We start from the raw sequence: 72,089 nt of genomic DNA, 5'->3' as shown, positions 1-72,089 counted from the left end.
GTACCAAAAAGTCTACCACATAAGTGGAAATTTTGGAAACACACGCAATTACCGAAGGAAGTGAAAGACTTTGAATGGAAAAGACGGTGGGGAGTTCTCCCGACAAAAATAAGACTTGCACGGTTCGGGATCACACCATCAGAGGAATGTCCTAACTGCAAACAACCTGAATCGCAAAGGCATGCATTCAAAGAATGCCCTTCAGCAAAAGTTGTTTGGAAGATAGCCAACACCAAGTTCAGAACAAATCTAGCCAAAGAAGAGAAGAAGAAAAGCCTCTGAAAAATTACTGACCATAGTAATAATGTATAATTTGTGGAAAAGAAGAGGGCTTGCTGAAATTAAGAAAAAGCCCCAAAAAGCGGTGTATCCGGTATTAAAAAACACCAGAATCATGATGTGCAAAATATTAAATGAAGAGCTAGAAAAAAATGGAATAGACAATTTTCTTAAAAAATGGCATACAAAATTTTGGATAGTTAAAGAAAACACAGTTGAAATCCCACTTATTCCATACTAACACGCATTTAAATCTTTGAACTTTAGGGAAAAAAATGGAATTATGTGACCCCAACAACATTTCAAGAATACCAATTTTGTGAGAAATAAAGGGCAGCCTAAACATTGTATAAAAATACCAAGCTGATCCATTTGCAAGTGCATTTTCCAATGTATTGTGAGTCAAACTAAACATTGTATAACTGTGCAAGTTTGAACGAAAGTACAATATAATAGCCTAAAAATTGTATAACTGTTCGCAACTAATCAAATTTTATGTTACAAATGCCTAGTGTATAATTGTGTGTAATAGTATGTAAACAGATACCAGTATATCAAGAAAAATGAATGGTGTTACACTTGTGAATTGTAAAAAATGTAGAGATGACAATAAACTTCTCCTTGTGTACCAAATTTTCAGCGTTTAAGTTCCCCAAGAAAGACTATCGTCTTTAAAAAAAAACTACCGGTAACCGGAGGCTCAGATGAACCACACAATATCCATCTAACACTCCATGAGGTAAATAAAGTACTTTTAGCTGGAAAGAAAGCAGCAGTTGATCCGGACAAAATCCATTACGCAATGCTGGCCCACCTATCCCAGGCTGCTGTAGATGCACTGTTTCATTTCTTTAATATGATTTGGGAAACAGGCAAAATGCCCACCAAATGGAAAACAGCTATCATAGTTCCCTTTCTAAAAGCTGGAAAACCACCAACGTCACCAAGCAGCTATAGGCCTAAAGCGCTTACAAGCTGCTTGGCAAAATCATTTGAGAGCGTAATAAACATCAGGTTAACACACATCCTTGAAGCAGAGAACTTACTAGACATTCACCAGTGTGGTTATAGGAAAGGTCCATAGCCTCCTATATTTTATAGGAGTCTATGAAAGGTCATTCAACAACAGATCATTTCGCGCGTCTTGAGCATACAATACGTGAAGCATTCTTACATAGACAACACTGTCTAGCAGTATTTCTTGACCTAGAGAAAGCCTACGACACCACATGGAGGTACGGTACTTTGACAGACCTGGCAAATCTGGGAATCCGTGGCAGGATGCTTAACTGTTTGTCGGATTTTCTGTCAAACCGAACTTTTCAGGTACGTTTGGGCTCCGAACTCTCACGTGTATTCGTACAAGAAAATGGTGTGTGTCATGAGTAAGACGCCGGCGGCGCCATAAAAGAAGACAAAGACGATGTGAGCGGAGCGTTCTGAACCGCGCGAGCGCGCGAGGCGCGTGAGCCGAGTCGTAATCGAGGGATGAACGGCGCTGTCTGAGGATTATCGACGTGGTTCCGGGCCAGGAAGGTCGCATCGCCAGCACCGCACTGGCGACGGGAGACTTGGGGGTCTGGCCGAGTCCGTGACGTTGGCCGTCCAAGGCGTGGCCGTCGACCTCGGCAAGTTCGGGCGAGGCTCCTGGACGAGCGGCAGCTTCTCACGGCAGGACCAGGCACCCCAGAGAGGCTCCCCCTTCTGCGGCAGACCGGCACGATTGATTCTCCTCGGGACGCCACGTCGGCACTCTTGAAGAAGTAGCGACGCGTCCCGACGTTAGGCCTAGGCAGGTAGGCCTAAGCTACGGCGACCACCATTGCTGACGAGCTCAACTCCGACCAAGTACCGGCGAGCTCCCTACTGATAAAGGGACGACGCGCCGACAAGGCAAAAGCGACTATAGCATCAACGAGAACACCTACTGCTGGAGAAAAAGGGCCGACGAGCTTCGGACTCAGACAAACGTGCAACGACGAACGCAGCAAGGTGACTCTTATTTGTAGCGTCTCAGAGATAAGACAGGGTTGCCCGACTTTGAGGAGTTAGCCGCCACGGACGCGCATAGGCGCCAAGTAGAATGTTTTGTACATTAGGCTTTGTACTTTAGTTTGTATTTTCATTAGTATTTCTTCCCGTAGTGTGCTTGGGTGTGCTTGATTTTTAGTTTTGAGTGTGCGTGTTATTAAAAAATCTGTTTGCTGTGTTGCCATCCGTCTTCCTTCTCCATCTCTTCTAACACCCGCACGCCTCCGAGATCGGTGACAACAAAACACATCACAATTGGCGAGCTTGCCAGGATCCGTTCCCGGATTCTATCTTAGCCCAGTCACCGATACTCGGCAGTAGCAAAGATGGAGTGGGAGCGTTTGGTGGCAATAGCAAAGGATTTGAATATGTCTAAGGATGAGGCGATGGCATTTTTCGAGTACACGCAACAAGAGAAGGAAAAACAGCAGAAAAGCGAAAAGGAAATTTTAGAACTTAAGATAAGACTAGCGGAGATGGGCACGGGTTCTCGCGACGGAACGAGCTCACCCGGATCGGCGTCATCCGACTCAGCTGCTTCCAGACCAAAGCGGATTTGCCCTAGAAAATTAATGGCTCCTTTTGACGAGCGAAGAGACGACTTGGATGCATATTTGCATCGGTTCGAGAGAATAGCCATCGGGCAAGGCTGGGAGAAGAGCGAGTGGGCTAACGCCTTAAGCCTATGTTTGGTGGGTGAAGCGTTGAGTATATATGGGCGTATGTCAGCTGAAGAATCACTAGACTACGACAAGGTGAAAAATACTTTATTACAGAGATTCAGGTTGACGGCAGAAGGGTTTCGAGAGAAGTTTCGCTCATGCAAGCCAGAAGACTCGGAGACAGGCAAACAGTTTGCGTGCCGACTAACTAACTACTTTGAAAGGTGGATAGAGCTTTCAGAGACTGACAAAACGTATGAAGCAGTTCGTGACAAAGTCGTAGGTGAACAATTTCTGGCCAGGTGCAGTAACAGTCTGGCAATATTCCTCAAAGAAAGAAAGTTGCAAACAGTAAAGCAGATGGCCGAACAAGCCGAACAGTTCATAGAAGCACAAGGGTTGAAGAATTTGGGAAAGAGTGATAAAGATACGCACGCAGCAGCGGTAGAAGAGGTGAAGAATCAAGGACAAATGAACAGACCAAGGGGACCGCAGAGGTGTTTCCTATGTAATCGGCTGGGTCATGTAGCGATGAACTGTCGGGTGAGAGATAATCGTCACGAAGCACCGGTAGTTTGTCAGTTGTGCCAAAAGAAAGGTCACACAGCAGATGAATGCAGGACTAGTTACATGGATCAGACTGCATGCATTATGAGCGCAAGAGAGGAAGGACAGAGAGGACAGAACATGCCTGTAGTGGAAGGCGAGGTAGAAGGGCACCAAGTTACAGTGTTGAGAGACACAGGAGCAAATACAATTTTAGTGAGGAAAAGTTTAGTGCCGCATGAAAGCATGACCGGATACTTTAAACCAGTGATCTTGGTAGACAAGTCAGTCAAGTATCTGCCAGAGGCACAGATCCAAATATCGACACCCTTCTATACAGGACTAGTCACAGCTAGATGTGTAGACGATCCCCTCTACGATTTGATTGTGGGAAATGTACCGGGAGCGAGGAAAGCAGATGACCCCGACCCAAGTTGGAAAAAGACTGAGAAAGACGTGGTAGAGAAGGAATGCTCAGAAGCGCAAAAGGGAGTGATACAAGACACGGACGTAGCAGCCGCAGTGCAAACACGAGCAAGCAGTAAGGGTACCAAACCTCTGCCAGCATTGCAGGTTACGGCCGTGAAGGGGTTAAATATAACGGTAGCTGAGTTTCGAGAATTGCAGAACAAGGATGAGTCGATAAGAAAGTGTGAACAGAAGATAGGAGAACGGGTGCAAAGGAAAAGGAGTCGGACAGTAGCGGAGTTTATAAAGAAGAATAATTTATTGTACCGGAAATGTATATTTAGTTCAGGTAGGGAAGTATTACAATTGATGGTCCCGAAGGAACTGAGGAATAAAGTACTGAAGTTAGGGCATGATAGTGTAACGGCAGGTCACCAGGGAATGAAAAGCACGCTAGAAAAAATAACAGAAGAGTTCTTTTGGCTGGGAGTGCAGAGTGACGTGAAACGATATGTAAAATCATGTGACGTATGCCAAAAGACGATGGCTAAGGGGAAAAACGAGGAGAAGACTGGTGTTTGTTTGGCGATTGCCGATGACAAGGACATAGGATTGACGATAGAGCCAACCAAGTGTGAGATAGGCTACAGGACTAGGGAATTTGTGGGGCACAAGTTGGGAACGGGACGAGTCGAGCCCAAGGAGGATACACGAGATACGATACAAGCAGTGGGCAGGCCCCAGGCAGAGAAACAAGGTCGAGGAAGGATTTTCAGACCTACCCGAGCAAATAGAAGTTGGGCGGAGCGAGATGCAGTGTTTAACAGAGGAGCCCGTGCATATAAAGCTAAGCCGACGTATAACAGATATAATGAGAGGGAGCCTTACTTTACACATAGAGTATATTAAGGGACGACAGAACGTGGGGGCAGATTACATGAGTAGGGCGATGGATTGACTAAGCAGTGAGAACATAACGTGTACAAAACAAATGTACATATTTGAAGTGGCGTGAACAATGAGCTCATGAGTGTTGTGAACAGGGCAAACAGTGAAATGTGCGCGACAGTGCAGTGAAGTGTGGTGATAATCGGTAAGCACCGACGAAGCACAGAAAGGCACGCAAGTCACAAGAGTCAAGTTCGCCACCAAGAAAGAAGACGGACAGAAAGCAGTTTTTTCAGAAAAAACTCTTAAAAAGGGGAGCCATGTCATGAGTAAGACGCCGGCGGCGCCATAAAAGAAGACAAAGACGATGTGAGCGGAGCGTTCTGAACCGCGCGAGCGCGCGAGGCGCGTGAGCCGAGCCGTAATCGAGGGATGAACGGCGCTGTCTGAGGATTATCGACGTGGTTCCGGGCCAGGAAGGTCGCATCGCCAGCACCGCACTGGCGACGGGAGACTTGGGGGTCTGGCCGAGTCCGTGACGTTGGCCGTCCAAGGCGTGGCCGTCGACCTCGGCAAGTTCGGGCGAGGCTCCTGGACGAGCGGCAGCTTCTCACGGCAGGACCAGGCACCCCAGAGAGGCTCCCCCTTCTGCGGCAGACCGGCACGATTGATTCTCCTCGGGACGCCACGTCGGCACTCTTGAAGAAGTAGCGACGCGTCCCGACGTTAGGCCTAGGCAGGTAGGCCTAAGCTACGGCGACCACCATTGCTGACGAGCTCAACTCCGACCAAGTACCGGCGAGCTCCCTACTGATAAAGGGACGACGCGCCGACAAGGCAAAAGCGACTATAGCATCAACGAGAACACCTACTGCTGGAGAAAAAGGGCCGACGAGCTTCGGACTCAGACAAACGTGCAACGACGAACGCAGCAAGGTGACTTTTATTTGTAGCGTCTCAGAGATAAGACAGGGTTGCCCGACTTTGAGGAGTTAGCCGCCACGGACGCGCATAGGCGCCAAGTAGAATGTTTTGTACATTAGGCTTTGTACTTTAGTTTGTATTTTCATTAGTATTTCTTCCCGTAGTGTGCTTGGGTGTGCTTGATTTTTAGTTTTGAGTGTGCGTGTTATTAAAAAATCTGTTTGCTGTGTTGCCATCCGTCTTCCTCCTCCATCTCTTCTAACACCCGCACGCCTCCGAGATCGGTGACAACAAAACACATCACAGTGTGCCACAGGGCTGCATTTTAAGCACAACGCTCTTCGTGGTGAAAATGAATTCAGTAAACACAGTAATTCCGCCTTCCATCATGCATTGATTGTGTGTTGACGACCTTCAAATTGCATGCCGGGTCTCATGTATATCCACGTGTGAAAGACAGCTCCAGTTAACGATTAACAAACTGACAAAGTGGGCAGATGAAAATAGATTTCGGTTTTCTGCTCAAAAATCCGTCACCGTTCTGTTTTCGCAGATGCGCGACTTGTACCCAGATACGGTTCTAAAATTAAATCAAAGGTCACTACCACTTAAACTAGAACATAAGTTTCTAGGACTGGTTTTCGACAGTAAATTTAACTTTATTTCCCAAATTAATAACAATAAAAAGAAGGCCAACAAAGCGATTAACACCCTGAAAGTTCTATCGCGGAAACAATAGGGCGCCGACCGAATGTGCCTTCTACGTATCTACCATATTGTCGTGCGAACCTTACTTGACTACGGCTGCATAGTTTATGGGTCAGCAAGGCAGTCCTATCTCAAACGTCTCGATCTCATACATAATCGCGGACTACGCTTGGCAACTGGTGCGTACAGAACATCACCCGTCCAAAGTCTATATGTTGAGAGCAACGAACCTTGCCTGGAACACCGAAGAGCCCTGCTCACAGTCTTTTATGTCCTAAAAACTAGAGCTAAACCGAATAATATATGCTACACCATTGTTCCCTGTATCACGAACAGAACACACTACATGAATAAACCGCACACTAAAAGGCCACTTTTCCTCCGGTTTGAAGAAATATGCAAAGAATATAAAATACCAAACGAGGCGCTCAACGTTTCTCAAACACCGAACAGATTGGCTCCATGGTGCGATTTCACACATTTCGGTGACTTTGCACTGACACATCACACAAAGAAAGAAACACCGCGTGAGCACATTATGCAGGATTTCCTAGCACTACAAGAAACATATAATGACCATATTGAGTTCTATACGGACGGCTTAAAAACACACGAACACACTGGAAGTGCCGTTGTATCGAAACACTCGGAATCTTGCTTTAGACGGCCACAGTTCGTCTCTGTGTTTACAGCTGAAGTATACGCCTTGTTTATAGCCATAAAAGAAATAGTATCAGGGAATTACAAAAAGGCAGTTATATACGCAGATTCTCTAAGTGCACTAAAGGTCCTACGTCTAAAATCTGAATGTGAACCTTTTCTAGGAGTCACTTTGCGGATGCTACTAGGAGCAGAGGGAGCATGGCAAGATAATCCGCCTGCCGTGGCTGCCGAGCCATACTGGTATCCCAGGAAATGAAAGGGCAGATAAATTAGCAGCAGCGGCGGCACACAAAACATCAATAGCTATGAAGGTGCCTATAAAAGATTCTATCCACAGATGTTGCACAGTATTTAACTCAAATTGGCAGGACGAATAGCACTCCAGGGCACACAACAAACTTCAAACCGTTAAGCCTATTTTACAATAATGGAAGTCGTGTTACCACCAAGAATGTTTTATTGAAGTGATTTTATGTCGTATTTATATAGGACACACACACTTGACCCGCAAATTTTTACTAAGAGGAGAACAACAAGTGGAGTGTAAACAATGCAAGGAACCTCTCAGTGTGAATCACATTTTAATCACATGTCCGGCGTTCGAGAAAGATATACAGAAATATTTTCGCGAAATACAAAACACTAAGACCACTTCATCCACATTTATTACTATCAGAGCATGCACTAGTATCCATTGATGACGTTTTTAGGTTTTTAGAGGCCACGAGTCTTGTAAATAAACTGTAAAGGAGGGTCTTAATCCTTTTATGCATTTCATAAGATTATTGATTTTGCACTACCTTGTGGCTGGCGCATCATAGCCATAGTCGCTTTTGCGCCATTAAACCCTACATAACGAACTTCTGATGGCGTCCAGCAGTTTCGGTGACACGATGTGACAAAAATCCAAAGAATCAGGGATCCACTTTCGGAACGGATCCACCGATCGGCAAAGTCCCTATTTTACCTGCCGAGGATGCCAGCGCCATCTGGATAGCACTTTCACAAGTAAAGTACAGGAGCGCGCTGCTGTAGGTCGGGTAAAAATGCTGGAAAAGGGGTTTGTGTTTGAGTTTTCTCCTAACAGAATTATGTTTTCTCCAACATTCAAATTACACGTCGACGCCGAATGGTAAACAATTCGACGCCCAATACGACGCCGAATGACAAAGTCGTTCTTCACCGTTTTTCTCACAGATTGCACTTTGAGAAATTAAATTTTATTTACCAAAACCTTGCACCACCTGGAGAGCCTGCGCGGTATGGGTGGTTGGGGATGATTTTCTCCACCACGGACGCCGACATCGCACGCCGATGCCGTACGCCGACGCCGGATTTTCCGCGACACGGGGCCCTTAACGCAATAGCATTGAAATGTATACTTTGTCTATTTGTTGTTATGGGTCTTGTTCACACGTTACTTCTATCAGATCGCATGCGCTTCTCAAGCGACATTAAACAAAGGCTGATGTTTGAGCTTTAAAGGAGTAGTCGCAGTCCAGTGCCTGTGCATGTTTTGTTTCATGTGTGCGTGAATTTGTCTGTTTTATGTGCGCTGCTTCATAAATATTATATAAAGTATACAGCGAGTTCACTTCGGGTATTTCCAGTATTTAGGCAGCAATAGATTACCAGCTAGATGATGAAATCTTAAGGTTACTATTAAGGTTAGCAATGGCTACATAATCGTTGCTTATGAGAACCTTGCAAACAAAATTGCCGTCGTATAATGCAGAATTAGAAACAGTAACGACTTTCCAGAAAAATAGATGCATATACAACCGAGAACAATATTGTGTAGTAGGGAATGTGGTGTTATCATCTGGTGCCGGATGAATATGGCGATTATCCGAGCCGCTAATAATATTGAAAAGCATATGTGGGCATGTTTGTAGCAAATTTGGCGATGTAGTAGTAAAAATTAATCTTTGGTGCCCAATACAAGTTGAACCTGGATATATGGAACCTACATATAACGAATTATTGTCTATATGGAACAGGTGTTATTTATTGGAAATACGAGGGGCGTTCATAAAGTTCGTATTTTCAGTGCGACAGATTTAGAAAAGGCCGGCACAATATGCATCAAAATGAGTGTGCGTCTGTCTAGTTTTAGCGTATTATAAAACTAATGTTCTATATAATACTGCACAACACCACTAGGGGGCCAAAACAAAAATGGCAGCACCCATCGGGAAAGTCAAAGCACGTGCATTGATCCGCTTTCTGTATTTGAAGGGACAATATGCCAAGACGATTCACGCCGAGCTGGTGGCGGTGTACGGTGACAATGCCTCAGCCTATTAAACTGTTGTCAAATGGCGCAGACGATTTCAGTGCGGACAAACAAGCCTGGACAACGCAGAACGAAGTGGCCGCCCTTCACTTGATGGTGAACCACAAATTGCTGCTCAAGTGGAGGCTGTCGTTCTCGCTGACCGGCGGATAACTGTTGAAGAATTAGTAGGACAGGTTAACGTGAGTGCAGGCTCTGGGCACAACATACGTCACAACAACCTGCATATGACGAAAGTTGCCACTCGCTGGGTTTCGTGTTTGCTGATGCCAGTGCGTCAGCAAATGCGACTTGCGAAAGGAGGCAGCCAAAAAAATGTTCAAGCTTTGCGAGAGCGAGCATGACGACTTTTTTGAACACCTGATAACCATGGATGAGTGTTGGGTGCACAATTATAACCCTGAAACTTGTGTCTTCAAGTACGCAGTAGCCTACTTGCCATAACACATGTTTATTGCCACCTACAATACAACGGAAAAGAACACAAGGCACTTACGTGGCCGTCTTATATAGCTATACATAGCTACTAATCAGTGACATCACAGACACACACACACAGGCACGTGCGTTCTATCTCAGATACAACAATTCCAGACTTCAGTGACGTCAGAGCGCCACTACACGTTCTATCTAAGGGGTGATGACACAACACTCCCTTCCACCCCAAGTGTTCTTAGTTGCGGTCGGGCGGCCGTCTTTGCGGGTGCTGCGTCGAAGCTCCGGTTGGGAAGTTGGCGATGCGCCACCGCTGAACTCCCTGCCTGCAGACGATGGGTCCGGAGGTGTGGCATGTTCTTTGTTGGTAACTACTGCCTGTTCACCTACTTGACCGGTGTCAGGCGCCTTTCGCTCCCCGTCATCGTTTACAGGGTGTGCCCCTAAAGACATGCGAGACACAATGTCTTGGCTACAGGCTGGCGGTTCGGTGTTTGGAGACGGCGCATGAACCGTCCCTCGCGCACCGCTATCATTTACAGGGTGAGCACTTTGAGACCTGCGATACACAATGTCTTGGCTGCATGCTGGCGGTTCGAGGTTTGGGGATGGCGCATGAACCGATTGCGGGAAGCACTCCTGGAATGTTCGCGGTCACAGATTATCAACGTGAACGTACCGCTCTTCGTTCCCTATCCCGACCACATAAGTGCTTGAACTCACACGTTTGTTTACCTTGCTGCTTAACCACTACCCTTCCCCGGGGCGCAGACCCTGTACAAGGACACCTTCGCTATCTTCGAAGTCCCTCCACGCACCTCGCCGCTGATTTGCCGACTGCTTTGTTCGCTCAAGTTTTTCTTTCATTCTTTGCTCGATATCCGGATAGAGAAGGCTCAACCTTGTCCTCGGTTTCCACGATAAGAATAGCTGGGCCGGTGTGTCTTCAGTGACCCCCGTTGGCGTGTTCCTATTATTGAATAGGAACTGGTCGATCCGGTGCTGGAGAGACTTCATCTGCCCATTTCTTTGCTCGTCCATGACCTGCTTAAAAAGATTTTTTTTAAAGTCTGTACAGAACGCTCCGCGCAGCCATTTGATGCCGGGTGATAAGGAGGCGATTTAGCGTGCCGAATGCCATTCCGTCTCATGAATGTCTCGAAAAGTGCCGATGTGAACTGTGGGCCATTGTCTGTTACCACTTCTTGGGGTAACCCATACGCGGCAAATACTGTGCGCAGTTTCTCTATTGTGTTTTCACTACTAGTTGACTTCATGACAAACACTTCAACCCACTTTGAATAGGAGTCAACTAGCACTAGAAACCAATGCTGATCACGATGAGCAAAATCCAAGTGCACACGCTCCCACCGGCGCCTAGACACTCCCCATGACATTACAGGAACCTTGCGTGCCACATTTTGGGTCAACTGGAATGTGACACATGCCAGTTCACCCAAAACAGTTCACTGTTTGTTCAACGTCTTCCGTAAGGCGGGGCCACCACACGTGGCCTCTAGACAGCATTTTCATACGTGCCATTCCAGGATGGCCTTCGTGCACCAGCGATAGCACTTTTCCGTGAAGAGACATTGGCACTATCACCCGATTTCCCCAAGTCACGCATTCTCTGCCAACAGAGAGCTCACTTCGTCGCACAAAATATGGTGCCAAAGCGTCATCAGACACCTTTGAAGGCCAGCCGACCTGCGTGTAAAACAAGACCTTTGATAACAGCTTGTCTTCGCTTGTTTCCCCTCTAATGTCTTCTGCCGAGAGGGGGAGTTCGTCCAGCATAGAAAAACCTATGTACACGTCATCTGTGTACACGTCACCTGTGTTCTGAAGTGGCAGGCGTGAAAGTGCGTCAGCGTTGCCGATATCCCATGATTTGCGATAAACCCGTTTGTAGTCATAAGCAGCAATCTGTAAGGCCCAACGCTGCACGCGTGCCACCGACGTAGCAGGAATTGGCTTATCGTGTCCTAATAGCCTCACTAATGGTTGATGGTCGGAGTATATCACAAATTTCCGCCCGAAAAGGTACTTATGAAACTTCTTTAGCCCGTACACGAGAGCCAGGGCTTCTTTTTCGATATGGGCGTACGCCTGCTCCGTTTTAGTCAGAGTCTTAGACGCAAAAGCGATTTGTCTTTCTTCAGATCCTTCCTTGTGAAAAAGGACTGCGCCTAAACTATACGAAGACGCGTGGCAAACCAGCCCTAGCTCCTTTGAAGGGTCATAGTAGGTGAGTACCGACACACTCAGCAGCCTGCCCTTGGATGCTTTGAAGGTTTTTTCTGCGGAAGCCGTCCATTTCCACTGCACATTCTCAGCTAGCAAGTCATATAATGGTTTAAGCTGTGCTGACATGTTCGGCACGAATTTTCCATCGAAATTTAACAAGCCTAAGTAGGCGTGTAGCTCGTGCTTGTTTCTTGGCATTGGGGCTTCTTTCATAGCGCGCACCTTGTCTTCTGAAGGACGGATTCCTCTGTCATCAATCACGTGACCCAAATAGGTCACAGCTTTCTCAAAAAACTTGCATTTCTCCTTCCACAATTTGACACCCCGTTCCTTGAACCGTGTCAGCACAGCTTCGACCTTATTATAGCATTCATCCATTGTTTCTCCTGCTATTGCATTGCTCCTGCATTGTTTCTCCTGCATCATCAGGATAACATGACACCCTGTCTAAACCCTTTAACATGTCATCCATCACGGCTTGGAAAATAGACGGAGCACTTGTTATTCCGTACGGCATACGAGTGCATCGAAAAAAGCCAAGGTGTGTGTTCACAGTGACCAAAGGTTGCGAATCAGGGTGCAGCTGCAACTGTTGGTACGCTGTAGAAAGGTCAAGGATAGTAAAACATTTGCATCCATGCAACGCGACAAAAATATCTTCCAACCTTGGCAAAGGGTAATAATCGGTTCTCAGACAACGGTTTACAGTCACTTTGTAGTCTCCACATATGCGAACTTTGTTGTTAGCCTTGGGTACGACTACTATGGGCGTAGCCCCCAATCACTTTGCTGTACAGGCACCAGTACTCCCAATTCCACTAGTGAATGCAATTCCTGTGCTACGGCGTCCCTGAGTGCAAATGGCACATGTCGATGCTTACAGAAAACAGGTGTACTGCCGTTTTTTAGCACTAGGTTCACCGATGTGCCAGCTATCAGTCCTAGTGCCGGCTCAAACACTTCCGAAAATTTTTCGATGACTGCGGCCGATTTATCAAGAGCGATATTACACACGCTCGTCCAATCGAACTTCAACGCCTCTAGCCAATGACGGCCCAACAACAAAGTGTCACATATTTGTGGTGTTTGAACTACAATTAAAGGCAAGGTCGCGGTTTGGCCATTGTGCTCTACGCGCACCTTCAACTTGCCTGTAATTGCCAGCGGGACACTTCCGTACGTTTTTAGCCGTAAACTACAACTTTCTAGAGGTAAGTCAGACCAATATTGCCGGTACATCTTTTCTGGCACGATAGACACAGATTCTCCTGTGTCACCTTGCATTTTGACATTCCTACCTGCCACCTTAACTTTCACAATGTAGCTACCGTCATTATTCTGACATGAAAAAATATGGCTAAGCAAAATATCGTCCTCACCACTTATAGCGTCCGAGTGATCGGAGCCTTCTAAACCAGTGCTCTCTTCAAGGGCGTGTACAGAACGGGGCGTTGTTCTGCAGACCCTTGCGAGGTGCCCCACCTTTTTGCAGGCACGGCATCGATATTTGCGAAAGGGGCAGGTTGCGGCGGCATGCGCCGATCCGCAACGAAAACACTCCGTTGATCCGGCTTCCCGCTCCGTGTTCTTGCTCGCTGCCCTTCTCCATGCGGTGGCCTCTGGTTTTCGTTGTTGGGGTTGCTGGACCAGGTTCACCTCGCCGAGGTCTTTAGGGTGAATCTTCCTTGTTTCGGTGCGAGCGAGTTCTCCACTTTTGGCAATGTCATAAGCAGCTTGGAACGTCAGGGTACTCTTCTTGAGGAGCTCGGCTTGTGTTGCTTTGTTTCTCAGTCCGGCCACGAACCAATCCCGCAAAGCGTCATCCAGGAATTGGCCAAAGTCACAGGATGCAGCCAACCTTTTAGTTCCAATGCAAACGTAGCAACTGGTTCGTTTTCTTGCTGCGACCGACGGTTGAATCGGAATCTTTCTGCTATCACCAAGGGCTTCGGTGAATAGCGCCCTTTTAGAGCCCTGACCAGTTCGTCGTAGGTTTTGGCTTCAGGCTTCACTGGGGCCAACAAATTCTTCAACGTGCGGTAGGCCTGCTTTCCAATGGCAGTCATAAAAGCGGATACCTTCAAGTCGTCGCTGACCTGGGTGGCCCGGGTGTAGGGTTCAAAGCGTTCCACGTAAGATTCGAAGTCTTCGTCTCCCTCCTCCGTGAACGACTCGAAGCGGCCGAAGGAAGCCATGCTGTGGTAGTCCGCCTAGACGCCTGCTGTTCCCAAACAGCTGGAGCTGCAACCAGCGCTTCAGCCGTGGCTATCGTCCGCTATGAGGATCCCATCCTCGTCGCCACTGTTGTCTTCAAGTACGCAGTAGCCTACGTGCCAGAACACATGTTTATTGCCACTTGCAATACAACGGAATAGAACACAAGGCACTTAGGTGGCCGTCTTATATAGCTATACAGAGCTACTAATCAGTGACATCACAGACACACACACACAGGCACGTGCGTTCTATCTCAGATACAACAATTCTAGATTCAGTGACGTCAGAGCGCCACTACACGTTCTATCTAAGCGGTGATGACACAACAAAACTAAACTTCAAAGCAAACGATGGAAGCACGGAAACTCACCCACGCCAAAAAAGGCGAAGGTTGTGCCGTCATCAGGCAAGGTCATGCTGAGCGTCTTCTGGGACTACCGTGGTGCTCTTCTCACAAATTATGCCAGTAAAGGCCAAACTATTACGCAAAGTACTATTGCGAGCTTCTCACCAAATTGCGAGGTGCTATCAAGGAGAAGCGTAGAGGAACGCTCACGAAAGGCGTCCATCTGCTCCATGACATTGCAACGGCTGACTCAGCACATGTGATGGCGACGCATTCAGCCTGTTTAGGCTACGAAATTTTGCCTCATCCGCCGTTTTCACCTGACCTCGCACCAAGTGACTTCTTCCTCTTCCCTCGCATGAAGAGTACACTGCGCGGGAAACATTTCGGGATGATGAAGAAGTCATCGCTCATGTCGAGCTCTTCCTAAACTCTCGAAATGAACAGTTCTGCAGCACTGGACTGCGGCAGCTCATGCATCGTTGGCACAAGTACGTGACTTTGGGAGGAGATTATGTAGAGAAGTAAAAAACTCCCAATAAAGTTTCGTTTCTTTGTCTCTGTTTTTTCATGCCAATAATACGAACTTTACACTCTTCATTTTGTTCCACATAGGTTCCAGATAAAACAATGTTCCAGATAATTTGACCGCAACTGGCGGGGATTTTATGTGGGTCCGAGTTCATTCGCGAGTTTTATCCGAAACAGTAGCTTTCTTTTTATTTACTTTTGTTTAGTTAACTGGAACGAGTCATACTTAACCGAAAGCAGTGATTTGTTCCGGTTACCGAATTTCGTGTTTTGTGATTTGTTCCATTTACGACTGTGACGCAACGCCGTATTCAGCTATATAATTTATGAGCGTCCGTGTAGCCTTTAACCGAGGAGGTGACAAGTCCGCCAGCATATGGTGTCCTCCAAGACATCAAGTGCACAATGCCACAGATTATACCTGACGAACGTAACTATGGGAAAGCTCATTAATTCCTGAACAATTAAAGAGGCTTGACAAGTTGAGTAGTTGGTAGTGGTTTGGGCCATTTCCCATGCATGGCCTACTACCCATGCTAGTTAAATTTTTGCACGCACAAGTTGTTATTTCACGATGGCTACTACATGAGAACAGCCTCACGCATGGACGCTACTGCATTTCGCCTGAATGCATGCCAGAATGAACATTTATGTTCATGCATATCAGCTACTTAACGTGCCAACGAAACGACTAATTTCAATTTTGTCAAGTTCATATTTTCTTTTCAGATTTTAATGCGGGTCATGGCATACTCAAGAGTATTTTCTCGCTCTCTATAATTTCTCTATAATGGCAGCTCACGCTTTGGTTCTTTTTTTTTTCTAGATTATGCAATCACATAGATTACAATGATTATGAAATGTAGATTATTTATTTCAAGTGACGTGTCGTTTGTCGCTTCATCCGGTGGGAGCCCTAGCTAAATTTCACGCATTTGGCACATGCTTGGAAGCAGCGCTGTTTGCGCCACCTTTTCTGACGGCCAGAAGGCGCGTGATTCGGCCAGCCACTTTCGGCTGAGCTAAGTTAAGGCTTTAACGCGCCAAGCAGCGCTATGCGATCGACGGAACGCTGCAAAGTGCTGAACGCTGGCAAGATGTTTCGGCTAGAGCATCCAACCATATCAATGACTTCATGGGCCAGTCTGCTGTAACGTGCGACTTTCAACTCCGCATTTTAAACGCTTAATTTAAGCTACTACGTCAACACAGGGGAAACATTCGGTGCGCGCAAGAAGGGTGAAATATTTACGCTGAACGACATGTACAGATAAGATAGTATACCAAAAAGCCGTCGTGGAGTTCTGCTCATCTTAACCGACGTTAGCAAACTTCTACAGAAGTTCGCGCTTTCTTTCTTTGATCTTATATGGAAGAGAAAACGTCTAATTCCAAACGCCCACCAGAAACACAGTATCTAGGCGAATGAGGTCATGGACTACACATTTTATAAATTCATTTAGGGGTATCTGTATGAAACGGGCCTACATGCTTATATTTAATTTTATTTTGAAGTTATGCCGCGTGGCAACCCAAGTAAAAAAAAAAAGACCGAATGAGCCCACAATACGATATCCTGTCTTTCGCAGGCGTACCCTTCCTCTACAAGAACTGTAACGTGCGCGCCTGTACGAATATCAAAGTACATTCGGTGCCTCCATGCTGCGGATCACGTGCGGTCACCTTCAAAGAAAGATGGAGGACAGCGTCATGCAAAGACGCCCCAAGAGAAACAGCAATATTATTTGCGCAAAATTGTGCTATACAAGCGCTGCAGCACCGTTCAAGACCGCGCGTCACCGCGTGAGCGTCCAGCGGAATAACGCGGCGAAAGGTCAGCTGCGACGCCGGCCACCGCGGTGCCGTCCCGCTGTCTCGCCTGAAAGCGCGGCCTCTACCACAATTTTTTTTTTCACTTTCGTACAGCGCTAACTTGCGTTAACGCTCGCCGCCTTTCCTTGCCCATTGTAACTCGCCAAGGATCGGCTCTTCCAAGCCCTCGCTGTTGCTTTTAGGGGCGAAGCTCCTTATAGCGGCACCCGTTCCGTCCCCGTCGTGTAACCACGACGGGGACGGAACGACGGGGACGAGTAGTGTGTAACCAGTCTGAGAAAAATGAGAAAAAAATTCCGAAGTTGTGTCCGTAGCGCGGAATCGAACCAGGGACCCCTCGCTTCCGAGCGCGCGGCGTTAGCCCACTACGCCACGAAGCAGACATGGACAAACGCACCACGATGGCTATAAATACCAAACCATAGCCTCCTCTATTATAGAGGAGGCTATGACCCAACATTAACGAAAGGCCGCGTTTCTAGCGCGTTTCTAACGCGTTTGTGCTAGCGCGTTACGGCCCGTGTAAGAAGCTGGTGTAAGACGCTGTGGCCTCTCCACCTTACCTTCAACGGGTTTCGAACGCGCTGCCCAAAGCGGTGGCAAGTCAAGTTCAAGTCGAGGAGCGTTTATGAATACGGGGGGTATACTCTCTCAGCAGTCATGTGATGGCGTCGGCAAACGCGGTGCACATTCCGGCATGTGTAAATGGCTGCGTAAGACGCTGTGGCCGCTCCCCCTTACTAGAGAGTACTGCACGTTTGTAACGCGTTTGTGCTAGCGTCCCCTTAAGCGGGAGATCCGATGATTCCCTCCGGAGCTTCGCCCACTCATCATCATTCACCTCGTGGATCTGCTCTCATTTTTTATTGACTTTCTTCTTGCACTCTAGTGACCTCATCTACTTCTTTCCTTCCCATGAACCCTTTCTTCGATCACGAAACAACTATAGTGCTGCAACGGGGCAAAGCGCACTAAAGGCTGGACCAATGTGTAAAAGAATAGTTTAGGTGAGAGGATGCCGCCGCTCCCCGCTTCGCAGCAAAGCTCTGCTTCTCAAGGGCCCCAACAGAGGGCGCTACCAACTTATGCGCGGTGGCGCGATCACGGTGTGAGCCCAGTGAATAAGAAGCCTCGCAACGGCATCCAATGCGGCAGTGACAAAGCAAATTATTCAGTAAAATACGTACTTTGACCTTACCACCTTTATGTTGTGCCTTATAAACGCGCATGATTTATCAAGCACGTAGCGTTCGGATTTATGTGCAGCGAAGGCGAAACAGCGCGTTTGGGGCGATCTCCCGGGAGGTGTGTACGGCTAATGTGCGCGCATGTGTCAGGTAGTTTCAGGGATACTGGCTATCGTATGCATAAACGTGTGCAATGTTTTTCACTTTCCCCGATCGCCCCTTGTAGGCGGTCAAGCGTAGCTACAATTAAAACACCGAGTTTATTTTCAACCGCTCAGGACTGGCCTCTCATGGCGATAACGTGGCGCGCTGGCGATAAGCGCGAAAGAAAATTAAGGAATTAAGTGAATTCATATGGAACAGTTGCAACATCCTGGTCCAGAAAACGGCTAATTAACTTTTATAACACTTGCAACCTTATTCGGCTGTGAACATACGTGTCTTTGACAACTACAAATTCTATTCTGTGTGCCATGTACACTTTTGTATTCTGACTTACATTTCATAGTCTTGTTGAAGAGAAATATGCATACATGTGTGTGGATGATAATTAGGCCCTGACCTCCTAAATGTAATTTATTTGTGATACAGAAAAATTACACTGGTAAGAGTGACAGCGTACATCACACCACACACACAAACAAACAAAAGAAAGGTTACAGTCACATAGCAGAGCCTCCTTACAAACTGTACAGTATGTTTGAGTGTCAAGCTTTCGCGGCACAAATCCAGTAACATAATACACGATGCAGTCAAGAACTGCAGCATTCGAATAGTCATGCTCAAACACGTCATCGCATTCCCAGGTTTTCTCACTGATAAGGACATCCAGCTTCTGCTTAAGGTCATGCATTTTATCGGTATGCTGAATAGCTGCAGATTTAAACACCTCTCTGAAGTCATTGAGGGCGAGAAAAGCAGATTGCTCTTTCTCAGAAGTAACACAGTTGTGAGGGATCACCCGTCTCCATGTGTCAAGCCTGGCTTGGCCGTCCGGCGGCGTAAAAAGTTATAACTTCTCTTTACACGACTTATAACCCGTGTTGCAGTACGGTACAAAGCACTTTCCCATCGCGAAGCACACCAGTAGATGGAACAACGAAGAACCTCGACTCGCAAACTCATAGAATAAAGGCAAACACGTGTGTGCGATCGGAAAAGCAGGCGCAGCGACAGGGCGGGCTCGAATGGAGCGGGCGCTAGTCGCGCGCGCCACCTCTCGAGCAGTGTCCTAACCAGAACTTCATTCGCCTCTCTCCATGAATCGCCGCCTCCGCGCCGTTCCGTCACCTAACCTATTCTTACACCGTGGGCTGGACTGGTGCTGGCAAAATAACGACTAAAGCGCCGCCGTGTCTCCCTCCGGCGGATTTCTACAGAAAAAAAAGTCACAGCATATCCACGAGGTGAATGATGATGTTGTGGCGAAGCTCCGGAGGGATCATCGGTAAACCGTGAATACTCCGAGTAATTAATTCGCCCAGTATATGATCAAGTAAACACGTGAGAAACAGTGTGTGTATATATACAATACGTTTTATTTTCTTAGACGCTTCTTCTTAGATGCTTGGTTAGCGGAGTCCCTTCATTACCACGGCTTTGTGGTCCGTGAAATGAAGGGATAACGGTTGGATAACGCCGCTGCTTCGCGTTCGCGAACGCCTGAGTCTTCGCGCCGCAGCCGTGCCGCTTATGCCTCTCGTTCTCGCACTACGGGGTATTCGCGCCGCCGCCGCGCTGCCTGTCGTGAAGCCGTTACACCATCTTCCCGTAGGGGAACCCTGAGTAGTATACGAAGCAGCCATGGGGTCGACTTGAGGTAGTTTTATCAGCTGTATAAACTTGGTCATGCAGCAGCACCAGCAACGCGCAGAACTGTTGTCGATGCCGTCGGCGTTTTGCCCGCGTTCGCACCGAACGCGCGCAAAGTGGAACCGGAACCGGAACGCCATCTAGTGAACACTTCATAAAACTACAGGTGGCTACATACTACATCGGAGGAAGGACAGACCCACGCCCTAAGGAGCTTCGCCCCTAAAAAAGCAGCATATCCGTGCGCTCTAACTGACCGAGTTTCACTGGGGGAGCCTTGTGGTGGTTACGTAGTTGCGGCGACAAGTGCTTCACTAGTTCCGCACACACTGTCACACAGAACGCTACAGGAGCCAGCCATTTTCTATGCCGGTAGTGGGTTTGGAAGCTTTGCTCGCGCTTGTAGATAGTTCCGGATTTTCTGGGGCCATCGCTAACAAGTTTGGCTTCGACGCTTAGGACGTTGCATCCTACGGTCACTTCTCAGAGGTGAGTGGTGAACGTTTCTACTATTTCTAAACTAGCGACAAGGCGGAGAACAAATTAGAATCTCTTGCATGCTTTCCGCCGTTCTCCTCGCTGGCTTTGCGCTCGCTCTTTGTTGTATGGCTTGAAATTTTCTGCGACCGCCGCGGGATAAAGAGAGTTTCGGCGCGCAGCAGCGGGCCGCATGAATACACGCAGCATCTGTAATGAGCATAATTTCTGTGTCATTTAGCTCTTTTATGTGGCAGATTCTTCCGAGAAATCTCGGAACTTTACTTGATCTGACGCTCGTGACGGGGGGAACACTGCGGCAAGGTTCTGACTGTTGTAAAACTCGCGGGGCGCCTTTTTCGTTGTTGGGTGTACGTCGGATAGACTTTCTCGTGGCTGCGGCGCTCATGCGGATTCAGTCACGCTGGATTATACCTTTCTCGCGCCTTACGGCGCTCGTAACTTCAAAATCAGCTAGGCGTGCGTAGCTCTAAGCTCGCTTCACTGAGAGGTCTTTGTAAAACACTGCCTTGTACGCAAGTTTGAATGAATGACATCGTTCGCTTTCATGGATGACCTGCGTAAGAGAGCCAGTATAATTCACGATGACCTTTCAAATGTCTTTCTTGCATTCCTGGCTGACCTCCGGCACCTTTCTAGTGTACAGCGGACGAGTACGGAGCACGCACAGCCACCCTATGGGTTTCTATTTTGTAATATCTGTGACAAGCTAGTTGTCGGTGTGGTGGTTTGATGCGTTGTTTGGCGTCTTTGTTTTGTGCGGTGACGTATGGTATAACTGCTGGTCCATTCTCATCAAAGTGCCCTCGCACTAATTTATCTGAGGAAAATAATCGAAAGTTAATCAATTTAGCGCGCCATTTCCGAAACATTCGGATTATATTGAGCGTTCTTATGTAAACATGTTATGGTCCAGCACTGTTAACGTAATGACCAACTTACTTTGATGGTGCCGACAAGACATTTCAATTTTTCCCGCCATGAACTCCGAAACGGACAATGCGATCGTTATCGGACGCCACGATAGTGTGCCTGTTCGATTATCCGTCTCTGACATTCCCGGACTGTCCGAGAAGCTGCACACGCAACACTCATTGGTTAAAAGCACTGCTACGGGCAGTCCGTGGCGGTCAGGGACGGATAATCGAAGAGACCCAGTGGCACAGCACGCGATCTCGCATTAGGGAGAATAGATGCTGCCTCCAAGTGTGTCTACCCACATGTCGAGCTATCCACACACAGTATTTATGGGTCGGAGAAATGGGGTGGCTCAGGTCACATGTTCTGCTTCTGAAGTTAGCGATAGCATCACATCAAGAAATTTACATGAAAATATGGGGTACTTCGTCCACATTTCAATATTTCGAAGTTTTTCAAATAGTTTGTGCTTTCGTGTCATTCACGCTGTGCTCTATAGTGGTATAGAATCGGCGGTGAAAGTAGTTATAAAAAATTCTTTATGAGCACTTGCAGCATTTTTTTCACCTGAAACATTAAGAAAGTAAGCCTGGTTGTATACAGAGAGCATGCAGGTAAATTTCCAATAATTCTGCTCCGTGTAATTGCTTACAGGCAATTTGAGAAATACTTCTGCATTTTTGGTATTCTAATCTCGTCTTACTCCAAGCCATTCTTGAATGGCTGCGAAAAATAAAAGGCTTAGTGAAATGTTCAGGATGGTAGTCTATTTCAACAAATTAAATAATTTTATGCATGAAAACAAGATAAGTTGGTTGCCAATAATTTTCTAACGAATCAACCTTATTTACATAAATTTATCAGGTTTTTCTTGTTTTTATAGAACTAATGCAAGCTGATTTGCAGTGCAGGTTCCCCGCGTGTTTGCACGCCATCGCCTGCTTGACATTGTAAGAAGACATTACAGGTGTCCTAAGTGGACGCTGCACAGATTGTGAATGTGGAGGATTTCGGCGCACAGCTGAAATAATCATCTATGATAAACTACCACCTGGGTGGTGCATCCTCTGCGCCCACTCTCCAGCTGCGCATGCAGCCTTAGCCCCCTTCAGTCAGAGCGCTAATGAGAGTAAGAATGGCTGTCACTTGTTCGCACATATTTAGCAAAGTAGCAAGTTTATTTGGCCTTTTCTTTTCCTATGGTTCACTTGGTGGTAAAACTGTGCAGTGTGGCCTGGTTTCATCAAAATTTAAATAGTAGCATGAAAAGAATACGCATTCTGACCCTAATGCAAAAAAAAATCAAAAGTGAATTCTGCATGTCTTGTACACTGCATTCAACTTCAACCGCATGTACAACTTGCATGAGTTTTGAATATTCCGTTTAATGTGACTTTATTTAATTTCTACCCAGTTCAATGCCTTCTTGTGCATTGTATTTCTGCATGTATGCCTTGTTTTTTTTTTATTCTTGGTAGCCAAGGTGCCTACCTCACTTAGAACTATATTATGCAACTGCTCTTTAGGGCGCAGATTAAATTAGGCTGACTGCTCTTAACATGATCAAACTGGATGTGCCATGCAATATCCAGAATGTATTTTTAGTATGCACCAGCAATAAATATCAATACCATAGTAGAATTCCAACTTGTATGCACAGCGCAAAGAGACACCTCGGATGATTTGAAGTATGTAGCATCATTTAAAGCATTGCTGAGCTTGTATTTGGTGCATGTGCGATTTAATGAACATGTGTATCTACACACATATGAAATATTTTATTAGATTTCACCCGAATGTAGCTGGAAGGTCAGCAGAACTACAACAAAGGTAATCCAAAGTTTTTTTTGAACACTCCCTTACAAGCTTCTATCAATAAGCTCACTTTAAAAAACAAATTTTCATTACTGGAAGTAAACATGCTTTTGGCTTTAGTGATTTTACACCTAATTGATCAAACGCTTTCTTTCTCTTTTTCTTGAATGTGCAGACTGTTGGCCACAGTTTCAAGAGTTGCCCATGCAAACAAGTTGCCCATGCAAACAAGTCTTCCGGCGTCAACAGACTGTGGTGAAGGCTCCGCAGATGGCCAAGTGAACCGCATGACAACGCAGCACACGAGCAGTGCTTTGGCATCAGAACCAGCTGTTACTCCCATGAGCTCCACAGCTCAGGTAGCTTACCTGTGTAAACACCGCGACTTTTCGTGGTAATACTTCAGTCGTTTTGCTAAGCATGTCAAAGAATGCCATCCTGGTTTTAAGAAATACAGCCGTGCCATTTGTAAGGTAAGTTTTGCTGAACTTAGCCGCTACAAGACACACTATGATGAATGCCATGGACCTGCACAGGTATCAGAGGAAATTTATGGTCATACTGAATTAAGTGGGCTAGAATCTGGAGAAAGCTATGTAGAGAGCTTAAATATAGATCCTTCATTAGAACCGGATCTTCTCGCACTTAGTGATGAGGACAGGATGTCCAATTTGTGCAGGCTGCTTGAGGGCAAACACAGACGTTCAAAAACAGTCGTGGATACTGTTGTGAAAGGTGTTTCAGATTTGTTTTATGCAAAAGGCCCGCACTTTGATGTTTTTAATTTAAAGAGTGACAAAGCACGAAAACGTTTGTATGAAGCGAATTGCATCTACGTCAAACCCAATGAGATTGTTCTTTCAAGTGGTAGTCGGGCATACTATGTACCATTGAAGTCCCTCTTGCAAAAAGTTGTCGCAGTTTCACCTGAAAGGCGAAGCATCAATTGCGATAGCAAATTTGAAGAGAGCTATACGGAGTAATGATAGCAGCTTTATCAGCTCTATAAACTTGGCCATGCAGCAGCACCGGCAACACGCAGAACTGTTGTCGACGCCGTCGGCGTTTTGCCCGCGTTCGCTCAAAATGCGTGCGGCGTTGGTGACTGTTGCCGGAGCCTCTGATATAAATAGGCACTTGGTAGTAGTAGTGATTTTATTGAGGAAGAAAAATGACGCTTATTTCTGCTGCCCAATAGGGAGCACGGCGCAGCGTCAGGGGAAGGGGAAAAAGGAGATAAAGAAGGCACTTGGTGCCGCAGCTAAACGTCGCCTCCCTTCCCTCCCCCTCCCTCCCACGGCCTTTCGTGCGTCGGAAGAAGGCACGTTTGCTCTACATATATGGTGATTGTAGAGGAGGAAAGAGACGCCTACTTCTGCAGCCCTTAAGGGAGCACAGCGCAGAACGCGCGTTTGTTCTCCGCCGTGCGTTCACTCCCCGTGAAAGCGCGCGTCCCTCGCGCCCTTTCACTCGCACATACAGCGTTCGGCATTTGGCGCTGAGCCGTGCTCCCTCAAGGGCTGCAGAAGATAGCGCCAACCTTTCCCTTTCCCTCAAGAACCACTTATCATCGGCGATGCAGCAGGCGTACCACAAGGGTCAGTGGTGAGCCCGTTTCTCTTCAACCTCGCCCTGGCCCGGTTGCCTGCTGCACTGCCGACCGACCCTCACTACAAGGTGGAGTGCTCCATCTACGCGGATGACATCGCCCTGTGGGTGCGGGGACCGCCGCAGTCAAGCCGCCACGTGTGCCTGGCCCTCCAGAGAGCCCTGGACACCACGGCCGCCTACCTGGGAAGCATCGGACTCTCGGTTTCGACGGGGAAGACGGTGGCCCTCCTCGTCCACCCGAGAGCAGCGGCACGGCGCTCAGCTCCCCGGCTGCAGCTGGAAGGCGTGCGCATCCCATGGAGTACGACTGTGTCGTACCTTGGGCTGCGCATCGACCACCGGCTAACCTGGCTACCGGCAGTCGGGGCCATGCAGACCCAGACCATCAGGGTCCGCAAGGCCGTGTCGCAGCTCCTTGCCCATGGAGAGGGCTGCTCGGTGAAGTGGGCCCTGTGGCTCTACGAGGCGGCGGCCACATCACGCCTGCGGTACGCCCTCCCGCTGGTGGCGCTGCCGCCACGCCGCCTCGAAAAGTTGGAGCTGCAGCACCGGGCGGCCATCCGACTCTGCCTGGGCGTCCCCCGGAGCTCCCAGATTGCCGCTACCCTTGCGGAGGCTGGAGCATGGCCCCTGTCGCTCCTCTTCCTGCAGCAGGGGCTGAGGCACGTCGACCGCCTCCACCATGCTCCTGATGGCAGAGGCCTGCTGCGTCGCCTCCAGTCCCGGCCTTCCTCAAGGATGGGTCAGCTGTGCCGCCTCTACGAGGAGGTGGTTGGCAACCCACCGCCGAATGCGGTACAGCTGCCCCCACCGCAGAGGCCTCCTGTCCCCATCGCCACGGAGCTGCCCGGGATTTCGAAGAGGCGCTCGCCCGCTTGCGCCCTGCAGCAGACGGCCGCCTGCCTCCTGGACGAGACCCTCGGAGACCACCTCCTAGTGTACGTCGACGGTTCGGTGGTACCGGACACCGGCTCTGCCACGGCGGCCTGCACGGCACCAGCCCTGCAGAAGAGCAGGCAGTGTCGACTGCCCAGACACGCCAGCTCGACTGCAGCGGAGGTGGCAGGCCTCCACCTGGCCGTCGACCTACTCTCCGAGGAGCTTCCTGGGGTACCAGCGGCCATCCTCTGCGACTCCAGGGCAGCCCTCCTCGGCCTGCAGAGGCCAGAAAGCGCCAGCATTGGAGTCGCACTGCTGTCTACCCGGCTGACAGCGCTGCAGGACGCAGGCCACCCGGTGTCCCTGCACTGGATCCCCGCCCACGTAGGGATCCCGGGCAACGAGGCAGCCGACACCCTGGCGAAGGACGCACACCACACCACTGTGCCCCTCAGTCGGGCCGTGACGGAGGGCGACTTCACAGGACTGAGGCTGCGGCGACACCTGGCGACCCACCACCCAGACAAACGGGTGGCACTGGGATGCCCCCCACGACCACTCCCCCCGCGAGGCCTGGCTCGCAGGGAGACCTCGCTCCTTCTCCGGCTCCGCATCGGCTGCAGCTGGACGGCAGCATGCAGCTACCGACTGGGACGAGCGACGTCCCCGGCCTGCAGCTCCTGCGGGGAGCCGGAGACGATCGAACATCTCCTGCTGGCCTGCCCGGCGTAGCTCCAGCAGCGGGGCCCACTCCTGCAGGAGTTCCACCGCCTGGGCCTCCCCTCTGGCAAGGAGGAAGATCTCCTCTTCCCCGGCCGACACCACCTTTCTGCACTTCGAGGCGTCGTGGAGTTCCTTGACTCGTCAGGGCTCTCCGCACGCCTCTAAGGACATTTCTACAAGCGGGAAGGCCTCACGGCCTCCCACCCCACCCCGGGCCTGACCGGCCTGGCACAACACCCCTGCAGACTCTGCAGCACACCAAGGCCTTCCATCTCGGCCGGATACGTGCCGCCTATGCCTGCCGGTTTTGCTTCGCCCAGCCATGGCGACTCCACTCTATCCCTTCTTTTGCTCCCACTTACCCCTCCCCGTTGGCGCTGAGCCGTGCTCCCTCAAGGGCTGCAGAAGATAGCGCCAACCTTTCCCTTTCCCTCAAGAACCACTTATCATCATCATCATCATCATCGGCGATGATTTCATCTCCATTGACGTCATACGGAACCTCACGGCGACGGCGATGCCGACGGCAGAAATCTGCTTTTGAGTGTCCATATAATTGCTATCGCAATAAAATTTATTCAGACATCCTGAAGGAGCAGCTTACCTCCAGCGACGCTTTTCCTTTTATGAGGATGGTTTTCTCGGAGATATTTGTGATGGCGTCAGGTTTAGGAGTCGTGCTGAGTTAATTTAAGCAGGAGAACGCTTTTGGGGTCATGCTTTACTGTGATGACGTAGACATTGCTAACCCTTTGGGAATGAAGAGGGGAACATGTTGAAAGCTTACACTGTTTTTTATTACATTTGCAAACTTTCCAGTTTCCAAAAGGTCGCAGCTGAATTCTATCTTCCGTCTTGCTGTTGCAAACTCAAGAGACCTGAAGACATCAGCCACTAAAAGTGAACTATTCAGGATTTTGTCGAAGCCATGAATGAGCTGGCAAGCAGAGGAATTTTGGTGCAAGTGAAGGAAGGAGAGACACGGGAAAAAGGGGGACTGGTAGCAATTCTGGGTGACAGTCCCGCAAGCAGTGCAATAGCCGGCTTTAAAGAATCTTCTTCACCAAATGTGCGTTATGCATGCCGACGCTGTAAGGCACACACTTCTGATTTTCCGAATATATTTTTACACTCAGATTGTCCTTTGAGGACAGAGAGGGAAATTGAAGCCAAGGTACAGCAGTTGCTCAGCACAGAAAACAAGGCTGAGCGAAAAGAAGTGTCAGCTTCTTCAGGTATTAAAGGCCCATCTGTGCTTGGTCTATTTACAGGGTTCTCTTTAACTCGAGACGTGCTCTTTGAACCTATGCATATTCTTCTAGAAGGAATAATACCCAAAGGAATTTCTTTGTTTATGCGTCACCAAATACACCCTTCGTTCATTTAGTTGAAAACAACTAAATCATTCCTTAAAAGCATTCAAGTTTCACCATTCAATCAGTACCAGTGAGTACCCACGCATGTTCGATGCGTCATTACAGCTTATGTCATCAGCAAGTGCAACAGCCATTCTTGTAGTGCACCTCCCGCTTATTTTGAACAACAATGTTTCTGTTAATGTCTTGGGCCAGACATACGAATGCTTGATTCTTATTTGTCAAATTATGCAGCTGATACTTTCTCCAGGTTTCAGCGTTGATGCATTGGGTACGCTAGAGTCACTGATTCATCATCATCATCATAATCATCATCATCATCATCATCATCAGCCTATATTTTATGTCCATTGAATTGAATTGAATTGAATTGAATTTATTTCCAACATGTTTACATATGACATGTTTGAGGTGTATGGGAGTAAAAGCCGCTAAAAAGCAGCATGACAAAGCTCCCATATCCCTATTGTGTTTGGTAGTGCAGGGCAGAAAACACAGAGTACATTGTTAACAGCAAATAATTACAATGTCGTCAAAAAAAGAAAAAGAAACTGAATAAAGCAGTACAGTGCGGCAACAAAAGTAGAAATACAACCATACGAGACATTTGATACTAGTGCAATTTCTCTAACAACATTATATTGTATCAGAAAAAAAAAGTTCTCGTATGCTTTTAAAAGAATAAGAAGTGGTTATATTTTCCTGCATAATTTTAAACTTATTTAAAGTATATGGTAATGCATAACTGAGTGTTTGGAATCCATAATTTGTGCGCGGGTGTGGAACGTGCCAGTGTTCATGACATCGTGTTGAGTAATTTGTGGGATTTTCATGTAAGTTAGCGATGTCTCTAAGCAACATATTGTTTTGTTTTACCTGCATTTTATAGGACTTAAGAATACGGAATTCATATATTTTTTCTACTTCCATGATACGGTATTTTGAAAATAGGGAACTTACATGTGATGTAAAAGGTACATTCAGTATAGCTCTCATCGCAGCTTTTTGCAATATTAGAAGTTTGTTTTTACAAGTAATGGTAGTGGTTCCCCACACTAAATGACAGTAGTTAATATGCGATGTGAAAAGAGCATGATATATTATCATCTTTACTTTGATTGGTAATGTCTGTTGAAATTTTCTTAATAGTCCTACAACTCGAGCTAGCTTGGTGGTTATCAAATCAACATGATTGTTCCACAACATGAATTCATTAAAGTAAACACCTAGTGTTTTCACGGTACTCACTATTGCTATAGCGTTTTCACCAAGGGTTAAGCTGAGGTCAGTCATGAAGTGCATATTTTTTGGTCTGAATATAACGGCTTTAGATTTTACTGTGTTAATTGCTAATGCATTTCTTCTGGACCACGCGTGAAGTTTTGCAAGTACATCATTACCCTTACGAATTAAATAACCTGCATCCGTTCCTGAAAGAAATATGCTTGTGTCATCAGCGAAAATGATGTAATCAGCCTCATTATCTATTTCCACCAAATCATTTATGTAGATATTAAACAGTAAGGGCCCCAGTATGCTTCCTTGTGGGACCCCGTGGCTAATTGATTTCCACTAGGAGCGAAAATTTCCTAGGTGAACTGACTGAGTGCGATCAGTCAAGTAGTTGGAAAGTAGATTAGGCGTTACGTCGCGGACACCATACATTGAGAGCTTCTTAATCAGAGTGATGTGATGTATCCGGTCGAAGGCTTTCGAGAAGTCTACGAATACACCAAGGGTAAGTACTTTGCGTTCAATATTATTTAATATTAATTCCTTCTGTTTAAGTAGGGCTATTTCTGTTGATAAGCTTTCTCTAAAGCCGAACTGCTTAGATGATATAACATTGTTTCTTTTTAAAAAACTGTTGAGGCGAATAAAAATTATCTTCTCCAGCCCTTTGGAAAAGATCGGAAGGATCGACACTGGCCTGTAATTGCTGAGCACGTTTTTAGGACCACTTTTATAAATAACAATAACTTTCGCTTTTTTCATCGCTGATGGAAAAACTCCGGAGCTAAGTGACAAATTAAATATATGAGTTAGAATTGGGGATATGACATAAAGTACATGAAGAACCGGTAACAATTTTAAGCCAAATGCATCTTCGCTCCTGCTTTTTTTCATATTCTTAAATACTGATAGTACTTCTTCATTGCTTGTAGGCAATAATACGATGGAGTTGCACACGTGATTGTTAATATAATGTAGCGCACTAGGATCATGTGAACTGTTAACTAATGTAGTAAAATAATCATTAAATTTGTCGGCTAAATGAGCACCGCTATACTGAGTTCCGTCGATTTCGAAAGCTTCAGGTGTTTTATTCGAAGTTCTATGAAGTAGGCGATTAAGCTTAGCCCAGACTTGACTTTGATCGGTTGTGGCATTGAACATAGAGATATGGTAATCATCCTTAACCTTTCTCAAGGTAGAAGTCACCTTATTGCGGTACGCTTTGAAGGCTGCAAAGTCACCTGGATCACGGCTTTGTAAAAACTTCTGAAATAGATTATTTTTATAAGAGATCATATGAAGGATGGCTGGTGTCATCCAGGGCTTCCTAGCTTTTTTCGGAGGGTTGACACATTTGTAGGGAATCTTATCTCGATATACAGAAATTAATATATCCAGAAATGCGTTAAACGCCTCACCTACTTCTGTTTGCTCGAGTACTGGCTCCCAGTTTTTATCTATGATGGCAGCCCTAAATGACCCAAGTGATTTAGAGTTGATAAGCTGGGTCGTCATAAAGGGTGTTTTTTTTGCAGTATGTGTTTAAAGCAGGAACTTTACACACTAAAAACACAGGAAGGTGGTCACTTAATGCATAGTTTAAAACACCGGTGGACAAAACTTCAGTTGCCATATTGGTGATCAGAAGATCAAGAACTGTTTCTGATGTAGGTGTGACACGGGTGGGAACATTCACTACATTAGTCAGTAGATACGATTCAAGAAGAACAAATAATTCATTAGTTCTATTTGACGTCTCCTTAATATCGATATTAACATCACCACCGAGTAGTACATGGTAATTATTAACATTCGCAAACTGAAAAATTTCCTCTAGATAATGAAAAAATGATTGGACACAACCTTGCGGCGGACGATACACCACAATGAATAGGAATTTGTTATTTGACAAACACAACCCCTCATAATCAGCAGTAAGAATACTGAATCAATCAACATATTCGCAGTGCAAACTGTTGCGAACAAACAAACACACACCACCTCCACGTCTATTTACACGATTGAAAAAAAATGAACTATAACCAGGCAAACTAAAACACTCAGAATCATTAGAAATCCACGTTTCAGTTAACATAATTCCCGTGAGGTCAAATGTGAATTTTTGTAGAAACACGTGAAAAACATCAAGTTTTCCACGGATTGACTGGGCATTTATATTAAGCAAAGATAAGCAGTCAGAACCACCAGCTAATAGCTTGTTTATGTCGTCAGGCGTGAAATTTATCCCAGTCATACTCTTACCAGCCATTTCTAAAGGGAGCACTTTACTCGGCTAGTGTTCTCAAGTCCTCATTGCTTTGAATCAGATGTGCTGTTTCTCCAGTTTTCTTTCTCACTAGAACCTTGCCATTTCGACACCACACATACTGATACCCAGAACGCTCCGCCCATTTTTTGGCAGTTTGCAGTAGCTGCCGGTTTAACAGAGTCAGGTTTTCTGTTACTGCTACTTTAGATTTCAGTTTTCTTAGGTCCTTATTTTTTTGCAGCCAATTGTCTCGCATATCCTGGCGAACAAAGCGTACTATGATACCTGGGGTTTTGTTTGGCATACAAGGAAGTCTGTGCATAGCGGAAACATCACTTGGAAGTAGGTCCGGTAGGCCAACAGACTGGGCAACTTCATTGACTTTGCAAAGCAAGTCCTCATTTTGAGATTCTGTGATGCCATGAATAACTATATTTTGCCTGCGGCTTCTATACTCCAAGTCATTAACAGTCCTTTTCAGGACTTCAACTTCCTCAGTGTCACTGCGGGATTCAACAGCCTCAACGCGTTTCCGCAGCTCTTTCAGTTCTGCGTCATGCAGGACGAAGGCCTCTCCCTGCGATCTCCAATTACCCCTGTCTTGCGCTAGCGTACTCCAACTTGCGCCTGCGAATTTCCTAACTTCATCATCCCACCTGGTTTTCTGCCGTCCTCGACTGCGCTTCCCATCTCTTGGTATCCATTCTGTAACCCTAATGGTCCACCGGTTATCCATCCTACGCATTACATGGCCTGCCCAGCTCCATTTCTTCCGCTTAATGTCAAATAGAACATCAGCTATCCCAGTTTGTTCTCTGATCCACACCGCTCTCTTCCTGTGATTTCTAAGATTTTTCGTTCCATCGCTCTTTGTGCGGTCCTTAACTTGTTCTCGAGCTTCTTTGTTAACCTCCAAGTTTCTGCCCCATATGTTAGCACTGGTAGAATGCAATGATTGTACACTTTTCTTTTCAACGACAGTGGTAATCCTAGTCAGGATTTGGCAATGCCTGCCGTATGCACTCCAACCCAATTTTATTCTTCTGTAAATTTCTTTCTCATGATCAGGGTCCCCTGTGAGTAATTGACCTAGATAAACGTACTCCTTTACAGACTCTAGAGGCTGACTGGCGATCTTGAATTCTTGTTCTCTTGCCAGGCTATTGAACAATATCTTTGTCTTCTGCATATTCATCTTCAACCCAATTCTTATACTTTCTCGATTAAGGTCCTCAATCATTTGTTGTAATTCGTCTCCATTGTTGCTGAATAGGACAATGTCATCTGCAAACCGAAGGTTGCAGAGATATTCGCCGTTGATCTTCACTCCTAAGTCTTCCCAGTCTAAGAGCTTGAATACTTCTAAGCATGTAGTGAATAGCATTGGAGAGATTGTGTCTCCTTGCCTGATCCCTTTCTTGATAGGTAACTTTCTACGTTTGTTGTGGAGAACCAAGGTAGCTGTGAAATCCTTGTAGATATTTGCTAAGATATTCACGTGTGCCTCCTGTACTCCTTGATTACGCAATGCCTCTATGACTGCTGGTATCTCTACTGAATCAAATGCCTTTTCATAATCTATGAAAGCCATATAGAGAGGTTGATTGTTTGTACTCCGCAGATTTCTCGATTACCTGAGTGATGACATGGATATGATCCATCGTAGAATATCCCTTCCTGAAGCCAGCCTGTTCTCTTGGTTGGCTGAAGTCAAGTGTTGCCCTGATTCTATTGGAAATTATCTTGGTGAATATTTTATACAATACGGAAAGCAAGCTAATGGGCCTGTAATTCTTCAATTCTTTAATGTCTCCTTTCTTATGGATAAGTATAATGTTGGCGTTCTTCCAGCTCTCTGGTACACTTGAAGTTGTGAGGCATTGCGTATAAAGGGCCGCAAGCTTTTCAAGCATGATATCTCCTCCATCTTTGATTAAATCTACTGTTATTCCATCTTCTCCAGCAGCTTTTCCCCTGGTCATGTCTTTCAAGGCCCTTCTAACTTCATCGCTAGTTATAGAAGGAGCCTCTGTGTCCGGTTCATCACTATTTCGAATGAAAGTAGCTTGGCTGTTATGGGAACTGTACAGGTCAGTATAGAATTCTTCCGCTGCTGAAGCAGCGGAAGAGTCACTGATTATCAACCACCAAAAATTGCTCCTCAGCTGTTATGGGGAGCAAGCTTTCACGCCAAAGCTACACATGTTGATTCATATCTTGGACCAGATCAAGGAGTATGGACCAGGCCACCATCATTGGACTATGCGATATGACGGGAAAATTGCGCAGCCGAAGTCCAAAAGGCTATTCAATTAAAAAAAATGTTCCGTTTTCAGTAAGCGAATTTTTCCAGATTAATTTGTCCCATTCAATGTGGCATGGGAACGGAGAAGCAAAAATTAGCTTTCTTGAGGCGCAAATGAAGACCAAAGTGGCAAACCTTGCCCTTTGTCGCCTGCCTTCGTTAGAGCAGGCTTACCAGTTTCTTCACTAGATTCTGTTGGCCGATCAGTGCAATCAGTAATGTGTGACAATGTTGTTATAAAGTGAATGATATTGCCACGAGACTGTGAAGGGGCTGCTAGTGTCGGTCGGACGAAGACGACGGCGACGAAGTGGCCAGAGGCGCGCGACAGCCTTGTATATAGCAATACTCCCTAAATAAACGTTATCCCCGTAACATCTTTTGGTGGAAGTGCTGGGTAAACCTGCCAACGTGCCGGCTCCGTCAACCAAGCACGGAACTTCGAAGCGGTCGCTGCCTTGGTTGCTCCGCGATGACCAGTGAAGTGCCGACGGTGCAGCAGCCACCGGCTCCTGTGATTCTTTTGCACCCACAAGACCCGGGAACCTTTACTGGCACAAATGGCTTGGATGTCGAAGTCTGGATCGACATGTACGAACGCGTCAGCAACCGCAACAGGTGGGACCCCACGGTTATGTTAGCCAACGCGAAATTCTATATGAAAGGAACGGCCCGCGTGTGGTACCGGACGCATGAAGAAGATCTTACAAGTTAGGACGCTTGCAAGGCGAAGTTGCGTGAGTGGTTCGGCAGATCATTTGGCCGACAGCAGGCCGCTAAAAAGGAGTTGGAATCTCGTGTCCAGACGACAACTGAATCGTACATTTCGTACATAGAGGACGTACTGGGCCTTTGTCGAAAAGTTGACGCAAAAATGGCCGAAGATGACAAGATATCGCATATATTGAAAGGAATAGCCGACGATGCGTTTAATCTACTGGTGTGTAAGGACTGTACGACGGTCGACGCCATAGTTAAGGAATGCCAGCGCTTTGAACAAGCGAAGAGTCGCCGCATCACCGGCCAGTTCCTTCGGCTATCTAACACCGCCGCCACATCATCACGCGAAGACCCACCGACGCCTGTACCGGCTACAGCATCAGAAGATGTGACGCGTATTGTCCGCCGCGAACTCGAAGCTCTGGCTCCTACGGCCATTCTTCCAGACGTTCAGTCAGCCAACCTGCCCACCATGTCACTCATACAAGCAGTCGTCCGCCGGGAGTTTGCGAACATGGGATTATCTTCGGCCGTCTGTTCCATCCGTACATCCGAACGTACCCCTGCAAATGTCACCCAGAACCATGTTTACCCTTCGCGCTACAGGAACCCGGCTGACTGGAGGACGGCAGACGACCGACCCAAATGTTTCAACTGCTCTCGCGTTGGACACATTGCCGTCACTGCCGCAGTAGCTCGTCGTAGCCTTCAAACTGGAGCACTGGATCTTGGCGTCGTCCTGGAGGCAACATTCGACGCTTTTGCCCTCGCTCCGATCCACATGCTTCCGATGCTTCCGATGCCGCCGTTCCGCACTCCAGGTTTAGCCGCTCACCGTCCCCACAAGGCCGTTGATCTCGATCACCGCGACCATACCGGTCATCGTCCCCTGCACGGCCTGGCACCTACGCTCCGGAAAACTAAGCCGTGCAGCTCCCGGAGGTGACGCTGCATCAGTGACTCGATATACAAATCCACTGTTGACTGTACCTACGCGCCGAAACTTCCTGGACATTCAAGTGGACGACGTCACCGTTACGGCCCTCATAGACACCGGAGCGCAGATTTCAATAATGAGCGCTGCTCTCCACACTCAGCTCCGCAATGTGATTACGCCCGCAATTCAGAGCACAATACGGGTCGCTGATGGCAGCTCGTCTGCCGTTCTTGGTATGTGCACCGCCCGAGTGTGCATTGCTGGCCATCAGACCATTGGTTTGTTTGCCGTGCTTGCGCAGTGTCCCCACGATGTGATCCTCCGCCTAGACTTTCTCTCGACGCACTCAACCCTTATCGACTGCTCCACAGGTGTCCTTCAACTGGAACTCCCTTTTGACGCCCACGTACTATCGGACACTCCAAGCCGCTTATGTTCTGTCGAGTTCCTCCACCTGCCACCGCAAGCCTCCACGTACGTCCCATTGAGTCCCTCTCCTCCTGTGTGCGATGGTGAATATGTGTATATGCGTGTACGGGTTCGACCTGAGGCACAAAACGGACCGAGCCGGTGCTACCAGACCTGCCGGGACGAGACTGGCGTGTCCCACAGTGAACCTGTGTTCCGGCCAGAGCTGAGATGCAGACCAGGCTGAACGGGTCGGTGCTGCTCCTGCGGTGAACGAGCGTTCGAGCCAAGCGGTACCAGATGGCCTTGGTCGGGAGTGCGAAGTTCGGGCGAGCCACGTGAGAGGGTCCGGCACAACCGCCTGCTGGGGTTGTGGCCACGGTGCCGCGTTGCTGACCGCGTGGGCCTGCCGTGCTGTCGCGCGAGCAGTTCATCTTCACGTGCGCTGGCCGCCTGTACGAGTTCTTCGTACAAACAACGCTGCGTCTGCAAGCGCCGACGCCCCCGCCATCGTCACCAGTATTGTGAGTGACCATCTTACGAAATGGACGAAGGACACGCACTGTGATAGCTCGCGTGGGTCGTGGACTGCATGGACCATTATACAAATAGCCACAGTGTCTTGTTAACTCATCGTAAATGTAATTGTTGCCGTCTGTCGTCGATAAATGTTTGTCCTGTCTATGACTTTGCTTCCTGTATCTGAGTCCCTGGGCCCATGAACCACCACACTAGGCGATACTTCACTTGAGGAGGCAAATGCCGCGTCTTTTCTATGTGGACGATAAAGATAAGGATGGAAGCTTTCCAAGGCTCCCTCTCGTGCGTGGGCCTAGGAGAGATTAGTAGACGAAGAGGACGTCTCTACCCTTGATTACTACCTTCTATTCCCTTGGCCCAAAAATTGCTCTTACACCAGAAAAACTGAAGTCATCTTTAACCGAATACGTTGTCGAATGCCAATATTAAACTTCTATCGCCACAGAGCTGGTCTGGTGCCCTGCACTCTGTGCCGATTCTGTGGAGAAGGTGAAACAATAGATCTTTTTTTTTTCGTATTCTGCCGCCGTTTTTCTTCTTTAAGGAAAAATATTAAAGAATCAAGATTTACGCACATTGGTTTAAGCTTTCATATTCTAAATATCCTTTCTTTAAGAGCCTCCTCTCTTGGAAAGTGCCACAGGGATATTTGCTAAGCCGTGGAAGAATTTATAAGTGCTTCAAATAGATGTTCTTGAATTCTTAAAAACTTAATTTTTGTTCATTTTCTCCAGTTAGCTTTACCAATTTTAGAATAACAAAGGTTGCCCAATTCCATCCAAATTTTGGCCAATCTCCCGCAGTGGGTATGAACAACATATAAGGAATACCATACCATACGATACCATACTGAAACAAGCTGGTTTTCTAATGCGTGTCCTCGTTTCCTATTTTCGTTGCACCTTGACAATATGTAGTGTGCGGAAATGACTGACGTTCCGGTTGAACACTATGCTACCTGCATCTGCCGCCCCTACCAGCGTGTAATCCCATAATGGCACCGCATTGTCTGACCACACCACACCTCACTGCTTGTCCGCACTCCACTTAAGGTGTTACAAAGCATCTCGCAGACTCGCTACGATTACCGGCATCTGGACGCACAGTTATCGTTTTTTGTGCTTTGTTTGTTCCCGTAACACGGAGTGGCGCTCTCCGGCAAAACTCGTTTGCTGTAACAAAGCGTTATACGATGTGTTGCGGTAGGTGATCCATGTGACGCAGGATCATTATCATCAGTATATATATATATATATATATATATATATGTTCACTGCAGGACGAAGGCCTCTCCCTGCGATCTCGCATTACCACTGTCTCCCGCTAGCTGATTCCAACATGCTCCTGCAAATTTTCTCACTTCATCACCCCACCTAGTTTACTGTCGACCTCGACTGCGCTTACCTTCTCTTGGTAGCCATTCTGTAACTCTAATGGTCCACCACTTATCCATCCTATGCATTATATGGCCTGCCCAGCTGCTGAGTGACACACAATATCGCCCCCGTAAATTCCACATTCGCAGAGCTCATGCCGTCCCGTTAGGTCAATAACATGAAAAGACTTACCACTGTGCTTCAGATCACTCCCTCTAGAACCGCTGGAACTGTGTCTTTGACAGCGGGGGATAATTATACAACAGTAGGGCTACTATGGGTACTATTGTTAAAGAGCTGTCCAAGCATAGCTGTGAAGACGACGACGACGACGGCAAGATTACCTTCTTTGGGCTGTTTGATATAGGCAGTGCTACGTATGACCCTGCATATAAAATTATATATACCTTTTTATTTGCCTTTTGCTACGTACGCACTAATAACGACTATCATTGACATGTGTAAACAAAAGTGACCTATGTCGTCGAAAGCACTTCGCTTTTGAAGAATCAGCCTGCTAGACGCAGCAGTTCCATCATCTTTTCGTACACCATTTCGTTCTCTCAATAGCAAACACAACCCAAATACCTCTGATCGCGGCAACCATATAGCTGCTTCTTGTGCATGCGTAAATAAAATTAATTGCAAAGGCCAGCAGCCACTCAGCCATGACTGTCGCAAGGAGCACTGCACACTGATTTGTACATTTCTCCTCTTCTTTTGAGCTCTGCGATGTTCCAGCTGTGGTGCAGGATCTGCTTCCGAGTCGTATTCATTGCATCCGAAGGAGAACGTGTAAACAAAATACGCTTTCACAACGATCTCAGACATATAACGCCATCTGCAGAACCACTGCGAAAGCTAATTTTGTCTTAAGTGCAACGTGGCGCTCCCTGGGCTTGAACGCAAGGTTGTTTTGACGGAATCTTCAAGGGATGCTGCAAACCCGTATCGGTTCCGTCGTTGTAGCTGGCGGTTTGAAGGACAACAAAATGCAATAATCAAGTCACGTTATTACAAAACTCTGGAGGGACACAAGTAATCAAAGTAAACACATAGTATTGTGGTTTACCTCAGAACTTGTATATTTATACTCCTTATCTAAAAGAAGATACGTATTACTGTCACAGGTGACTCGTCTTTGATGTCGCAAATTGCTTATAATTACAGTGGCAGTGTTTTAACTCGTAACTGCATAGAGCCTCTGTCCTGTGTATGAACTTCGTGGAATCGTGGTTATGCAGATGCGGCCGATGTGAATACTTGGCCGTTTAGTGCGTATTTATGGCTAGGAAAGTATTCCTACTAAAGTTGAACATCCTTGCCATAGTTAAGGAATTGCGCACTCGATGACGTGTTTTTTGGCAGTGAGACTATTTACGTGTCATTGGTTTATCATTGTGCATTGCCGCAGAAAGGATAAGATTGTTTCCAGCATCAGCATTCAGTGATTTGAAATTGCCACGAAATTAAAATCAGAAAAAAAGCAGGTTTGCTTCCGCTGCATATTAATATCATTGGACAAATATTCAAATTTTTCTGAGCATACGAAAGTAACACTAACACTAGGTGAGGAGATGTTCAAAGACACGTATCCAAAAGCGACAGCAACATAATAATATTGTATAACAACTAACTACTTTTGTATATGCTGGGCGATGGTTGGTAGTATTCTATGAATAAAAAAAAGCTGTTGCTGCTTTATTCCAATAAAAATTACACACTGGTTTATGGTTAGCACACATACGGAAATTAAGTTTTTTTTTTCAAACTTGCGCTGAAGTTTGGTTGCCACGTGGTCAGTTACACGATGCAGGATCACCGTCGTCAAAAAAATTTGTTGGAACTATCCGAATCCTAAGGCGTAAATAGCGGTTGGAAAGAGCAGCCATAGGCTTTCACAGATTTTCTTCAGGTACCGCTTGAAAAAGACTTTACAATGACACACTTTCAAAACCTCTTTATTATTCCGTGAAATAAATTGAAATACTTGATTATAAGAAGGCCAAACATTTTCGTATACAATTCCACGCAACCTCAGTGCAGTCATGTATTTCTTGATTTAATAACTGGTTATTAAGCAGTATGTGCCTAGTTACGCCAAAATCCATCAGTGTGAACGAAAGATGTTAGCAAAACTGGTCAAGGGTGCAACGATTCAAAACGCGTCACAGATGCTCGGATTGACGTCAAATTTCACAGGGAGGTTCCCGTAAAAAAAGTGAATAAAACTTGGGAGACGTTTAAGCTTCGACTTTATGAGTGCAACGCAACATCATTTAACAGTAACGCTTCCCGGCAACTGCAGCTTATGCAACCGCAATCTTTACCTGTAAACGCTTGCTGTAACCCTATGCATGAAGGCGAGTTTTCTGGTTCTGTTTACAGTGGAGCTCTTATACGCTAGGCTTTGGCGTTTTGTGTACGTAGCCAAAAACTATGGCGGCCACCCCAGAGCTCACGAGTGGCTGATTGCGGTGATAGAAACGGTGATGCAAGCGTATCGCCGGGCATGACCCAGCTGCATGCGTTTAATCGCGAGAAGTGTCAAAACGTATTGTGATAAAAAAAAATGTGGGCAGCTTGCACTGGTGGTGCAAGGCTGGAGTAAACAGCGGAGCCGGTGATCGACCTACCTTTTCCCAGGTTTTACTAGGCTTGGCTAAGTTTTGCTAGGAAGTGCTGAGTGCTGCTAGGCGCGGTATTCCGAATCGGCTCGCCCCTGACGCGCACATTCTCGCTTGGTCGAGCGACGCGCTTTAAGATGAGCGGCTCCCTCTTCGGGTGTCCGGATCTTCTTTGGCGTAATCACGAATGAAGGAAAGCAGCACGGTTAGGATGGAATAAACGGAAAAAATTACACCATCTTCCCGTAGCGGAACTCTGAGTAGTATGCGAAGCAGCCATGGGGTCGACCACGGCGCTGACACTGGCGTTGACGCTGGCGCTGTCTGTGGCACTCATCGCGGCGTTGCGGGAGGAGAATGAGAGGAGTGGAGCGCGCGCGCGCGTCATTATACCGCGAGCTACAGTGGCGCCCCCCAGCGGAGTATGCAGCGCCTACCGTTGCACCTCTAACCTAAGCTGCTTCGCATTATTGCGCGCGGAGCCGCAGGTGTTGCCATTAGTTGCGTAATCCGGAGAGGAGAGGAGCGTTGCAGAGGAGAGTAGGAATATCGATAGGAGAGGAGATGAGACAAGGAGAGAGGAGAGGAGCATCGGAGAGGAGAGGAGATGAGACAAGGAGAGGGGAGGAGGGGGATGCGCAGTGCGGGTGTGGACGCCGCACGGCGGATGGATGGAGGGAGGGACGGACAGAGCCGCCGGCAAAAATGCTTCGCATTTAGAAGGAGTGACGTCGAGGGAGCGAAGAAGTTGCTGTGACGTCGACGGCATGACAACAACGAAATGACAGCGCATGCATGGCAGCGTCTAGGTTAGAACAACTCAATGACGATGATGGCCTGAAAACAGTGGCGTAATCATGAATGAATGACGGCAGCATGGTTAGGATGGAATAAACTAAAAAGGAGGAACATCGACAGACCCAAGCAGTTGGTATGACAATGACGGCATGACGACAACGATATGACAACGCATGCAAGGCAGCGTCTAGGTGACGACGACTCAATGACGACGATGGCCAGACAAAAGTGGTGTAATCACGAATGAATGACGGCAGTATGGTTAGGATGGAATAAACGAAAAAAGAGCGACGTCGACGGACCGAAGAAGTTGATATGACAACGACGGCATGACGACAATGATATGACAACGCATGCATGGCAGCGTTCAGGAGACGACAACTTAATGAAAACGATGGCCTGACAACGGTGGCGTGATCACGACTGAATGACGGCAGCATGGTTAGGATCGAATAAACCAAAAATGTCACAGTTTCGCCCTAAGGGCGAAGCAATGAATGCGATAGCAACACAGCAATGCGATACGAAGTAAGGCGAGCGGCTTTGGTAGCAATATGAATTGTAGTAAACATGAGCTGATTAAGTAAGCAGGTGTGCTGCGGTGTAAGTAGACCGACATGAAGAGAGACTCGATGACCACGAGAAGGCGCGTGTGAGACGGTGGTGTTGATGAGAAGCGCGTCCCGTGGGCAGCGCGTGCGAAGGGACACACCTGTAGCGCTGCACTGCCGATCCGGGCAGCGTTGCATGTGTAGCGTGCGTTGGAAAATGTGGCCCGACTATTACTAACTGAATGGACAAGCGTGGTGTGAGCGCGCACAAGCAAACATGAATAGTCATGCTCAAATAGTCATGCTCATGACTATGACTTCTAACACCAGACTTTAGTGTTTCCTTCCATTGCTACCCACGTCCGAACCCACTTCAGTGGCTTTGAGTGCTGTACTTTTTCACTGATTCATTGTCATTTTTGCTGAGTCATGCTCATGACTACGACTTCTGCCACAATCCTTTAGTGTTTCCTTCACTTAGTGCGGACGTCCGAACCGATTTCCGTGGTTTTTAAGTGTTAACGTTTTTTTCGCCGAGTCATTGTCATTTTTGCTCAGTCACGGTCATCCGAGCCCATTTCAGTGGTTTTTGTGTGTTAATATTTTTCCGCTTGTTCCCTTCAATAGCCTGGGAAGGGAACAAGAATTCAGGATCGCCAGTCAGTTTCTAGAGTCTGTAAAGGAGTACGTTTATCTAGGTCAATTACTCACAGGGGAGCCTGATCACGAGAAATAAATTTACAGAAGAGTAAAATTTGGTGGAGTGCATACGGCAGGGATTATTAAGTCCTGACTGGGAGCTTGCCACAGTCGTTGAAAGGAAAGTGTACAATCATTGCATTCTACCGGTGCTAACATATGGGGCAGAAGCTTGGAGGTTAACAAAGAAGCTCGAGAAAAGTTAAGGACCGCACAAAGAGCGACGGAATGAAAAATCTTAGGAGTAACGTTAAGAGACAGAAAGATAGCGGTGTGGATCAGAGAAGAAACGGGGATAGCCGATATTCTAGTTGACATTAGGCGGAAGAAATGGAGCTGGGCAGGCCATGTAATGCGCAGGATAGATAACCGGTGGACCATTAGGGTTACAGAATGGATACCAAGATAAGGGAAGCGCAGTCTAGGTCGGCAGAAAACCAGATGGGATGATGAAGTTAGGAAATTTGCAGGCGCAAGTTCGAATACGCTAGTGCAAGACAGGGGTAATTGGAGATCTCAGGGAGAGTTCTTCGTCCTGCAGTGGACATAAAATATAGGCTGATGACGATGATGATGATTTTTCGCCGAGTCAGTCATTTTCGCTAAGTAATGCTGATGATTATGACCCCTACCAGCATCCTTTAGTGATTCCATCACTTAGTACCCACGTCCGATCCCATTTCAGTGGTTTTTAAGTGCTTTACTTTTTCGCTGATTCATTGTCATTTTTGCTGAGTCATGCTCATGAGTATGAGTTGCATCATCATGCTTTAATGTTTCCTTCACTGAGTACCCACGACAGAACTCATTTCAGTGGCTTATGAGTGTTAATCTTTCGCTGGGACATTGCCATGACCTAGATGACACGCATGTCTTGACATACATGTCGTGATCTATCTCTTATGTTCGTCATATGCTCCTGTCATACCATAGAAATTTTAGTACCTACCAAGTTAACCAAATGATCATGAGAGCACGACGACCTAGGCGGCTGTTTCATGACCAACATGACACGAATATCATGACATTCATGTCATAACCCATCATTCATGTTCGTCATACTTGTCATACCATACCAATTTTGGTAAGTACAATGTTAACTAAACGACCAGGAGAGCTCCCAGACCTAGACGGCTAGATAGATAGATAGATACTGTCAAAGTAGCAAATTTTCGCCAGGAAATGCTTCGCATTTAAACGACTGCGCATAGCGGAGCGCAACTGCACCACATACTTGGACGCGTCGGGACAAGGCGAGGGTGATGTATAGGGTCTAAATGTGCTCCGGCAAGGCGGAGTGACGAACCATAGACTAAATCAGCAGGTGTATCGCATGGTCGTATTGTTAACTTAGTATTTACCAAAACTGTCATGCTACAACAAGAGTAAATGGCAAACATAAATTATATGTCATGACATGAATGTCATGAAATGCATGTCATGTAGGTCATGAAACAGCCACCTACTTCTTGAGGCTCTCATGTTCGTTTCGTTTACTTGGTAGGCACCAAAATTGGCATTGTATGACAGGAGTGTATGACGCACCTAAATGATAGGTCATGACAAAAATGTCATGAAATAAATTTTAGGACAATGACTCCGTGAAAAACAATTAACACTCAAAAACCACTGAAATTGGTTCAGACGTGGGTACTAAGTGAAGGAAACACTAAAGGATGCTGGTAGAAGTCATAGTGATTAGCATGACTCAGCATAAATGACAATGACTCAGCAAAAAAAATTACACTCAAAAACCTCTGCAATGGGTTCGGACGTGGGTACTATGTGAAAGAAACACTAAAGGATTCTGGTAGAAGTCATCGTCATGAGCATGGCTCAGCAAAAATTTGAATTACTCTGCCATAAAATATTAACACTGAAAAGCCACTGAAATTGTTTCTGACGCGGGTGCTGCATGAAGGAAACACTAAAGGAAGATAGTAGAAGTCATAGTCATGACCATGACTCGGCAAAAATGAGAGAATGACTCAGCGAAAAAAGATTAACACTAAAAAACCGCTGAAATGGGTTCGGACGTGGGTACGAAGTGAAGGAAACACCAAATGATGACAGCAGAAGTCATTGTCAGGAGCATGACGCACCAAAAATGAGAATCACTCAGCGAAAAAAGATTAACACTCATAAACCACTGGAATTGGTTCGGACGTGGGCACTAAGTGAAGAAAACACTAGAGGATGATGGGAGAAGTCATAGTCATGAGCAGTGCTCAGCAATAATGATTAACACGAAAAGACTATAAAATGGGTTCGGACATAAATGATAGGTCATGACATGAATGTCTTGACATGCGTGTAATGTAGGTCATGAAACAGCCGCCTTCGCCTTAGTGCTTTCATGGTCGTTTTGTCAACTTGGTAGGCTCCCCGCACATTGCTTCGCATAACATCAATTCCCACAGGTCGTGGGATCTGCCAGCTTTTTTGAAAAAGGAAGACTTGAAATGGTCTTCCTTTCCGATCGTTTCCGATCGGTGGTGATGGTAGATGGAACGTCGAAACGTGACACCTATCCCGAAAGGCAAGCTTTAGCGATGGTTTCACTTGTGATGTGGGAAATGGGAAATGCCTCTGGCCATCGAGTATAACGATCAACGCACATCAACAGGTAGGTGGTACCATATGATGGAGGTCATGGTCCTAGGATGTCAACATGAACCTTGTCGAAAGGGCTTGAAGGTGGTGGCAAAGAACCATACAAAGACATGGTATGATGATGGACTTTGGATTGCTTTGGACCCACGAATGTCCTTGTTGATGCCCTGCAGAAAAAACGGCTGGTGATAAGGTGTTGTGTGGCACGGATACTAGGATGCGAGAGGCCGTGCAGGGAATCGAAGACAGTGCGACGGAACTCACTGGGAACAAGAGGTCAGGGGTTGCCAGTCGACATGTCACAGAGAATGGGAACAGTCGAGGACGGACGGGTAACTTCACGAGCCTTGAGCATTCCAAGGTCCAAGCGAAGCTTAGCGATTTCTGTGTATTGTGCTCGCGCTGCAGCGAGGGCGCTGAAATAGACCATTGTTGGCGAAGCGGCGCAAGTAACGGACAGTGTTAGTCGAGAAAGCGCATCGGCGGCAGCGTTCTCAGACCCTTGTACGTGCCGGACATCAGTCGTGAGTTCTGAGATAAGCGAGGTGACGACTTTCACGGGGTGAAAACTTTCTACTGGCAGATTTGATGGCAAACGTCGAGGGCTTGTGGTCCGTGGCGATGAAGCAACTACGAGCTTCAAGGAAATGCCTGAAGTGACGCACAGCCACGAAAGCAGCGAGGAGTTCACGGCCGAGAATGCTGAAATTGCTTTCGGTGGAGGAGAGCTTGCGTTAAAAGAACGCTAGTGGTTGCCACAATCCGTCAATGCACTGTTATAACGCGGCTTCAACTGCCACGTCTGACGCATCTGTCATGAGACAGAGCGAAGCATTAGGTATTGGGTGAACAAGAAGGGTGACGTATGCGAGCTGGGATTTAATAGCCTCGAAACAGCTGGACGCATTTTCAGACCATGTAATGGGAGCAGAGTTCTTGTTTCCCTGGAGTTTATCTGTAAGTGGGTGAACCAGCGGCGAAATTCACTAAGCTGTGCCATTCTTAAGCACTTTCTTAGCGAGAAAGTTCTTACGCTAAGATAAGCGTGCCACCGAAGTGGCAGTGCAGTTCACTTATCGCATCGTATGAGAGCGAGAAGGAAGCATATAGCTCGGATCAAACGACAAGGAATGAAAGAAGCGCGGTTGCCCGATATCGCGATCGCACATCACGTGCCTGTAGTTGAGGCTATGCTCCCCGAAAAATCACTTTACACCCCTATTTGACAGTTTCCGTTTCCGGGCATCTGCTACAGCACCGAAAAGCTCAACCACGCTCGGTCATTCACCGCACCGCCGTGAAAAGAATAGCGATGAAAGTGTTACGCACTGTTCTCACATTTCTGTGAGAGACAGGATTGCTGGACACATGGCGATATATTTGGCGCAGAAAGAGACGCTCAGTCGGAGCAATTGGCGGCCAGGTCTGCCAGGTTCACTCCGCCTGTGTATATTACCACCACCCTATTACAAAGCTACTAAATGTCTTTATTTTGATTTTAATTAAGGAAATAAAAACAAAAGCTATATACTGATTTTTTTCCCTTCCACCACAGGCCTTGACATACATCGAAATGGCGCCATCTATGCCAGTAGTTGATGGTGATTACATCTCCGCTCCAATATCCGCCATCGTTCTCACCCACAACGTTACTGTCCCGCATACAATACTGAGAGTCAAAGACAATCGCACGTATCTCCCTGTGGTGAATTTTGGGCTCACAAAGCAAAGTCTGCCTAAAGATATTACCCTTTCTAAGAATCATTGCTTTAGAAGTTCACTGCGTTGAAACTTTTGCGGTCGACACGTCCTGTGAACCTTTCCGGTCTACCGATTGTACTGACCACGACATTAAGAAACTGATCGCCCCGAGTCTCACGCCTGTGGAGGCTCAACAGCTCTGCAGATTAGTGCTTTCGTTCAAGGATATATTCGACCTCAACAACCGTCCCTTAGGCCAGACGTCTCTTGTCAAACACCGTATACTTACAGGCGATAATCCTCCCATCCATCGGCGACCCTACCGAGTTTCAGCACACACCTTGAGCGCCTTTCAGCTCTACTTGCTGTTTTTCGCAAGGCCGGTCTGCAGCTCAACTCGAAGGAATGTAACTTCGGCCACCCTGAAATTACAGTCCTTGAGCACCTCGTCAATGCGTCTGGTATCCGACCGGACCCGGAGAAAATTCGCGCCATGAAAGATTTTCATGTCCCACCGTCCAAAAAAGATGACCGCAGTTTCGTGGGCCTTTGCTCCTACTTCCGTCGCTTTGTTAAAGATTTTGCCACCATAGCACGCCCTCTGACAGATCTTCTGAAGAAAAGTGTGCCGTTTTCATGGGGAGACTCTCAGGCCGCCGCCTTTTCTCGCCTTACCACCATACTCACCACCCCGCCGATTCTAGGACACTTCGATACGTCAGCCCCTACAGAGGTGCGCACCGATGCCAGTGGCCACGGCGTCGGTGCCGTCTTGGCACAAGTTCAGCACGGCTGTGAACGTGTTATCGCGTACGCTAGCCATCTTTTGTCACCTGCGGAGCGGAATTACTCTATTACCGAGCGCAAATGTTTGGCACTTGTGTGGGCAGTAGCAAAATTCCGCCCCTATTTATACGACAGGCCCTTTTCTATTGTAACCGACCACCACGCCCTCTGTTGGCTTTCCTCCTTAAAAGATCCCACAGGGAGGCTTGGACGATGGGCTTTGCGGCTACAGGAGTATTCCTATTCTGTGGTGTATGTCTGGTCGCCTACACAATGACGCTAACTGCTTGTCCCGTTACCCTGTACCCACGCCCGCCAACGCCGACACGGATGTTTCCGCAAGTGTTCTTTCCATTTCCCAGCTTTTGGACATGGCCCACGAGCAACGCCATGACACTACCTTGAGAACCATCATTGACCGATTGCAATCTGCTCCCACTGATCCATCGTTACGGTGGTTCGTCCTCAACGACGGGATATTGTAGCGTCGCAATTTTCACCCTGACGGTCCTCCCCTTCTATTTGTCGTTCCCCAACACCTCCGCTTAACCGTGTTTCAGGAGCTTCATGATGCACCTACTGCTGGACACCTTGGGGTTGCTCGCACTTACGACCGCGTGCGCCGCCGCTTCTACTGGCCCAGCCTTCCGCGCTCCGTACGGCGATACGTAGCTGCTTGCATGTCCTGCCAACATCGGAAAGAGCCAGCAATGCTTCCTGACGGGTACTTACAGCCGATCGAGATTCCAACTATGCCAATCTTATGCGTGGGTTTGGATCTCCTAGGCCCTTTTCCTGAGTCCAGCTCCGGCAACAGGTGGATCGCTGTGGCTACTGATTACGCGACGCGCTACGCCATCACTCGAGTGCTTCCCACGAGCTGCGCTACTGACGTCGCCGATTTCCTACTCCGCGATATTATTTTAGTCCATGGCGCCCCGCGACAGCTCCTTACCGACCGTGGCAGCACTTTCGCCGATGTCCTACGATATCCAAGTCATCGGCGATATCCTACGCTCCTGTTCTACTAAGCACAAACTCGCTACCTCCTTTCATCCCCCGACCAATGGCCTTACTGAGCGACTTAATCGGACCATCACTGACATGCTATCGAAATACGTCTCACCTGACCACAAGGACTGGGATATTGCGCATCCCTATGTCACGTTCACCTATAATTCATCTCGCCACGATACTGCTGGGTATTCCCCCTTTTACTTGCTCTTCGGTCGTGACCCTGTATTACAATTGGACGCTTCGCTCCCCTTGATACGGAATTCACGGACCGAGTATGCCCGCGACGCCATCGCCCACGCTGATCATGCGCGCGAGCTTGGCCGTACTCGTTTGTTGGCATCGCAGGAAACTCAAAAGCACACTTACAATTGCCGCCATCGTGAGACATGCTTTGCACCACGCTCTCCCGTACTCCTTTGGTCCCCTTGCCGACGTGTGGGGCTCTCCGAGAAACTCCTTCCGTGCTACAGAGGTCCTCACCGTGTTCTACGTCAAGTGACCAATGTCACCTATGAGATCATCCCAGTGACATCCGTCGTGCCAACCGGTTCCACATCACCCGACGTCGTACACGTCTCTCGGCTTAAGCCCTATTATGCCCTTCCCGATGGCCTCGTCTGAAGCACCTGGATGGTGCTTTTTCCGCCGGGGCTTGTGTTACGGTGAGGAAAACAGACTAAGTCGACGAAGGAGAAGAGGAAGAGGCGGCAACAGCCTCTCTGTGTTCTCGGCTGCTGTCTATCTCCTGTAAATACATTTTGTAAATAGTTTATACCCGTGACAATATATGGCTCCTATGACCGCAAGGAAAAGCGCCCATCACTCGTACGTTCATCGGTATGGGATGTGATTACACTGCGCACTGTTGTAGGTGCGGTTCTAATGCCGCGCATAGGCTCAATATCAGCTACCTCTCCAGCCCGTACCGTCTAAGGGACTGGTCGGCGACGTTGTCAAGTGCCAACCGACCACAAAACGCGCGCTCCCTTCGCGTAGAATCACTGTCGAGGGCACGGATAGCTATTAAAGTAGCCCTAAAAAGAAATGAGCCCACAAGAAAAGTAGAAAGTTACCTATCGAGAAAAGGGTCAGGCAAGGAGACACAATCTCTCCAATGCTTTTCACTGCATGCTTAGAAGAAGTATTCAAGCTCTTAGACTGGGAAAGCTTAGGAGTGAGGATCGACGGCGAATATCTCAGCAACCTTCGGTTTGCAGATGACATTGTCCTATTCAGCAACAACGGATAGGATATACAACAAATGATTGAGGACCTTAATCGAGAAAGTATAAGAATTGGGTGTGAAGATGAATATGCAGAAGACAAAGATAATGTTCAATAGCCTGGCAAGAGAACAAGAATTCAAGTTCGCCAGTCAGCCTCTAGAGTCTGTAAAGGAGTACGTTTATGTAGGTCAATTACTCACAGGGGACCCTGATCATGAGGAAGAAATTTACAGAAGAATAAAATTGGGTTGGAGTGCATACGGCAGGCATTGCCAAATCCTGACTGGGAGCTGACCACTGTCGTTGAAAAGAAAAGTGTACAATCATTGCATTCTACCGGTGCTAACATATGGGGCAGAAACTTGGAGGTTAACAAAGAAGCTCGAGAGCAAGTTATGGACCGCACAAAGAGCGATGGAACGAAAAATCTTAGGAGTAACAATAAGAGAGAGGAAGAGAGCGCTGTGGATCAGAGAACAAACGGGGATAGCCGATGTTCTAGTTGACATTAAGCGGAAGAAATGGAGCTGGGCAGGCCATGTAATGCGTAGGATGGATAACCGGTGGACCATTAGGGTTACAGAATGGATACCAAGAGAAGGGAAGCGCATTCGAGGACGGCAGAAAACCAGGTGGGATGATGAAGTTAGGAAATTCGCAGGCGCAAGTTGGAGTATGCTAGCGCAAGACAGGGATAATTTGAGATCGCAGGGAGAGGCCTTCGTCCTGCAGTGGACATAAAATATAGGCTGATGATGATGATGATGATGATGATGATGATGATGAAAAAGAAATGCAGAAAGAAGCCGTGATTATCCAATACACCCAAATTATGATAGAAAACTTCACTATGTACCATCTTCACCTGCAAGCTTCCCTGCCTATTAACACTTTGATGTCGTATCAGCGTTAATTTCTTCTTCTTAGCTTCTGCCCAGCGGATAAAACACGGTGATGCCTCGCTCCAGGTCAAGAGTTTGTTCTTGCCGGTTCAGGCGACTGCATTCGGACAGAGGCGAAATGCACAAAGGGGCGTACAAATCAATTTTGGAGACCGGTAATAAACCACGGATTCGCAATGGTAGGGCCTGGAGCCCCAAATTACACTGTCTTTTATAGACCAACTGGCCCCTCATGGAAGCCATGGCTGATCGGGCAACATCACCACGATGCTCACTGCCAAGGATACCATAAATTTTCAAGTGCACAATAGAGTACTGCTGAGCACCGTACTCGAAGCAAATAGCAGTTCAACATTCTTGGTCGTTTCGGATCAAATCGGTTCAACTCGTCGATCTTGCGACACTGACGCATTAGTTCAGAGCAGCCACTGCACATATAGTACAATACCAAGGTGGTATGGTATGTGCCGCTTGGGTGGTATCCAATCGGCGCCCGACGCCCTTCTGTAAGCAAGCGAACGCGGCCTCGCAGTACGAAGCGAAATGCGGCTCAAGAGCAACAGTCTGCTAAAATTCTGCACGAATTCCGTATGTTCTGAAACGTCATCAGCATACTTTATGTTCACTTCAGGGTGAAGACCTCTCCCAGCGATCTTTCTTTACCCCTGACCTGCGCTAGCTTATTTCAAATTATGCTTGTGAATTTCCCGATTTTATTACCCCACCTAATTTTTCGCCGTCCCCGACTGCGCTTCCTTTCCCCAAGCACCCACTCTGTACTTCTAAGGGACCACCGATTATATGCCCGTTAAGTTAAGCAGTATGCCCAGCTCCTATTTTCCCTCCTAATTTTAAGTAACAGTAACCCCATTTGCTCTAAGATTCACAGCGCTCTTTTCCTCTCTCTTAGCGGTATATAGGCATACCATTTTTCATTTTATTGCTTGTTTGAGCGGTCCTAAACTTATTCTCACACTTCATCATTAACCTCAAAGATTCTGCCCCATATGATAGTACTGGAAGAATGAAATGATTGTACGCTTTTCTTTTCAGCCACAGCGGTGAGCTCCCGGTCACGAGTTGGTAATGTCGGCCGTATGCACCCCGACTCATTTTCATTCTAATGTAAATTTCGGTCTCATGATGAGGACTCCCTATGAGTAATTCACCAGTATAAACTTACTCCTTTACATACTCTAGAGCCTGACGTCCAATCATGGATTCTTGTTCACTTGACAGGTTATTCAACATTACCTTTATGAACCGACTCTCACACTTTCTCGGTTAAGGTCCTCAATCAATTGTTGCAATGTATCCCCAGCATTGCTGAACAGGACAACGGTATCGGCAAGCTGAAAGTTGTTGACATATTCGCCGTTGATCATCGCCCTCGATCCTCCCCAGTCTAATAGCTTGAATGCTTCTTCTAAACATTCGATTATTATAACTGGAGAGATTGTGTCTCCTTGCCCGACCATTTTCTCGATAAGTATATTTCCACTTTTCTTGCAGCTAATTAAAACATGTCAAGCTACAACTATCACGGAGGCAGAGTCGAAGCCTGAGAAGTTGCGGATACGTGTGCTGTGTGAAGGCCAATATAGAACTGATACATAAATGAAATAATTATTCAGTTGTAAGCCGTATGCCTCAAGCACCCCGGCCTCCATGTGAAGTTAGTTCAGTCCTTCAGTACAATCCCTACGATATGCACTTGCACCGCTAATTACATAGAAATTTAGCTTTGTCCAAACGCGCTGAATTGAATTAAATGATCTATCTGTGCGTGCCGGGAGAGCGCACAAGGTAGCATAATTCGAGCGACGTCAATGTTGATCTTGCTCATACGACGCATTTTAGTGACGGCGCTTAGCGCCTGGCACGCTCCACATTGTTCACTTCTCGATACCGGGCCACTGGAACCGGCTTTATCGCGCCGTCATGTTGACCTGACTACTGCGCAGCAGGCGCGGAGCATCATAAGACTCTTGCCAGCTGGACGAACATTCTTGCGCTGGATTCACAAACGCCTATGAAAGCTTTCCTAGGTAAGAATAAGTGAGAGGGGGAAACTATAGAAAGAACATCACTCGAAGCGACTGAAAGAAGTGAGTGGCGTCATTTCGCCCAGGACTGATGTTAGTCTTGGGTTTAGAATAAGCATCTCCGGCCAATCATAGGAAGACGATGGCTGTCGTCTGCTGTGGCATTTTTTTTGTCGTCTGCTTTTAACGTTGGCGGTTGCCTGTACGGGCTTTGTGTACCCAAAACAAAAACGTAGTGGTGTCTTTATGAGCGTTATGCTGCGCTCGTTTTTACCAAAGACAAAGTGTCCCCAGTTATACGCCTCTTTGTGGTTATAAACATAAGTGCACGTGTGTGTGTGCGTGCGTGTGAGTGTGTGTTGGGTCGCAGGCGACAATTATTCGCTTTGTTCGTGAGATGCATTTTACGTCACATCATCACAATGGTGGTATGTCATTTTATACGTCATTCCTATTTTTAATTCATGGTATTGACGTTGCGCGTCATATTATAGACAGAATTGTCATTCGTCGTACGCATACGTAGGTTCACACTGTAGGCCACATAATGAGCTACACCGTGGGCACAGACACTACGTGGCTTCAAATTTTTGCTGAATAAAAACTGTGAGCTATATAATAGGCACAGCACTGAACACGACAGCGAATTGTGCAGCAGCAACACGTGTTGATAACTAGAAATGTTTTGGCGTTTTTTAAAATTGTTGCAAAAAGAAATATAGCCTAAAGAGTTGGGAAAAACAATCGTCCGCAGCCCTATGAGCAATAAAAAGCTCAAACTAGAAAAAATATGAAAGAATTGAGCTCTAAACACATCAATGACAAACTTGACGGTTGTCAGGGACGGACACTGCACTTATGTTTGCTGACACTCAATAGAGTGTGATGACGAGTAGGAAAATTCAGGCTACTGCGCGCATACAGAAACACCGCCTATCAGAAGTTAGGCACAAGTTCGCCACACAGCATTAAAGTTACTGCCTTCCACAACAGCACACGCTCGATACAATTATGCACTGTAACAGTTCAATGCACTTTGAGATGACAAATCAGAGTGCACCACAGATATATAAGCATGCGGCATGCTCGGCTATCAGTTATGGCTACTGGCCAATCAGCCGTAACAGCGCGTTCCAAAGCTTACCTGCGTCAGCTCGCACTTTTGCACATTGCTCGATGCAATCAAAACCCATCCGCCTCTGATCGCCACCCTCGGACCCAGTGCTGGGCAACGAACCATTGAGACGTTCAGCACTCGTCCTTCTCTGCCACAGCCTTTCGTACTCAATCTGAAGTAGAAGCTTTTGAACTTCGAGCTCGAGCATTCTTGTATCACTTGGAATTTGCAAACGCTGAGATACCTGCTGCGACAAATCCTGGCTCTGATTGTGTTCTCTCACTTCATTTGAGTTATTGGAATTTAAAATACCTTCATTTGATACTATCCATTTCCGCCACAGTCGCACCCTCAACTCCATAATACTCCATTGTTTCTGCGCCCCAGCGTGTCCTCACCATGAGCTTTACACACCAACTGCCATGCCAACTTCAGAAAGACGCAAGAAATCCAACTCACCCGTTGCTGAATGCACTGTCGTTTCCGGATCTCCTCCACGGTGCCAGACTTGGCTGCTTTAGGATCTTCTCGTAGGTGCGGGAGGTGGTCGTTGGATGACTTGATCTTCTCACTAGTGGTCCAGCATTCGATGTTGTAGTGCTCGTCGATCCTGTTGACTGCACCAGTTAAGTTTGTTCTTTGTCCTTGTCAATGAAAGTCTCTTCAAGGTGATTATCGGCGTTGATGAAGCAGGAGGCAGGTTGGAGGTAACAAAACTTCTATATTGCAACGAAACAATTTATACTATATATTACCCACATCAATCACCGACATCGTGCAGCACAAGGAGGCGTGAACGGTGGCCGCGCCTGTGATTCTGCGCGAGTATTCCTACTATAAAAGCATCGTTTTAAGCCCCAAGATCGTCTCTGCGCTGCCTGCACGGCGCACGTGCTCCTGGACAGTTGGACACGTGTCTGCCAAAAAATAGACATCGTAAAGCACAAGGGGGCGTGGACGGTGGCCATGTCTGTGATTCTGCGCGAGAATTTCTAAAATAAGAGCATCGTTTTAAGCCCCAAGATCATCTCTGCGCTGCCTGCACGGCGCACGCGAACCTGGTGAGTTGGACACGTGTCGGACAAAAAAACGACATCGTGCATCACAAGGGGATGTGGATGGTGGCCATGTCTGTGATTCTGCGCGAGAATTTCTACAATAAGAGCATCGTTTTAAGCCCCAAGATCATCTCTGCGCTGCCTGCACGGCGCACGCGAACCTGGTGAGTTGGACACGTGTCGGACAAAAAAACGACATCGTGCATCACAAGGGGATGTGGATGGTGGCCGCGTCTGTGATTCTGCGCGAGTATTTCTACTATAAAAGCATCTTTTTTAAGCCCCATGATCATCTCTGCGCTGCCTGCCCGGCGCACGCGAACCTGGTGAGTTGGACACGTGTCGGCCACAAAAACGACATTGTGCATCACAAGGGGGCGTGGACGGTGGCCGTGTCTGTGATTCTGCACGAGTATTTCTACTATAAAAGCATCGTTTTTAAGCGTCAAGGTTATCTCTTCGCTGCCTGCACGGCGCACGCGATCCCGGTCTGTTGGACACGTGTCGGCCAAAAAACAGACATCGTGAAGCACAAGGGGGCGTGGACGGTGGCCGTGTCTGTGATTCTGCGCGACTATTTCTACTATAAAAGCATCGTTTTTAAGCCCATAGATCATCTCTGCGCTGCCTGCACGGCGCACGCGATCCTGGTAAGTTGGACATGTGTCGGCCAAAAAAAATTGCATCGTGCATCACAAGGGGATGTGGACGGTGGCCGCGTCTGTGATTCTGCGCGAGTATTTCTACTATAAAACCATCGTTTTTAAGCGTCAAGATTATCTCTTCGCTGCCTGCACGGCGCACGCGATCCCGGTCAGTTGGACACGTGTCGGCCAAAAAACAGACATCGTGCATCACAAGGGGGCGTGGACAGTGGCCGCGTCTGTAATTCTGCGCGAGTATTTCTACAGTAAAAGCATCGTTTTTAAGCGTCAAGATTATCTCTGCGCTGCCTGCACGGCGCACGCGATCCTGGTAAGTTGGACATGTGTCGGCCAAAAAAAATTGCATCGTGCATCACAAGGGGATGTGGACGGTGGCCGCGTCTGTGATTCTGCGCGAGTATTTCTACTATAAAACCATCGTTTTTAAGCGTCAAGATTATCTCTTCGCTGCCTGCACGGCGCACGCGATCCCGGTCAGTTGGACACGTGTCGGCCAAAAAACAGACATCGTGTAGCACAAGGGGGCGTGGACGGTGGCCACGTCTGTGATACTGCTCGAGTATTTCTACTATAAAAGCATCGTTTTTAAGCCCCAATATCATCTCTGTGCTGCCTGCACGGCGCCCGCGATCCTAGACAGTTGGACACGTGTCGGCCAAAAAAGAGACATCGTGAAGCACAAGGGGGCGTTGACGGTGGCCGCGTCTGTGATTCTGGGCGAGTATTTCTACTATAAAAGCATCGTTTTTAAGCCCCAATATCATCTCTCCGCTGCCTGCACGGCGCACGCGATCCTGGTCAGTTGGACACGTGTCGGCCAAAAAAACGACATCGTGCATCACAAGGGGGCGTGGACGGTGGCCGCGTCTGTGATTCTGGGCGAGTATTTCTACTATAAAAGCACTGCTTTTAAGCCTCAAGATTATCTCTGCTTTGCCTGCACGGTGCACGCAATCCTTGTCAGTTGGACACGTGTCGACCAAAAAACAGACATCGTGGAGCACAAGGGGGCGTGGACGGTGGCAACGTCTGTGATACTGCGTGAGTATTTCTACTATAAAAGTATCGTTTTTAAGCCACAATATCAGCTCTGTGCTACCTGCATGGCGCACACGATCCTTGTCAGTTGGACACGTGTCGGCCAAAAAAACGACATCGTGCATCACAAGGGGGCGTGGACGGTGGCCGCGTCTGTGATTCTGCACGAGTAGTTCTGCTATAAGTGCATCCTTTTAAGCCCCAAGATCGTCTCTCCGCTGCCTGCACGGCGCACGCGATCGTGGTCGGTTGGACACGCGTCGGCCAAAAAAAAAAAACGACATCGTGCATCACAAGGGGGTGTGGACGGTGGCCGTGTCTGTGATTCTGCTCGAGTATCTTTAGTATAAAAGCATCGTTTTTAAGCGTCAAGATTATCTCTGCGCTGCCTGCACGGCGCACGCGATTCTGGTCAGTTGGACACGTGTCGGCCAAAAAAACCGACATCGTGCAGCACATTTGGGCGTGGACGGTGGCCGCGTCCGTGATTCTGCCCGAGAATTTCTACTATAAAAGCATCCTTTTAAAGCCCCAAGATTATCTCTCCGCTGCCTGGATGGCGCACGCGATCCTGGTCAGTTGGACACGTGTCGGCCAAAAAAAAACGACATCGTGCATCAGAAGGGGGCGTGGAAGGTGGCCGCGTCTGTGATTATGAGCGAGTATTTCTACAATAAAAGCATCGTTTTAAGCCCCAAGATCGTATGTGCACTGAATGCACGGCGCACGCGATCCTGGTCAGTTGGACACGTGGATGCCAAAGCACCGACATCGAGCAGCACAAGGGGGCGTGAACGGTGGCCATGTCTGTCATTCTGCGCGAGTATTTCTACTATAAAATCATCTTTTTAAGCGTCAAGATTATCTCGGCGCTGCCTGCACGGCGCACGCGGTCCTGGTCAGTTGGACACGTGTTGGCCAAAAATACGACATCGTGCATCACAAGGGGGCGTGGACGGTGGCCGCGTCTGTGATTCTGCGCGAGTATTTCTACTATAAAGCATCTTTTTAAGCGTCAAGATTATCTCTGCGCTGCCTGCACGGCGCACGCGATCCTGGTCAGTTGGACACGTGGATGCCAAATCACCGACATCGTGCAGCACAAGGGGGCGTGAACGGTGGCCGCGTGTGTGATTCTGCGCGAGTATTTCTACTATAAGACCATCGTTGTAAGCCCCAAGATCATCTCTGCTTTGCCTGCCCTGCGCACGCGATCCTGGTCAGTTGGACACGTGTCGGCCAAAAAACAGACATCGTGAAGCACAAGGGGGCGTGGACGGTGGGCACGTCTGTGATTCTGCGCGAGTTTTTCTACTAGAAAAGCATCGTTTTTAAGTTCAAGATCATCTCTGCGCTGCCTGGACGGCGCACGCGATCCTGGTCAGTTGGACACGTGTCGGCAAAAAAAACGGCATCGTGAATCACAAGGGGGCGTGGACGGTGGCCGCGTCTGTGATTCTGCACGAGTATTTATACTATAAAACCATCGTTTTTAAGCGTCAAGATCGTCTCTGCACCGAATGCACGGCGCACGCGATCCTTGTTAGTTGGACACGTGGATGCCAAAGCACCGACATCGTGCAGCACAAGGGGGCGTGAACGGTGGCCACGTCTGTGATTCTGCGCGAGTATTTCTACTATAAAAGCATCGTTTTTAAGCCCGAAAATCATCTCTGCGCTGCCTGCATGGCGCACACGATCCTTGTCAGTTGGACACGTGTCCGCCAAAAAAACGACATCGTGCATCAGAAGGGGGCGTGGACGGTGGCCGCGTCTGTGATTCTGCACGAGTAGTTCTACTATAAGTGCATCGATTTAAGCCCCAAGATCGTCTCTCCGCTGCCTGCACGGCGCACGCGATCCTGGTCAGTTGGACACGTGTCGGCCAAAAAAAACGACATCGTGCATCACAAGGGTGTGTGGACGGTGGCCGTGTCTGTGATTCTGCGCGAGTATTTCTACTATAAAACCATCGTTTTTAAGCGTCAAGATTATCTCTTCGCTGCCTGCACGGCGCACGCGATCCCGGTCAGTTGGACACGTGTCGGCCAAAAAACAGACATCGTGAAGCACAAGGGGGCGTGGACGGTGGCCGTGTCTGTGATTCTGCGCGACTATTGCTACTATAAAAGCATCGTTTTTAAGCCCCAAGATCACCTCTGCGCTGCCTGTACGGCGCACGCGAACCTGGTGAGTTGGACACGTGTCGGCCATAAAAAAAATGACATGGTGCATCACAAGGGGATGTGGACGGTGGCCGCGTCTGTGATTCTGCGCGAGTATTTCTACAATAAGAGCATCGTTTTAAGCCCCAAGATCATCTCTGCGCTGCCTGCCCGGCGCACGCGATCCTGGTCCGTTGGACATGTGTCGGCCAAAAAACAGACATCGTGTATAACAAGGGGGCGTGGACGGTGGCCGCGTCGGTGATTCTGCGTTACTATTTCTACTATAAAAGCATCGTTTTAAGCGTCAAGATTATCTCTGCGCTGCCAGGACGGCGTACGCGATCCTGGTATTTGGACACCTGTCGGCCAAAAACACGCTATCGTGCATCACAAGGGGGCGTGGACGGTGGCCACGTCTGTGATACTGCGCGAGTATTTCTACTATAAAAGCATCGTTTTTAAGCCCCAATATCATCTCTGTGCTGCCTGCACGGCGCCCGCGATCCTAGACAGTTGGACACGTGTCGGCCAAAAAACAGACATCATGAAGCACAAGGGGGCATTGACGGTGGCCACGTATGTGATTCTGCGCGAGTATTTCTACTATAAAAGCATCATTTTATTGCGATAGCAATTATATGGACACTCAAAAGCAGATTTCTGCCGTCGGCGTCGCCGTCGCCGTCGCCGTCGCCGTGAGGTTCCGTATGACGTCATTTGGAGAAGAAATCGTCGCCGCGCGCCGAACGCTGTATGTGCGAGTGAAAGGGCGCGAGGGGCGCGTCTTTCACGGGGAGTGAACGCACGGCGGAGAACAAACGCGCGTTCTGCGCCGTGCTTGCTTAAGGGCTGCAGAAGTAGGCGTCTCTGTTCTCCTTCACAATCACCATGTATGTAGAGCAAACACGCCTTCCGACGAGCGAGAGGCCGTGGGGGAGGGGGAGGGAAGGGAGGCGACGTTTAGCTGCGGCACGCAGTGCCTATTTATATCAGAGGCTCCGGCAACAGTCACCAACGCCGCACGCATTTTGAGCGAACGCGGGCAAAACGCCGATGGCGTCGACAACAGTTCAGCGTGTTGCCGATGCTGCTGCATGTCCAAGTTTATACAGCTGATAAAGCTAATATCATTACTCCGTATAGCTCTCTACAAGTTTGCTATCGCAATTGATGCTTCGCCTTTCAGGTGAAACTGCGACAACTTTTTTAAGCCTCAAGATCATCTCTGCACTACCTGCACGGCGCACGCGATCCTGGTCAGTTGGACACGTGTCGGCCAAAAAAACGACAGCGTGCATCACAGGGGGGCGTTGACAGTGGCCACGTCTGTGATTCTGTGCGAGTATTTCTACTATAAAAGCTTCATTTTTAAGCCTCAAGATTATCGCTGCGCTGCCTGCACGGCGCACGCGATCCTGGTCAGTTGGACACGTGTCGGCCAAAAAAACGACATCGTGTAGCACAAGGGGGCGTGGACGGTGGCCACGTCTGTGATACTGCGCGAGTATTTCTACTATAAAAGCATCGTTTTTAAGCCCCAATATCATCTCTGTGCTGCCTGCACGGCGCCCGCGATCCTGGTCAGTTGTACACGTGTCGGCCAAAAAAACGACATCGTGTAGCACAAGGGGGCTTGGACGGTGGCCACGTCTGTGATACTGCGCTAGTATTTCTACTATAAAAGCATCGTTTTTAAGCCCCAATATCATCTCTGTGCTGCCTGCACGGCGCCCGCGATCCTAGACAGTTGGACACGTGTCGGCCAAAAAACAGACATCGTGAAGCACAAGGGGGCATTGACGGTGGCCACGTCTGTGATTCTGCGCGAGTATTTCTACTATAAAAGCATCATTTTTAAGCCCCAAGATCATCTCTGCACTACCTGCACGGCGCACGCGATGTTGGTCAGTTGGACACGTGTCGGCCAAAAAAACGACATCGTGCATCACAAGGGGGCGTTGACGGTGGCCGCGTCTGTGATTCTGGGCGAGTATTTCTACTATAAAAACATCGTTTTTAAGCCCCAAGATCATCTCTGCGCTGCCTGCACGGCGCACAAGATCCTGGTCAGTTGGAGACGTGTCGGTCAAAAAAACGACATCGTGCATCACAGGGGGGCGTGGACGGTGGCCGCCTCTGTGATTCTGCGCGAGTATTTCTACTATAAAAGCACTGTTTTTAAGCCTCAAGATTATCTCTGCTTTGCCTGCAAGGCGCACGCGATCCTGGTCAGTTGGACACGTGTCGGCCAAAAACAGACATCGTGCAGCACAAGGGGGCGTGGACGGTGGCCGTGTCTGTGATTCTGCGCGAGTATTTCTACTATAAAAGCATCTTTTAAGCGTCAAGATTATCTCTGCGCTGCCAGGACGGCGCACGCGATCCTGGTAAGTTGGACACGTGTCGGCCAAAAAACGACATCGTGCATCACAAGGGGGCGTGGACAGTGGCCGCGTCTGTGATTCTGCGCGAGTATTTCTACAGTAAAAGCATCGTTTTTAAGCGTCAAGATTATCTCTGCGCTGCCTGCACGGCGCACGCGATCCTGGTCAGTTGGACACGTGTCGGCCAAAAAAAAGACATCGTGCATCACAAGGGGGCGTGGACGGTGGCCGCGTCTGTGATTCTGCGCGAGTATGTCTATCATAAAAGCATCTTTCTTAAGCGTCGATTATCTCTGCGCTGCCTGCACGGCGCACGCCATCCTGGTCAGTTGGACACGTGTCGGCCAAAAACAGACATCGTGGAGCACAAGGGAGCGTGGACGGTGGCCACGCCTGTGATTCTGCGCGAGTATTTCTATTATGAAAGCATCGTTTTTTAGCCCCAAGATCATCTCTGCTTTGCCTGCACTGCGCACGCGATCCTGGTCAGTTGGACACGTGTCGGCCAAAAAACAGACATCGTGAAGCACAAGGGGGCGTGGACGGTGGGCACGTCTGTGATTCTGCGCGAGTATTTCTACTAGAAAAGCATCGTTTTTAAGCCCCAAGATCATCTCTGCGCTGCCTGGACGGCGCACGCGATCCTGGTCAGTTGGACACGTGTCGGCCAAAAAAACGACATCGTGAATCACAAGGGGGCGTGGACGGTGGCCGCGTCTGTGATTCGGCGCGAGTATTTCTACAATAAAAGCATCGTTTTTAAGCGTCAAGATTATCTCTTCGCTGCCTGCACGGCGCACGCGATCCCGGTCAGTTGGACACGTGTCGGCCAAAAAACAGACATCGTGAAGCACAAGGGGACGTGGACGGTGGCCGTGTCTGTGATTCTGCGCGACTATTTCTACTATAAAAGCATCGTTTTTAAGCCCATAGATCATCTCTGCGCTGCCTGCACGGCGCACGCGATCCTGGTAAGTTGGACATGTGTCGGCCAAAAAAAATTGCATCGTGCATCACAAGGGGATGTGGACGGTGGCCGCGTCTGTGATTCTGCGCGAGTATTTCTACTATAAAACCATCGTTTTTAAGCGTCAAGATTATCTCTTCGCTGCCTGCACGGCGCACGCGATCCCGGTCAGTTGGACACGTGTCGGCCAAAAAACAGACATCGTGCATCACAAGGGGGCGTGGACAGTGGCCGCGTCTGTAATTCTGCGCGAGTATTTCTACAGTAAAAGCATCGTTTTTAAGCGTCAAGATTATCTCTGCGCTGCCTGCACGGCGCACGCCATCCTGGTCAGTTGGACACGTGCCGGCCAAAAAACAGACATCGTGTAGCACAAGAGGGCGTGGACGGTGGCCACGTCTGTGATACTGCTCGAGTATTTCTACTATAAAAGCATCGTTTTTAAGCCCCAATATCATCTCTGTGCTACCTGCATGGCGCACACGATCCTTGTCAGTTGGACACGTGTCGGCCAAAAAAACGACATCGTGCATCACAAGGGGGCGTGGACGGTGGCCGCGTCTGTGATTCTGCACGAGTAGTTCTGCTATAAGTGCATCCTTTTAAGCCCCAAGATCGTCTCTCCGCTGCCTGCACGGCGCACGCGATCGTGGTCGGTTGGACACGCGTCGGCCAAAAAAAAAACGACATCGTGCATCACATGGGGGTGTGGACGGTGGCCGTGTCTGTGATTCTGCTCGAGTATCTTTACTATAAAAGCTTCGTTTTTAAGCGTCAAGATTATCTCTGCGCTGCCTGCACGGCGCACGCGATCCTAGACAGTTGGACACGTGTCGACCAAAAAACAGACATCGTGGAGCACAAGGGGGCGTGGACGGTGGCAACGTCTGTGATACTGCGTGAGTATTTCTACTATAAAAGTATCGTTTTTAAGCCACAATATCAGCTCTGTGCTACCTGCATGGCGCACACGATCCTTGTCAGTTGGACACGTGTCGGCCAAAAAAACAGACATCGTGTAGCACAAGGGGGCGTGGACGGTGGCCACGTCTGTGATACTGCTCGAGTATTTCTACTATAAAAGCATCGTTTTTAAGCCCCAATATCATCTCTGTGCTACCTGCATGGCGCACACGATCCTTGTCAGTTGGACACGTGTCGGCCAAAAAAACGACATCGTGCATCACAAGGGGGCGTGGACGGTGGCCGCGTCTGTGATTCTGCACGAGTAGTTCTGCTATAAGTGCATCCTTTTAAGCCCCAAGATCGTCTCTCCGCTGCCTGCACGGCGCACGCGATCGTGGTCGGTTGGACACGCGTCGGCCAAAAAAAAAACGACATCGTGCATCACAAGGGGGTGTGGACGGTGGCCGTGTCTGTGATTCTGCTCGAGTATCTTTACTATAAAAGCTTCGTTTTTAAGCGTCAAGATTATCTCTGCGCTGCCTGCACGGCGCACGCGATTCTGGTCAGTTGGACACGTGTCGGCCAAAAAAACCGACATCGTGCAGCACATTTGGGCGTGGACGGTGGCCGCGTCCGTGATTCTGCCCGAGAATTTCTACTATAAAAGCATCCTTTTAAAGCCCCAAGATTATCTCTCCGCTGCCTGGATGGCGCACGCGATCCTGGTCAGTTGGACACGTGTCGGCCAAAAAAAACGACATCGTGCATCAGAAGGGGGCGTGGAAGGTGGCCGCGTCTGTGATTATGAGCGAGTATTTCTACAATAAAAGCATCGTTTTAAGCCCCAAGATCGTATGTGCACTGAATGCACGGCGCACGCGATCCTGGTCAGTTGGACACGTGGATGCCAAAGCACCGACATCGAGCAGCACAAGGGGGCGTGAACGGTGGCCGTGTCTGTCATTCTGCGCGAGTATTTCTACTATAAAATCATCTTTTTAAGCGTCAAGATTATCTCGGCGCTGCCTGCACGGCGCACGCGGTCCTGGTCAGTTGGACACGTGTTGGCCAAAAATACGACATCGTGCATCACAAGGGGGCGTGGACGGTGGCCGCGTCTGTGATTCTGCGCGAGTATTTCTACTATAAAGCATCTTTTTAAGCGTCAAGATTATGTCTGCGCTGCCTGCACGGCGCACGCGATCCTGGTCAGTTGGACACGTGGATGCCAAATCACCGACATCGTGCAGCACAAGGGGGCGTGAACGGTTGCCGCGTGTGTGATTCTGCGCGAGTATTTCTACTATAAGACCATCGTTGTAAGCCCCAAGATCATCTCTGCTTTGCCTGCACTGCGCACGCGATCCTGGTCAGTTGGACACGTGTCGGCCAAAAAACAGACATCGTGAAGCACAAGGGGGCGTGGACGGTGGGCACGTCTGTGATTCTGCGCGAGTTTTTCTACTAGAAAAGCATCGTTTTTAAGTTCAAGATCATCTCTGCGCTGCCTAGACGGCGCACGCGATCCTGGTCAGTTGGACACGTGTCGGCCAAAAAAACGACATCGTGCATCACAAGGGGGCGTGGACGGTGGCCGCGTCTGTGATTCTGCACGAGTAGTTCTGCTATAAGTGCATCCTTTTAAGCCCCAAGATCGTCTCTCCGCTGCCTGCACGGCGCACGCGATCGTGGTCGGTTGGACACGCGTCGGCCAAAAAAAAAACGACATCGTGCATCACAAGGGGGTGTGGACGGTGGCCGTGTCTGTGATTCTGCTCGAGTATCTTTACTATAAAAGCTTCGTTTTTAAGCGTCAAGATTATCTCTGCGCTGCCTGCACGGCGCACGCGATTCTGGTCAGTTGGACACGTGTCGGCCAAAAAAACCGACATCGTGCATCAGAAGGGGGCGTGGACGGTGGCCGCGTCTGTGATTCTGCACGAGTAGTTCTACTATAAGTGCATCGATTTAAGCCCCAAGATCGTCTCTCCGCTGCCTGCACGGCGCACGCGATCCTGGTCAGTTGGACACGTGTCGGCCAAAAAAAACGACATCGTGCATCACAAGGGTGTGTGGACGGTGGCCGTGTCTGTGATTCTGCGCGAGTATTTCTACTATAAAACCATCGTTTTTAAGCGTCAAGATAATCTCTTCGCTGCCTGCACGGCGCACGCGATCCCGGTCAGTTGGACACGTGTCGGCCAAAAAACAGACATCGTGAAGCACAAGGGGGCGTGGACGGTGGCCGTGTCTGTGATTCTGCGCGACTATTGCTACTATAAAAGCATCGTTTTTAAGCCCCAAGATCACCTCTGCGCTGCCTGTACGGCGCACGCGAACCTGGTGAGTTGGACACGTGTCGGCCAAAAAAAAAAAACGACATGGTGCATCACAAGGGGATGTGGACGGTGGCCGCGTCTGTGATTCTGCGCGAGTATTTCTACAATAAGAGCATCGTTTTAAGCCCCAAGATCATCTCTGCGCTGCCTGCCCGGCGCACGCGATCCTGGTCCGTTGGACACGTGTCGGCCAAAAAACAGACATCGTGTATAACAAGGGGGCGTGGACGGTGGCCGCGTCGGTGATTCTGCGTGACTATTTCTACTATAAAAGCATCGTTTTAAGCGTCAAGATTATCTCTGCGCTGCCAGGACGGCGTACGCGATCCTGGTCAATTGGACACCTGTCGGCCAAAAACACGACATCGTGCATCACAAGGGGGCGTGGACGGTGGCCACGTCTGTGATACTGCGCGAGTATTTCTACTATAAAAGCATCGTTTTTAAGCCCCAATATCATCTCTGTGCTGCCTGCACGGCGCCCGCGATCCTAGACAGTTGGACACGTGTCGGCCAAAAAACAGACATCATGAAGCACAAGGGGGCATTGACGGTGGCCACGTATGTGATTCTGCGCGAGTATTTCTACTATAAAAGCATCATTTTTAAGCCTCAAGATCATCTCTGCACTACCTGCACGGCGCACGCGATCCTGGTCAGTTGGACACGTGTCGGCCAAAAAAACGACAGCGTGCATCACAGGGGGGCGTTGACGGTGGCCGCGTCTGTGATTCTGTGCGAGTATTTCTACTATAAAAGCTTCATTTTTAAGCCTCAAGATTATCGCTGCGCTGCCTGCACGGCGCACGCGATCCTGGTCAGTTGGACACGTGTCGGCCAAAAAAACGACATCGTGTAGCACAAGGGGGCGTGGACGGTGGCCACGTCTGTGATACTGCGCGAGTATTTCTACTATAAAAGCATCGTTTTTAAGCCCCAATATCATCTCTGTGCTGCCTGCACGGCGCCCGCGATCCTGGTCAGTTGGACACGTGTCGGCCAAAAAAACGACATCGTGTAGCACAAGGGGGCGTGGACGGTGGCCACGTCTGTGATACTGCGCGAGTATTTCTACTATAAAAGCATCGTTTTTAAGCCCCAATATCATCTCTGCACTACCTGCACGGCGCACGCGATGCTGGTCAGTTGGACACGTGTCGGCCAAAAAAAACGACATCGTGCATCAGAAGGGGGCGTGGACGGTGGCCGCGTCTGTGATTCTGCACGAGTAGTTCTACTATAAGTGCATCGATTTAAGCCCCAAGATCGTCTCTCCGCTGCCTGCACGGCGCACGCGATCCTGGTCAGTTGTACACGTGTCGGCCAAAAAAAACGACATCGTGCATCACAAGGGTGTGTGGACGGTGGCCGTGTCTGTGATTCTGCGCGAGTATTTCTACTATAAAACCATCGTTTTTAAGCGTCAAGATTATCTCTTCGCTGCCTGCACGGCGCACGCGATCCCGGTCAGTTGGACACGTGTCGGCCAAAAAACAGACATCGTGAAGCACAAGGGGGCGTGGACGGTGGCCGTGTCTGTGATTCTGCGCGACTATTGCTACTATAAAAGCATCGTTTTTAAGCCCCAAGATCACCTCTGCGCTGCCTGTACGGCGCACGCGAACCTGGTGAGTTGGACACGTGTCGGCCAAAAAAAAAAAACGACATGGTGCATCACAAGGGGATGTGGACGGTGGCCGCGTCTGTGATTCTGCGCGAGTATTTCTACAATAAGAGCATCGTTTTAAGCCCCAAGATCATCTCTGCGCTGCCTGCCCGGCGCACGCGATCCTGGTCCGTTGGACACGTGTCGGCCAAAAAACAGACATCGTGTATAACAAGGGGGCGTGGACGGTGGCCGCGTCGGTGATTCTGCGTGACTATTTCTACTATAAAAGCATCGTTTTAAGCGTCAAGATTATCTCTGCGCTGCCAGGACGGCGTACGCGATCCTGGTCAATTGGACACCTGTCGGCCAAAAACACGACATCGTGCATCACAAGGGGGCGTGGACGGTGGCCACGTCTGTGATACTGCGCGAGTATTTCTACTATGAAAGCATCGTTTTTAAGCCCCAATATCATCTCTGTGCTGCCTGCACGGCGCCCGCGATCCTAGACAGTTGGACACGTGTCGGCCAAAAAACAGACATCGTGAAGCACAAGGGGGCATTGACGGTGGCCACGTATGTGATTCTGCGCGAGTATTTCTACTATAAAAGCATCATTTTTAAGCCTCAAGATCATCTCTGCACTACCTGCACGGCGCACGCGATCCTGGTCAGTTGGACACGTGTCAGCCAAAAAAACGACAGCGTGCATCACAGGGGCGCGTTGACGGTGGCCGCGTCTGTGATTCTGTGCGAGTATTTCTACTATAAAAGCTTCATTTTTAAGCCTCAAGATTATCGCTGCGCTGCCTGCACGGCGCACGCGATCCTGGTCAGTTGGACACGTGTCGGCCAAAAAAACGACATCGTGTAGCACAAGGGGGCGTGGACGGTGGCCACGTCTGTGATACTGCGCGAGTATTTCTACTATAAAAGCATCGTTTTTAAGCCCCAATATCATCTCTGTGCTGCCTGCACGGCGCCCGCGATCCTGGTCAGTTGGACACGTGTCGGCCAAAAAAACGACATCGTGTAGCACAAGGGGGCGTGGACGGTGGCCACGTCTGTGATACTGCGCGAGTATTTCTACTATAAAAGCATCGTTTTTAAGCCCCAATATCATCTCTGTGCTGCCTGCACGGCGCCCGCGATCCCAGAGAGTTGGACACGTGTCGGCCAAAAAACAGACATCGTGAAGCACAAGGGGGCATTGACGGTGGCCACGTCTGTGATTCTGCGCGAGTATTTCTACTATAAAAGCATCATTTTTAAGCCCCAAGATCATCTCTGCACTACCTGCACGGCGCACGCGATGCTGGTCAGTTGGACACGTGTCGGCCAAAAAAAAACGACATCGTGCATCACAAGGGGGCGTTGACGGTGGCCGCGTCTGTGATTCTGGGCGAGTATTTCTACTATAAAAACATCGTTTTTAAGCCCCAAGATCATCTCTGCGCTGCCTGCACGGCGCACAAGATCCTGGTCAGTTGGAGACGTGTCGGCCAAAAAAACGACATCGTGCATCACAGGGGGGCGTGGACGGTGGCCGCGTCTGTGATTCTGCGCGAGTATTTCTACTATAAAAGCACTGTTTTTAAGCCTCAAGATTATCTCTGCTTTGCCTGCAAGGCGCACGCGATCCTGGTCAGTTGGACACGTGTCGGCCAAAAACAGACATCGTGCAGCACAAGGGGGCGTGGACGGTGGCCGTGTCTGTGATTCTGCGCGAGTATTTCTACTATAAAAGCATCTTTTAAGCGTCAAGATTATCTCTGCGCTGCCAGGACGGCGCACGCGATCCTGGTAAGTTGGACATGTGTCGGCCAAAAAAAATGCATCGTGCATCACAAGGGGATGTGGACGGTGGCCGCGTCTGTGATTCTGCGCGAGTATTTCTACTATAAAACCATCGTTTTTAAGCGTCAAGATTATCTCTTCGCTGCCTGCACGGCGCACGCGATCCCGGTCAGTTGGACACGTGTCGGCCAAAAAACGACATCGTGCATCACAAGGGGGCGTGGACAGTGGCCGCGTCTGTGATTCTGCGCGAGTATTTCTACAGTAAAAGCATCGTTTTTAAGCGTCAAGATTATCTCTACGCTGCCTGCACGGCGCACGCGATCCTGGTCAGTTGGACACGTGTCGGCCAAAAAAACGACATCGTGCATCACACGGGGCGTGGACGGTGGCCGCGTCTGTGATTCTGCGCGAGTATGTCTATCATAAAAGCATCTTTCTTAAGCGTCGATTATCTCTGCGCTGCCTGCACGGCGCACGCCATCCTGGTCAGTTGGACACCTGCCGGCCAAAAAACAGACATCGTGTAGCACAAGGGGGCGTGGACGGTGGCCACGTCTGTGATACTGCGCGAGTATTTCTACTATAAAAGCATCGTTTTTAAGCCCCAATATCTCTGTGCTGCCTGCACGGCGCCCGCGATCCTAGACAGTTGGACACGTGTCGGCCAAAAACAGACATCGTGGAGCACAAGGGAGCGTGGACGGTGGCCACGCCTGTGATTCTGCGCGAGTATTTCTATTATGAAAGCATCGTTTTTTAGCCCCAAGATCATCTCTGCCTTGCCTGCACTGCGCACGCGATCCTGGTCAGTTGGACACGTGTCGGCCAAAAAACAGACATCGTGAAGCACAAGGGCGCGTGGACGGTGGGCACGTCTGTGATTCTGCGCGAGTATTTCTACTAGAAAAGCATCGTTTTTAAGCCCCAAGATCATCTCTGCGCTGCCTGGACGGCGCACGCGATCCTGGTCAGTTGGACACGTGGATGCCAAAGCACTGACATCGTGTAGCACAAGGGGGCGTGGACGGTGGCCACGTCTGTGATACTGCGCGAGTATTTTTACTATAAAAGCATCGTTTTTAAGCCCCAATATCATCTCTGTGCTGCCTGCACGGCGCCCGCGATCCTAGACAGTTGGATACGTGTCGGCCAAAAAACAGACATCGTGAAGCACAAGGGGGCGTGGACGGTGGCCGTGTCTGTGATTCTGCGCGACTATTTCTACTATAAAAGCATCGTTTTTAAGCCCATAGATCATCTCTGCGCTGCCTGCACGGCGCACGCGATCCTGGTAAGTTGGACATGTGTCGGCCAAAAAAAAAATGCATCGTGCATCACAAGGGGGCGTGGACGGTGGCCGCGTCTGTGATTCTGCGCGAGTATTTCTATTATAAAAGCATCTTTCTTAAGCGTCAAGATTATCTCTGCCCTGCCTGCACGGCGCACGCCATCCTGGTCAGTTGGACACGTGCCGGCCAAAAAACAGACATCGTGTAGCACAAGGGGGCGTGGACGGTGGCCACGTCTGTGATACTGTTCGAGTATTTCTACTATAAAACCATCGTTTTTAAGCCCCAATATCATCTCTGTGCTGCCTGCACGGCGCCCGCGATCCTAGACAGTTGGACACGTGTCGGCCAAAAAACAGACATCGTGCATCACAAGGGGGCATTGACGGTGGCCACGTCTGTGATTCTGCGCGAGTATTTCTACTATAAAAGCATCATTTTTAAGCCCCAAGATCATCTCTGCACTACCTGCACGGCGCACGCGATCCTGGTAAGTTGGACATGTGTCGGCCAAAAAAAAATGCATCGTGCATCACAAGGGGATGTGGACGGTGGCCGCGTCTGTGATTCTGCGCGAGTATTTCTACTATAAAACCATCGTTTTTAAGCGTCAAGATTATCTCTTCGCTGCCTGCACGGCGCACGCGATCCCGGTCAGTTGGACACGTGTCGGCCAAAAAACAGACATCGTGAAGCACAAGGGGGCGTGGACGGTGGCCGTGTCTGTGATTCTGCGCGACTATTTCTACTATAAAAGCATCGTTTTTAAGCCCATAGATCATCTCTGCGCTGCCTGCACGGCGCACGCGATCCTGGTAAGTTGGACATGTGTCGGCCAAAAAAAAATGCATCGTGCATCACAAGGGGATGTGGACGGTGGCCGCGTCTGTGATTCTGCGCGAGTATTTCTACTATAAAACCATCGTTTTTAAGCGTCAAGATTACCTCTTCGCTGCCTGCACGGCGCACGCCATCCTGGTCAGTTGGACACGTGCCGGCCAAAAAACAGACATCGTGTAGCACAAGGGGGCGTGGACGGTGGCCACGTCTGTGATACTGCTCGAGTATTTCTACTATAAAAGCATCGTTTTTAAGCCCCAATATCATCTCTGTGCTGCCTGCATGGCGCCCGCGATCCTAGACAGTTGGACACGTGTCGGCCAAAAAAACGACATCGTGCATCACAAGGGGGCGTGGACGGTGGCCGCGTCTGTGATTCTGCGCGAGTATTTCTACTATAAAAGCACTGCTTTTAAGCGTCAAGATTATCTCTGCGCTGCCAGGACGGCGCACGCGATCCTGGTAAGTTGGACATGTGTCGGCCAAAAAAAAAATGCATCGTGCATCACAAGGGGATGTGGACGGTGGCCGCGTCTGTGATTCTGCGCGAGTATTTCTACTATAAAACCATCGTTTTTAAGCGTCAAGATTATCTCTTCGCTGCCTGCACGGCGCACGCGATCCCGGTCAGTTGGACACGTGTCGGCCAAAAAACGACATCGTGCATCACAAGGGGGCGTGGACAGTGGCCGCGTCTGTGATTCTGCGCGAGTATTTCTACAGTAAAAGCATCGTTTTTAAGCGTCAAGATTATCTCTGCGCTGCCTGCACGGCGAACGCGATCCTGGTCAGTTGGACACGTGTCGGCCAAAAAAACGACATCGTGCATCACAAGGGGGCGTAGACGGTGGCCGCGTCTGTGATTCTGCGCGAGTATGTCTATCATAAAAGCATCTTTCTTAAGCGTCGATTATCTCTGCGCTGCCTGCACGGCGCACGCCATCCTGGTCAGTTGGACACGTGCCGGCCAAAAAACAGACATCGTGTAGCACAAGGGGGCGTGGACGGTGGCCACGTCTGTGATACTGCGCGAGTATTTCTACTATAAAAGCATCGTTTTTAAGCCCCAATATCTCTGTGCTGCCTGCACGGCGCCCGCGATCCTAGACAGTTGGACACGTGTCGGCCAAAAACAGACATCGTGGAGCACAAGGTAGCGTGGACGGTGGCCACGCCTGTGATTCTGCGCGAGTATTTCTATTATGAAAGCATCGTTTTTTAGCCCCAAGATCATCTCTGCTTTGCCTGCACTGCGCACGCGATCCTGGTCAGTTGGACACGTGTCGGCCAAAAAACAGACATCGTGAAGCACAAGGGGGC

The sequence above is a fragment of the Dermacentor silvarum genome, chromosome 5, assembly GCF_013339745.2.
Source record: "Dermacentor silvarum isolate Dsil-2018 chromosome 5, BIME_Dsil_1.4, whole genome shotgun sequence".
Classification (NCBI taxonomy): Eukaryota; Metazoa; Arthropoda; class Arachnida; order Ixodida; family Ixodidae; genus Dermacentor; species Dermacentor silvarum.
The sequence above is the reverse complement of the archived record's forward strand: the minus strand, read 5'-3'. Positions refer to the sequence as shown.